General features: G+C 43.4%; 2 protein-coding genes across 3 annotated transcripts in view; both read left to right on the plus strand.

Annotated features, from left to right (window-relative positions):
* Positions 1-18,854: 18,854 nt before the first annotated feature.
* MAEA (macrophage erythroblast attacher) lies at positions 18,855-38,582 on the plus strand. The gene is made up of 9 exons (XM_032226516.1): positions 18,855-18,975; positions 25,140-25,322; positions 27,659-27,862; positions 30,357-30,479; positions 32,854-32,930; positions 34,628-34,736; positions 35,892-36,025; positions 36,666-36,861; positions 38,243-38,582. Exons 1-9 carry the CDS (start codon positions 18,907-18,909, stop codon positions 38,336-38,338), a joined length of 1,191 nt encoding a protein of 396 aa, XP_032082407.1. The 5' UTR covers positions 18,855-18,906; the 3' UTR covers positions 38,339-38,582.
* Positions 38,583-41,918: 3,336 nt separating this feature from the next.
* UVSSA (UV stimulated scaffold protein A) overlaps positions 41,919-67,500 on the plus strand; it is a 46,089-nt gene continuing 20,507 nt past the window's right edge. For both annotated transcript variants that reach the window (XM_032226570.1, XM_032226571.1), the window contains exons 1-8: positions 41,919-41,999; positions 42,591-42,690; positions 44,563-44,893; positions 46,034-46,154; positions 47,414-47,818; positions 49,567-49,676; positions 49,984-50,109; positions 63,001-63,109. In XM_032226570.1, the coding sequence (XP_032082461.1) occupies positions 41,981-41,999; positions 42,591-42,690; positions 44,563-44,893; positions 46,034-46,154; positions 47,414-47,818; positions 49,567-49,676; positions 49,984-50,109; positions 63,001-63,109 (1,321 nt within the window). In that variant the 5' untranslated portion in view covers positions 41,919-41,980. The remainder of the gene's footprint in view (positions 42,000-42,590; positions 42,691-44,562; positions 44,894-46,033; positions 46,155-47,413; positions 47,819-49,566; positions 49,677-49,983; positions 50,110-63,000; positions 63,110-67,500) is intronic.

Here is a 67,500-nt window from a genome sequence, read left to right on the forward strand (position 1 = left end):
ACTTAATCAATGGAATGGCTTGTCTCCAAAAATTGTGGGTGCTCCCATCATTGGGAGGTCTTTAAGGAAAGATCGGAGGAACCCTTTGTCCAGAATGGCACGAGGTCTCCTGCTTCAGCAGGGGCAGGACTAGAAGACCTCTGTGGTCCCTTTCAACCTAGCCATTCTTCTCACCCATCACCCAGCTGGGATAAGCCTTTGAAGAAGGTAAAGAGGCTTTGCCCTCAAAGAAATGGGGTGCCTGAGGAACTGATGGGAAAACAGGCAGTCAAATTCAGTTGCCTTCATGTAAGTCACTTGTAACTTTCAACAATAGTTTAACAACCCTTTGTAAGTCAATAGCAGTTAGCAGTTAGACTTATATACCGCTTCATAGGGCTTTCAGCCCTCTCTAAGCAGTTTACAGAGTTAGCATATTGCCCCCACAGTCTGGGTCCTCATTTCACCCACCTCGGAAGGATGGAAGGCTGAGTCAACCTTGAGCCGGTGAGATTTGAACCGCCGAACTGCAGATAACAGTCAGCTGAAGTGGCCTGCAGTACCGCACTCTAACCACTGCGCCACCTCGGCTCTTAATGTCAAGGATGACCCATAGCAGATCCAATGGGAGTCCGGCACTATTTATTGAATTTGTATCCTGCTTTTATTTATTTATTTTTTAAATAACTCAAGGAAGCAAACATATTTCATTGCTTTTTTTCTCCAGCTATTTGCTCCCAAACAACAACCTTGTGAGGTGGGCTGGCCTGAGAGAGTGACTGGCCCAAGTTTATCCAGCTGGCTTTTATTGCCTAAGGCGGGGCTAAAACTCCCAGTCTCTTGGTGATTGGCCCAAAGTCACCTGTCAACTTCCATGCCTAAGGCGGAACTAGAACTCACTGTTCCCTGGTGATTGGCCCAAAGTCACTCAGCCCAGCTTTCACGGCTAAGGCGGGACTTGAATTCATGGCCTCCTGCTTTCTAAACTGGGGCCTTAACCATTAGACCAAACTGGCTTTTTATGTATTTACTATGCAAAGTAATTAGTATTAAATAACAGTTGTTTGCAACCGAGAGACGCTAGCAATTCATTTAAAAACAAACAAACTGTTTTTCATGCAAATGCCAAAAATTACCGTATATATAAGAGCCAAGGTGGCGCAGTGGTTAAATGCAGCACTGCAGGCTACTGCTAGATCAGCAGGTCAGCGGTTCAAATCTCACCGGCTCAGGGTTGACTCAGCCTTCCATCCTTCCGAGGTGGGTAAAATGGGGACCCAGATTGTTGGGGGCAATATGCTGACTCTCTGTAAACCGCTTAGAGAGGCCTGAAAGGCCTATGAAGCGGTATATAAGTCTACTGCTATTGCTATTTAACACGGCCAAAATACAGGAAAGCCACCGAATAGCACAAGGTTTCAGTCAGGAAGTACAACCTCTATTTTTACTGAAAACGAACGATGGAGTTCAGCCCCACCACGAATTCTCAGAGGCTCCCCCACCAGGGAGAGAAACCTCTTCTAGCTACTGGCCATGTTCTCTCTCTCTCTCTTTCTCTTTCTCTTTCTCTCTCTCACTCACTCACTCACTCATTCACTCACTACATTTGTAGCCCTGGAGTTGTAGCCACTACTCTCTGTCCCTTACTATTACCTTTCTCATCTTTTCTACAAGGTTCTCCCATTGGTATCTTGTGATTATATAACTTCGTTGTTTGTGTGTACACTGCGAGCTTCCAGAGACAAATTCCTTGTGTGTCCAATCATACTTGGCCAATAAAGAATTCCATTCCACTCCATTCCATTCCTTATTCCAATGCATTCCATTCCATTCCAATATTCTACTCTATTCGATTCTTCATTCCAATATTCTATCCGATTCGGTTCGATTCCGATTCCATTCTACATTCCAATATTCCATTCTAATATTCTACTTTATTATTCTTCATTCCAATATTCTATTCTGTTCCTCTGTTCTGTAGTCTATATTCTATTCCAGTGTTTCTCAACCTTGGCAACTTGAAGATGCCCGGACTTCAACTCCCAGAATTCCCCAGCCAGCAAATGCTTTTCCCAGAATTCCCCAGCCAGCAAATTTGCTGGCTGGGGAATTCTGGGAGTTGAAGTCCGGACATCTTCAAGTTGCCAAGGTTGAGAAACACTGTTCTATTCTATTCCAAATTCCAACTCTTAACTCCTCTAACTCTAACTCAGTGGTGAAATTCAATTTTTTTTTTACTACCGGTTCTGTGGGTGTGGCTTGGTGGGCATGGCAGGGCAAGGATATTGCAAAATCTCCATTCCCTCCCCACTCAGGGGCCAATCAGAGGTGGTATTTGCCGGTTCTCTGGACCACTCAAAATTTCCGCTACCGGTTCTCCAGAACCTGTCAGAGCCTGCTGAATTTCACCCTTGCGCTAACTTGTCTAACTCTTAACTCGTCTAACTCCTCTAACTCTAACAATTCTAACTCTACTCCGCTTTACTCTTCATTCCAGCATCCTCTCCACCCCCCCCTTCTCCTCCCCTGGATGCGAGAATCTCTTCCTGTCCCTGAATATAAAGGGAGTTTGGGTCTAGCATTCCACAAATGTGTCCGAAAAAACCTTTCAACTATGAAAAGACCAGTCTCCAACTTCCCTCCTCACTTAGCCTCAACTTTCCATTTTTAGGAAGTGTAGAAGCTTCTGTAGAGCCAACACACACAGACACACACAAACACAGTGAGGATGACTCACAATTGATGGGATATGTGAGTCCACTTTAAATCCATGCCACTCAAAGGGGGAGGGGGAGGCAGATTCAACTTGACTGGGGCTTCCTGGGACATACATCTGAGCACAAGGGAGAAAATTTGCATTCCTGCTTTCCAGATTATTCTTAGCTGCTAAAATAGAGATCGTTGAAAAAAAGCGGTGGGGTTTTTTTTGCGTGTGTGTGTTTGTTTGAAGTGTCAAAAGTGCTGTGAAAACCACAACAGCCTCCTGTTTGCGTGCCACACTTTTGTACCTGGGAAAGTTGTGTAGCAACAGCCCTCCTCCCCCCCCCCCAACACTAACGTTTCTCTATTTCCATCCACAGGACTTGCCTCCTTTTGCAATATTACCCCTTGAGGACTTGGGGGGGGGGGGGATAGAGAAAGTTTGCTAAGCCAGGATGATGATTAAGCTCTTTAAAAGATGGGGTTGCATTTTGGAAGGAAAGAACTCAGCAAAAAAAAAAAAATGGAAGAAAAACCCACCCAAATTACGGCATTACTAAAACAATGTTAAGAGCAGAGACCGGTTTAGGGGGATTATTTTAATCTCACACGGGGGATGATATAAACAATTTTAAGTCTGAAGATTGGCTTCCCATTGGTCACTGCTGCTGTAGGCCATGTTTATGGGGGATTATCTTCTGTCTGAACCTGTTGAAAAACTGTTGGGACTGAACAGAGGGTGGGGACTCCTAAGCAGGAGCAAAGAGTTCATTACTTTTGGTCACTTTTAGGGGTGCATTCCCCCCCCCCCCGCCAAAATGTCACCCCTTGGAACCAGAGTGCAAATCCTTCCAGCCCCACGCCATAAACAGTAACAAAAATCACCAAATTCGGTAGAACAATATAATCCCACAAAATAAATTGTTCCACTTCGTTGTAGAATCCTGAGGGTGGAAGGGACCTTCAAGGTCTTCCAGTCTGACCCCCCACACACACACACACAGACACACACACACTCAAGGCAGGCGTCCTTAGACCAGTGATGGAAAACCTTTTGGGCACCAAGTACCCAAACTAGAATGTGCACGCTGGAAAACCGAAGACCAGCTGGCCGGGGCTCATGCGTGCTGGCCAGCTGCTCTTCACGTATTCCGGAGCGTTGGAAACCCAGCTGGCTGGCGCACGCATGCCTGTTTATTGGCTGTTTTTGGCCACTTTCCGGCCACATTCCTGGTGCTCCAGCACCCGCCAAGAGTCACTGGCTGGGAAACTAGAAGAGCTGCTGGCAACAACACACGTAGTCCCCACATGGAGAGCGCTGCGTGCCACAGGTTGACCATCACGGCCTTAAGACTATTATCGGCTGGGAACATTAAGTGTAGGTAAAGTTGTAGCTTTCTACCCATTCACCTAAACCAGTGGTTCCCAAACTTGGCAACTTTAAGACTTGTGGACTTCAACTCCCAGAATTCTCCAGCTGGAGAATTCGTTGGAGTTGAAGTCCACAAGTCTTAAAGTTGCCAAGTTTGGGAACCCTGTCCTAAACACCCCAAAAGGTAACTTAAGAAGAAAAGACTGGACAATTTCTTTGACTGGAATAGCCTTGAGCAGGGGGGGGGGGGTCAGAGTGGAAGACCTCACGGGTTCCCTTCCCGCCCTAGGTTTCTACAACAAAGTGGAACCCCCTTTTTTGTTGTTGTTTCATCGCTCTCCTCTATGGCTTCTTCCAACACCTTGGAAGCTGAGTGGGTCATACCTGGCTCAGGTGTTCCTTATCTCTGTATAAGCAGCAGCCTTGCCTTCTCCTTCCCCCGCTCCACAACTGGCAGCAAGCCCACTCCCAATCTGAGAAGGCACCGCCTGCAGGGAGAGCCTCCATCCAAGGGCCTCCTGATAAATGGGCTGACTTCCGCCCAGGGAGAAAGCTGCAGCTGTGGGTGGGGGGGGTGGGGGGGTTCATTTTCTCTTCCGTGTCCTTTGGAGAGGATCCTGAAAGGGAAAAAAGCACCTTGTATCTTTACAATTTATATTATTTGTTTCCTTGTGTAACTCGATTGCTTATTAGTAACTGTGTCTATCCCTAAGTGTTGTATCTTATGATTCTTGATGAATGAGCCGAGGTGGCACAGTGGTTAAATGCAGCACTGCAGGCTACTTCAGCTGACTGCTATCTGCAGTTCGGCTGTTCAAATCTCACCGGCTCAAGGTTGACTCAGCCTTCCATCCTTCCGAAGTGGGTGAAATGAGGACCTGGATTGTTGTTGGGGGAGATATGCTGACTCTGTAAACCGCTTAGAGAGGGCTGAAAGCCCTATGAAGCGGTATATAAGTCTAACTATTGCTACCGGAGTCTGAAGTCGGCCTTGATAAGAGGCGTGTGGAGCTCTGGGGCAGCGGGATCCCAGCCCCTCCGGGTCTTTTGCATTGACCGTCCCCCTCCCTGGGTTTTCTTGGCCACTTCATTTTATGGAATTAGGTTGCCATCATCTTTTCCCAACAAGTTTCCCCTCCCCACCTCTCCCCAGTAATTTAGTCAAACCCACAGACCTGAAATTGTAGGGTTCTCTCTGCTCTTAACAAGGTTAATTATTGGATTAGATCAGAATAGAATAGAATAGAATAGAGTAGGGTAGGGTAGGGTAGGGATAGGAAGAGAAGAGGAATGGAATGGAATGGAATAGAAGAGAAGAGAAGAATAGGATAGGATAGGGATAGGAAGAGAAGAGGAATGGAATGGAATGGAATAGAATAGAATAGATTCAGCAATAGCAACAGCAGTTAGACTTATATACCACTTCATAGGGCTTTCAGCCCTCTCTAAGCGGTTTACAGAGTCAGCATATTGCCCCCAACAACAATCAAGAATCAAGCCAGCTGGGGGATTCTGGGAGTTGAAGCCCACAGGACTTAAAGTCACCAAGGTTGAGAAACACTGCTCTACGGTTTCTGCCCTGCGAAAGCAAAATGGCAACCAATGACCTGGGTCGTCCATATTGGTAGCTACAAAAAATGTAGGGACAAAAACGAAGGGCTTGGGACACACCCCAAAATGTTCAGCAGTGGCTCATCTCTGCTTGAAAGGGTTTGTTTGGCATCTTGGTCTGTTTCCCTTTGGGGATTGGATACCAAACCCTCTTCCGTCCTGTAAATGGTGATTATTCTAAAGGACACCCAAGCAAAGGAGCGTCAGGAGCTACGAATAATTCTTACATATTCCTAATTGTATCTAAGAATGGTGTTTCTCAACCTCAGCAATTTGAAGACTTTTAACTCCCAGAATTCTCCAGCCAGAGTTGAAATCCACGCATCTTAAAAGTTGTTGAAATTAAGAAATATTGTTCTAAGGAAGTGGGTGTGTACGATTAATTGCCTTTTTAACGGAGCACATAGACTTCATTGCCAAGTGGGATCTCTCTCGCAAGAACTTTGGCGTGTGGTTTTTTTTGTGACAAACTGGCAGGCAGTTTCATGCTTTTCTAAAGCACGAAAGAATTCAGCAGTAAAGGCTGTTGACACATCCTTTCCCAATGAGATAAATTAACCCAGGGGTGTCCAAACTTTGGAACTTTTAAGACTTGTGGACTTCAACTCCCAGAATTCCCCAGGAGGTGAAGTCCACAAGTCTTAAAAGTTCCCAAGTTTGGACACCCCTGAATAACCAGCCTGACATCTGAACACAAATTGCTGCTATTCTTCCTCAATTTATACACAACCAAGACTGAAGCCAAAATTTCTGCTGCTAAGCAAAACATTTCCTAAGTGAAATTTGCTTCGCTTTACGATCTTTCTTGCCACGGTTGTTAAATGAATCACCTTGCTTGTTAAGTTAGTAACACGGCGTTAGGTGAATCGGGTTGATTTTGCTTGTCAGAAGGTCGCCAAAAGGGGGGGGCACGTGACCACCGGGACGTTGCAACCGTCATAAGTACATGCCAGTTGCCAAGCCTCTAAAATATGGTCACGTGACCCTGGGAATACTGCAACGGCCGTTAAGTGTGAACAATGGCCGTGTCACTTTTTTCAGTACTGTTGCAACTTCAAATGGTCACTAAATGAACTGTTGTAAATTGAGGACTTCCTGTGTGCAGGCTGTAATCAATATTTATTTATTTATTTATTTTATTTATTTGCAAGATTTATAGGCTGCCCAATCCCGAAGGACTCCGGGCAGCTTACAAGGCAAAAGAAAAAGAAATAGTAAAAAATAAAGAAAGACAAATTTAAAAACATCACACATGCACTCGATCTGATCGGGGGCTGGACCTCAACAATGAGGTCAACAGCCCCAGGCCTGCCGGAATAGCCAGGTTTTAACAGCTTCTCTGAAGGCCATGAGAGTGGAATAGAATAAAAAGTCTGTCAATGGAATATTTTTAAATCACAGTAAACGACACAATAATTCTAGTTTTGCCTCCCATCTCTCTCCATGAGGAAAATATTTCATAACATCTCAACTCTCTCCTAGCATCCATATTTGCATACCTTCCAGTCAAAATATTGTATTTTTAACTTTTCGTCATTTCATTATTGGTAATTTATTCACAGGGTGAGTGATTCATACAGTGGGTTTTCCTTTTTCTTGGCTACATTTATAAACATGGTAAGGAGTTTCTTTCCTAGAGTTTGTTTGCTAACATTTGTTTGCTAACAAACACTTTATTTGCATGCTTAAGATATGCTAATGCATGTTGATGAAGCTTGCAGAAATTGATTGGAAAAACCAGGGTAGAATGCAGGAATCTCTTCCCAAATCTGGTTAAGGAGGTTTTAAAAAAATCAAGACGGCAGCTGAAATTATGAGATTGAATTCCTCCCCTGTTTTTACACACACACCACACCAAACCATATCCATTAAAAACCGGGAGAATGTGCGTGCAGATTCATTTTGCTGTTCCACCTTTGGATGCTGGGCAGTGGTCAAAATCCAAAGCTTACCTTTCAACCAGAGGGCAAAAATATGGTCTTGGTTTCATGACGTATTTGAAAAAGTTGCTGTAAAAAGTTCGTTTTTTAATTTTATTTTTAAAGATGCTCTTGGTGTACGTGGTACGGGCAATCGTCTCTTAAAATTTAACCCAGGAAAAGAGCAGAGCAGAGAAGCGTATTTCCCCAGTTGGCGTGTTTGTTTGTAGTTTTTACAGTCGCACTCAAGACAACTCAAGAATTGCACAATTTGCCCTGTATTAATACAATGAAAATCTGTCGCTCTAATTAGTTAAAAGGTAGCGGTTTAATTATTCACAGATGTTGGGTAAGACTCCCTCAGCTGTTTTAGAATATAATATTCCTGTCTGGAAATTTTCCCACACTGTCTTCCACAGCTGCTGCACCTATTTACACATCCACACAAATTGTATATTTACCAGGCCTGATAGTGGCTCAGATAAGGATGAAGGGAAATTTCAGCAAACTCGATCCTTTTTAGAAGCTCCAACAGTTGATCAAATTTAATCTCATTATAGCGTTATGTTCCTAAAATAGATGCATTTCCCCTATTAAGAACTTTATTTATTTTATTATTTTTTTAGAAATAATACACAGCTCACAAAGCTTGGTAATATCTCCGTGGGATCAACCACTGCCAGAAACTGTCTCACTTATACTTTTTGTGTCTTTTAGGCTGTTTAGATCAAACAAGTCTAAAACCCTTTGGATAGTAAGAGGCAGCATAATGGGAACACCTAAATAGCCACTGCAATGATTAAATAATTAAACAGCCTCTTCTTCTTCTCCTCCTCCTCCTCCTCCTTCTTCTTCTTCCTCCTCTTTCTCCTCCTCAATATGATGGGAACACCCTAAAATATTCACTGCATTGATTAAATAAATTAAACAGCTCCTCCTCTTCCTCCTCCTCCTAATTCTTTTTCTTCCTCTTCTTCTCCTCCTCAATATGATGGGAACACCTAAATATCCACTGCAATGATTAAATAAATTAAGCTGCTCCTCCTTCTCCTTCTCTTTCTCCTCCTCCTTCTTGTTCCTCTCGTTGTTCTCCTCCTCCTCCCTCTTTCTTCTTGTTCTTCTTTTTCTTCTCCTCCCTTCTTGTTCTTCTTCCCCTTTCTTCTGCTTCTTGTTCTTTCCTCCTTCCTTCTTCTCCTCCTCCTTCTCTGCCAGCTCAGAGCCATTGGAACAAATGGAAGTACTTTCCCATCTCTTGAGGCCATTGTGGGAAGGGGGCAGCTGAGATCAGTTCGGGCGCTGAAACCTCGTCTGCTGGGATTCCTCGGGTGACATTTACCCAGCACTCTTATAAACGAGAACACATCTCCCCAGCATTTATCCATATCTGTCTGTACAGAATGGAAAATTTATGCCTTTGAAGGGAGAGTCGGAAAGATTACTCTTTGTACATACCATATACAGTCAATAAATAAGTCTTTAATAATTACAACATTACTGTTTTTCAAATTAGAAACCATTCTCTGGTGCTGCCAGAATGTATTATTAATAGGTGTGTTTTCAGGAAGTCTCGTACAATTAAGAATACTTAAATAGCACCAAATAATACAGAGGCTTTCAGCGAGTTCATGAAATATGTAAAAATAACTGGTCTCCGGGGCTAAATGCAAAATTGCCAAACTATCGGGGCAAAATGCATTTCACTGACCGTTAAGACTCTCCCCTCCTCCTTGAGAAATGAGGGATTAAAAAAAAAACCAGCCCCCTCGTTAGAAAAAACAATCAAGAAAACCTTTTTTCTGTCTGTACGTATCTATGTAAACAGAAGCAATGTTGTTGGTGCAACAGGAATAATCCCATTGCTTCTAAAAGAAAAGAAATAAATATTCTCGTGGGGGGGGGGATTAAAAAGTGCATTTTGAGTTTGAAGCTCCAGCCGTCTCTCTGCATTTTTTTCTTTGAATGTTAATTCAAAATTCAAAACTCAAATCCGTGGCTTAAAACCCTGATTTCATTAGAAACCCACCGGATCCTTTGTGAATAAGACGTGGGTCTCTATCAGGATTTATTCGATGGAAACTGAGAACAGAAGACACACACAAACACACACACACACACACACACTCTTTAAAATTACCTAAGGTCACTTCATGGGCAAAACGATGCATTTAAAGTAAGGGGCTGACAACGTGTTTAATATTTCTCTGCGGAAATGGCTGGCTTGATTACAATACATTAAAATCCTCATTGCATATTCATAGGCCTTTGACAAGGCTGGGTGACATATATGGCTGGCCTTAGAAGGCAATGCACACCCCCTTCTCCGGGCTCCCTCGGCTGAGGAGGGGCCAGAAGTTCCCGGAGGGTCTCGGTGCGTCTCACAAACACAACCGCAGTTGCACAAATGCTCTCCTAGTCCTCAATTTATGACCCCACGATCTCTGTTGCTAAACGAGAGCGTGCCTTAAGGAATTTGCCCCGTTTCATAAGCTTTCTTGGCCACCGTTGTTAAGTGAATCAGTTAGCAATGCGATTGTTGAGTGAATCTGTCTTGGCTGGTCAGAAGATCGCAAAAGGGGATTGTGTGACACCCCCCCCAAATCCAGACACTCTGACCGTCATAAGTACAAGTCATGCTTGACCTACACTTAGTGACCGTTTGAAGATACAATGGCACCAAAAGGAGGGACCTATGACCATTTTTCACACTTATGACCGCTTCAGCATCCCTGTGGTCGCATGATCATAATTCAGAGGCATGGCAACTGGCATGTACGTGTGACGGTTGCAGTGTCCCGGGGTCACGTGAGCCCCTTCGGCGGCATCTTTGAAGCCAGATTCACTTAACGACGGTGTTACTAACTTCACCATGACTCACTTAACAAATGTGGGAAGAAAAGTCATAAAATGGGGCAAAACCCACTTAACAAATGTCTCACTTAGCAACATGAAGGTTGGGCTCAATTGCGGTCGTAGGTTGAGGACTACCTGTATGAGTCAGGGGCCCAGCGTCCGAACATTGATCGGGTGCAATTTTTCAGTGTGAAAATTGGTCCTGTCCCTTTTTTCCAATGACGTCGTAACTTGATGAGCCAAGGTGGGCGCAGTGGTTAAATGCAGCACTGCAGGCTACTTCAGCTGACTGCTAGTTCTGCAGTTTGGCTGTTCAAATCTCACCGGCTCAAGGTTGACTCAGCCTTCCGTCCTTCCGAGGTGGGTGAAATGAGGACCCGGACTGTGGGGGCGATATGCTGACTCTGTAAACCGCTTAGAGAGGGTCGATTAAAATGCGACCTCAAAATCGCGACGACAAATTCGCGACAATAAAATTGCGACGACAAAAGTGCGATGACAAGCACAATAAAATCAAAAAAATATACTGTTAGGGTTAGGGTTATAGTTTGTCTATAGTTTGTTGATGGCGCGATTTTGTCGTCGCGCATTTCTCGGTGCGCTAGTGTTGAAAATCAATTAGCGATTTTGACGTCGCTCATTTGTCCGTCGCGGTTTTGTCAGCGTGCATATGTCTATCGCGCATTTGTCGGTGACCCCTTCTGAGAACCCGAAGGACACAGTTTTCTTGGCCACTGTTGACTTCTTCCAAGACCCGACGGCCATTCTCCACTCTAGCCTATAACCATTCGAGTGAGTAGTAACTCCGACAAGATTAGCAAGTTCCTGCTATCTGCTCTTAATGTTGTTTGAGGTCGGGTCCCTCCTTTAATCAAGCTAATGTTCTGTGCTCTTACTGAAGTGCTCATTAGAGGTAATGTCTTACTCGAGAGATTAAAATGTTTTGCATTAAGTTAAAAGTGAAGATCGCTGGAAAAGCCAGAAGCCAGCGAGAAAGATGATATTTAAAGAAAACATTTTTTTCCTGGCCAGCCATAATATTTTGCTTTGCTTTGTTAACCTATTACAGGGTAGATATTCGAGGATCCCATACGAAGATCCAATGCAGAAGTAGGAGTATGGAAACCGCTTATCCTGCGTGTTATTTTACTATATCAACCCCAAGGAATCTCTGCGTTGGTAATTGGAATGTCGAAATATTCTTGATCGGCGAAGTGTGATTGGACACACAAGGAATTGTGTACATATCAACAACAAAGTGATGCGTCATAGATCACAAATCATAAGACGCCATCATAAATCGTAAGATACAAACAACGTGGTAATTCATAAGATACCAATAGGAGAATGGGCGACTTGCCAATCTCTACTCACCATTCCTTACCTGCCCGCCCAGGCTCTTTAGGGCCCCAACAGGAAGCAGTTGCTGGAGCTAAGCAGCCCCCAGGAGAAAGAGTTGGCAAAACAGCTCACTTCAAATTGGATCTGACCGAGAAGAAGAAAAGTCTGTAAGAAAACAGCCAAGAATCAGAGAGCACCAAGGACCCCACAGTTTCCCCTCCCCTCCTCCTCTCCACAAACTCCATTCCTCTCCAGTATTGAAGATGTTCCCCAGTTGGGTCACGAAATGTCTCCAAGAAAACCACCAAGCTGAGAGAGCACCAAGTCCTCCTCCTCCTCTTCCTTCCTTTCGTGCTTTTTTTTGCAAGAAAGAGAAATGATTTTCAATAATGCAATGTTTTATGGAAGGGACTACATTGCAAGGGCCTCCTTCTGGCACTGAAGTTCTTCCAGAGTTGGGTCACGAAACGTCTGCGAGAAAACCACCAAGCTCAGAGAGCACCAAGGACCCCACAGTCTTCCTCCTCCTCCTCCTCCTCCTTCTTCTCCCCCTTCTAATACTGAAGATGTTACCCAGTTGGGTAATGAAATATCTGCAAGAAAACAACCAGGCTCAGAGAGCACCAAGGACCCCACAGTCCTCCTCCTCCTCCTCCTCCTCCTCTCTGTAATCTCTGTAATCCCAATTCCCTTCTAGCACTGATGATGTTCCCTAGTTGGGTCATGAAACGTCTGCAAGAAAACCGCCAAGCTCAGAGAGCACCAAGGACCCCACCGCTCAACCCTGAGCTGCAAATATTTTATCGGTACTTGGCTGTTCTTCCAAGCCACGGTAGTTAAAGCACCTTGTGGGATACGTTTTGCAGGAGTTTTCCCTCTTGCTGATTTATGTTGTATTGTGTTATTTAATGTTCATTCCTTTTCACTTTATCGTTGGCTACCCAGACTCATTTCAGAGTCAAACCAGGCCAAAAACGAATCAATTCAAATTTAGGGTGTTATCCATCCTTCCAGAGTTTTTTTCATTGCAGGATTCTTCATTTTAACTCTGTTTACTTTCAGTTTGAAGCTCCCTATAGTTTAAAACCTAACATCCCATCGGTATTTTTTGAATGTTTGTTTTTGATTTGTAAGGAGCGAATCATTCCTGAAGATGAAAAGGAGCAAAATTTGTGTCTTATTGCCCAAAGTAGTAGTAGTGAGCGATTTAAGAAAATCTGGAAAACAGACCAGGGATCCTATGCTACGAAGAACATTAAGACATCAACTGTAAGTTGTTTAAAAGTTCAAATTGCCCTTTATTTTTTAATTTATGAGCAACTTACAAACTAACTCTTGAGTTATATGATATACCAGCACCATCTAATGGATAGCAGAAGAATGAGGAGGGAAGTATAATTCTGGCCAAGTGGCCCCCTCAAAATTAGACAGGGGAGGGAGGACTCAGATCTAAATGAGAAGTAAAATAAGGAAAGAAAACGCTTTCAGAAAACTGAATAAAAATAGATCGCTCGGGGCATGAAATAATAAGCAATTACAATTGTAATGTATTTTTTTTAAACTTTGCAACTTTTAGCTGTAGGTTTACGACTTACAAACTTTGGGGTTTTTTACTTCATTGGTACTACAATCATTTGTTCAGCCACTGGAAAAAAAGGTTCGGTCCTCAGAATTACAATCTTTTCAGCATCCTCATCGTCACGTGGTCAAAATTTGGGCAAATTTTGACAATTGAAGTGTATTTACGACAGCTGATGGGGGTCACAGTCATCCCCATTTCTGACCTTCCCAGCTGGCATCTGAGAAGCAAATTCAACGGAAGATGCCCGATTCGCTTAATGACTGTGTGATTCACTTAACAACTGTGGCAAAGGAAAGTTGTCTTGCTTATCAATGGAAATTCCAGCTTCCATTTTGGGCTTGAGTTGAAGCCTACCTGTTTATTTATCTAGTATTGAATTTTTGAACATTCAAAGTGGCTTCAGGTTGTTCCTCCCTATTTATCAGAAGCCGGTTATCCAACCGTTTTATGCGAATTTTATTGGCTATTGACATATTCGCAAAATATAACAATACCCAAGTAATTTGTAAGGATCATAAATTCTGCCTAGATTTCATGTTTTTCCCCCTCATATGTGCTCCAATCTCAGCAGAGCCTTCTTCCCTGAATAAAACTGCAAAATCGTTTTTCTACACCAGAGGTTCCCAAACTTAGCAACTTTAAGACTTGTGGACTTCAACTCCCAGAATTCTCCAGCCAGCAGAGTTGCTAAAGTTGCTAAGTTTGGGGACTTCTGTTCTACACTAACAAACACAAGGAAAGGGTTTTAAAAAAAGACTTTTTGATTTTGGTTTTTTCTTTTCCACCATATTTTCCCCCAAAATAAGACCTGGTCTTATATTATTTTTTGTTCCAAAAGACGCATTAGGTCTTCTTTTTCGGGGAAACACAGCAATTCGAAGCTTGGCCTGGTCAGAAGAATAATTTGGGGTCCCATCTGCAGCAGGGGCTGCGCAAGGATAAATAAAAGCGAGATCCAGACAGCTGTGAGGAAAGAAGAAATATTCATTCCTAAAAGCAAAACAATGTGCTTTTAAGGGTAGACTGCAGAGAAATGGGATACAGCACCAGAATTTTACAGGGGGAGCTTGCCTAGGTGTTGATTCTCAGGTGACACTTGAAGGGTGTGTGTGTGTGTGTAGGGTTGCCTAGACATGTTTATTCCTGTGAACATGCAGCTCCTCTGGGGGACCTAATTTAATTAACTCCGTGTTTGCTGCACACAGGGCTGGGCATCCTGGTTGGGGACGCGCATTCTGCGCGCATGCACACACCACCGCCCTGAGACACCCAGCTCCTTGGCGGTAGTCGTGCAGGCAGTGCGCGTGTGTGCAATTGGCTGGATGCGTTATAAAAAGCTATGGAATGCAGGCGGGCAGGCCAAATGAGCCGCCCTACCCGTAGGGGTGGCCGCTGCTCCTGGCTACTCCCGTAGCGGGCCATACTGCCCGGAACCCACCACTGTTGCAGACCTTAACCTTTGATATGTGGATTAGGTGCAGATAACGTATTTGGGGGTTTGTGGAAGGTTGCTAATTTTAGGGTTGATTAACTTGCTTTCAGCTTGACTGTCAGTTACCTGTTGTGACTCAGCAGAAGTTTGCTGTGAGTTGAGTCGGGATGCAAGATTAACAATGCAGCTGGGGCTCGTTAGTGGCGTCTTCTGGAGATAAAAGGACGGATGGTGCCACGCCCTGGTTGCAGGAGTCAACGTTCATCGTTCATCGGTCGTGGTTTGTTTGTGAGAGACACTTGGATAAGTGATTCGCTTTCTGTAACCCTGATTCAAAGAGGCACTTGGAGAAGTGATTTGCTTTGTAAGAGATCTTTGTTTTTGCATTCTGTTATCTTCTTGCCAGAGACTTTATTTATGTTTATTTTGGGGCCCGCAGCCAGTCTGAGCCGAGGACTGATAAAGTTCTTTCCTTTTAAGTCTGTCTGACTGTCGTCTTTGAATGAGCGGAGAAGGGGGGACAGAACAGTTACCTAACGGAGATACCGATTCTCAAACCACGGTGGATGTTTTAAGGGAAAACAGTGTAAGGAACAAAATATATTTGCAGGGGGGGCTTCTCCCAGCCTTCTGAGTTTTACATAATGACAACATCTTCCCAGTCAAAGATTGGACCACGTGGCACTGAGAGCGAGGCGTTAATGCATTCCGTGAAAATGTCAAGAAAATAAAAGTTGACACGCTTGCCAGGACTTCTTCTTGATGCCCATTAAATATTTATGGCCGTGCATTTATTGAGAAATCGATAACGCGATATCTTGCTTAGCATATTTATAGTGGGGGGCTCTCCAAAGGCAAGCGATGATAAATGTCTTTTTTACAAAGCCAGCAACGCTCTGCGTTAACTTGCGTGGAGCAACACAATTAAGATTCTTATGATTCCCACGATGCTCCCGTCTTATATTTGGGGTCTCGCCAAATTAGGGAAACAAATCGGTTACCCTGGAAACTAATTTACTCCACGATTGTTTCACGGCTAAACATAGCAAAAGTATTTGCAAATCTGACTCTCTGTTCCGGCTTGAAATTCTCGATAGTTGTTCTCCGTGGAAGCTTTTGAGTTGACAAAATGAGGACCAGCTAAAATGCATCCGCTTTTGATGGCTGGAAATGTTTGCTGGGTTATTTGCTATCTGACAATTAACAATGAAATACTTGACCTACGGATGCAACCAGAGCATTTCCAGATGATAGAGGAAGGGAACGAAGAATAATTACCTGCAAGGGACTTTAAACACACAGAGTCCAACCTCAGCTGGGCTCTGCAATTGTTCGTTCATTATTTGAATATTATCTCCTGTTGGCAAGAAAATCCATCTGGTTCAATTAGTGCAATGAAGGAGCTTTGTGTTATGAAAGGCTATTGGGCAATTCTTATTCTGGTTTAACGGCTTTCGTTCAGTGCTGGATCTTGGGTGAGGGGCTGCGTGTTCTAATCCTACCCTTCTGCTTTTGCCGGCTTGTCAAGCTTTGCTGCGAGGCATTTAGAAATATCCTGTCTTGAATGAGTTCCTGCCTGTGGTGTTTGCTTTCGCTTATGAATGGAGCCATCTAGACAGTCGGCTTCCTCTTTCAATAAGCTCTTTTATCTCCTTACATGCCAGCATCTGCTGTGGGTTATTAAGAAAGACCGGGGAGGCTACTCAAAAACACGTTTCTCCATTTCTCCTTTAGGGAAATGTAATATTCTGCCTTTTTAAAAAAACATTTCTCAAAATATTTCTTTCTCCTGGGGGAGGGGGGCTTCCCTCGCTCCTTTTGTTCTAATCAATAAATAAGATCGAAGGGCACCAGGGAAATCATTTCAACTCTGGTTCTGCCCCTCCTTCTCCTACCTACACAGACGGACCCATCATATCGTATAGTAACGGATGGTGGGACAATCAGGATAACAATTAACTTGCCTTAGACTTAAAGCTTGCATTTCATTCAGGAATTCGATGCAGCATATGTAGTGGCTCCCTTTTTCTCTCTTTTCCCATCGCAACAACCTGGATTATTAAATACATGAAAGGATAAAAATTAAACTATTACAAAAATTACAGTTTGGAGTGAGGCAGTTCTGTGCTAGCTATAATGCTATTTCCTTGCCCTTTGGCTGAATGAAAATTATGGTTCTTTAATCGTGGTTAATGGCATGGCATGGCATGAATGATAAACTCCTAAACGGCTTTTCAACAAACTATTATTTAAAACACCCGGCCTAAAAGTGAGAGAATTTTGTATAGATAAAGTTAAAAAAAAGCAGAATGTTGTATTTTTAAAAAGCCATTCTGACTTTGGGGAGCCTGTAGCTCCCTCTGGTGGTCTTCCCTTGCAATAGGACAGTGTTTCTCAACCTTGGTAACTTGAAGATGTCCGGACTTCAACTCCCAGAATTCCCCAGCCAGCAAATGCTGGCTGGGGGATTCTGGGAGTTGAAATCCGGACATCTTCAAGTTGCCAAGGTTGAGAAACACTGCAATAGGACTTTGCAAAGCTTATTGAGAAATCTAACAAATATATACCGGGGAATGTTTTAAACCGTGTACTGTAGACTGCAAATTTCCTGGAAATTAGAATAGACTTTTCTCATTGTAATCTTACCACTAAATGTATTTTTATTTTCCAAGCTTAAAAGTTTGGTTCTTTATTAAAGGGATGTTTTCTCCCTTACCTATTTGTGCTGGGTTCTAGGAATGGAATGTCATTAGTTTTCACACTCATCTAACTTATTTAGATTATGTAGGTTTACTAGAATTCTTCTAGTAAATTCACTTAACAACTGTGGCATGAAAGAAATGGGGCAAAACTCACTTAACCTGGCTTTGCAGTGGAAGTTTTAGCTAAATCGTAAACCGAGGACTTTCTGTGTAAGGAAAAGCACCACAGTCTGTTGGTCCATCCACTTAACAACTGCAGTGATTCACTTAACAACCCTGGTAAGGAAGGTCATCAAATGGGGGTAAAACTCACTTAAGAACTGTCTCACTTAGCAGGAAAAGTTTTGTGGTCATAAGTCAAGGACTGATAGAGCCCATGTATTTATTTCTTAGTCCATCTTGTCTCCACACATCCATATTATCTATCTATCTATCTATCTATCTATCTATCTATCTATCTATCTATCTATCTATCTATCTATTTTTCACACTTATGTCCATTGCAGCATCTCTGTCACATGATCAAAATTCAGAGGCTTGGAAACTGATTCACATTCGTGAAGGTCGCAGTGTCCCAGGGTCAGCATCCCCTTTTGCAACCGCAAAGTCAACAGGGAAGCCGGATTCACTTAACGACTGGCTACTCACTTAACAACTGCAGCAAGAAAAGTCATAAAACGGGCAAAACATCCACCCGCCTCACTTAGCAACATAAATTTTGGGGTCAACCTAGGTCGTAAAGCGAGGACTACCTGGCAAGCACAAATTTGTGCAAAAGCAGGGTGGGAGGGGGGAACCTGCAAAGCAGGAGGAAAAAAAATAGACCGGAGATGCAGGCTATGCGTGCTGGAGGAAGCCAGATTTAGGCACAGAAACGACCGATTCCCCGCAGAGCGGCGGGATCTCCCTCGATCTTTCTTTTTGCAAAGTCGAAAAATCCGCCTATGCCATCCGTCCCTGAGCCACGCCCACTCTCTCCAGGCTCCACCTGGGAGAAGGGAAGAGTCTGCCCCCCCCCCCTTCGCTCTTCGTGAAGTGGTTCGGTCCGAGCCAGAGCCGCGCCCCCGAAGGGCTTTAAACCCCGCCCTTCCCTTCTCTTTTCCAATCACGCGACGATCCCTCGGCCGCTCCTCCTCCAACGGCCCTTCCCATTGGCCGGCAGGTTCCCCCAAACGGAGAAAGAAAGGAGTGGGGAGGGAGCGGGGGAAAGAGGAGGGAAAGGACTCGGGGAAGCTCCGTCAATCCTCTCTGCTCGCGACTGAGGCGTCCTCCTGTCATGGGCGGGAGCGCGCAGGCGCGGCAGGGCGGGGCGTGAGGAGGGAGCGGCGGGGCGGGGCCGGAAGCGTCTCTCGACGGCCGCGGGGGCTGCCGGGAGAGGCCGGAAGCGGCGCTGTTGCCGCGGCGGCGGCGGGTCCAAGATGGCGGTGCAGGAGTCGGCGGCTCAGCTCTCCATGACGCTGAAGGTGCAGGAGTACCCCACGCTCAAGGTGGGTCCCCCTCGCCCCCTCCTCCTCCTCTTCCCCCCTCAGGCGGGACCCTCCCCCTCCTCAGGCTCTTCCTTCGCAGCCCCCCCCCCTTTAAGCGCCCCCCCCCCCGCCGCCGACATGGCCTTTGTGGGGAAGGCAGGGCGAGGCGGCTTCCTCCCTCCAGGCCGGAGCCCGAAATGGGGGGGGGGTGTCTCCCCGCCCAGGAGGAGGGGGGAAATGATGGGGGGGTCCCGGGAAGGGAGGGGGCGCCGCCCTGGAGGGTCTTTTGAGGGGAGTTTCGGATCTTCACCGCCCCCCCCCCCACGATTTCCTTTTTCCAAATGGAGAATTAACACAAAAACTGGCCCTTGTAATGCTCCCCCCCTTCCCCATAGCAACAACCCTGTGAGGTGGGCCGAGAGAGGGGGGGGGAGAAGGGCCCAAGGACCCTCCAGCTGATGGGGGCGGGGCTAGAAGTCGCCCCTCCCTCCCAGACGAGTGAGTCCTCGACCTACGACCACCAGGTAGGGAGGGGGCCCCCCCAGACCCCCCGCCCCCCCCCGTTGCTCAGCCAGACCTTGGTTCCACGAGGCTTTTGCTCCCCTTTTAACGACCTTTCTGGCCACGGCTGCTAAGCGAGTCAACGGTCGTTAAGCGAATCCGGCTCTCACTTCCCTCCACCCCTTTGACTTCGCTCGTCGGAAAGTCGCCAAAGGGGGTCGATCACGTGACGGCCATAAATATGAGTTCAGGGAGCCAAGAGTCTGAACACGCATTATAGGACCAACGGGAGATGCGGCGACGGTCGTTAAGTGTGAAAAATGGCCGTTGCTTTTTTTCAATGATGATGTGACTTCGAATGGTCGCTGAATGATGTGTTGTAAGTCGAGGATTACCTGTAACTCCTTTTAGTTGTTTGTTTAGTGTTAAAATTTACTGGCCGCCCATCTTCGCATCGGGTGGAAACTCTGGGAGGCTCGCAGTGACATCTGAGCCGAAGCAAAAAAAAAAAAAAGTTTAAAAGTAAATATTAATGCTCAGAATTATGAAATAATGAAGGTAACAACAGTTCGCTTAGTAGTCGTTCGAAGTCACAACGGCACTGAAAAAAGTGACTTTTTTCCACACTGTGGTTTTCCACACCGGTGCTCACGTGATCAAAATCCAGACCCTTGGCAACCGACTCATACTTATAATGGTCCCAGGGTCACTTGATCCCTTTTTGCGACCTTCTGACAAGCAAAATCAACATGGAAGCCAGATTCACTTACTAACCAGGTGACTAATTATTTCCAGTAATTGACTTAATAACTGTGGCAAGAAAAATCGTAAAGTGGGGCAAAGCTCACTTAACAAATGTCTCTCTTAGCAAGAAAAATTTGGGGATCAATTACAGTCGTAAGATGAGGATTACCTGTAGTTGACTTTGCCACAGTGCTCTTAGACTCAGCCATGCTTTTTGGGGCGGGGGGGGGTTGCCTTTGACTCATTGCTGACCACCTGGGCTGGTGCCTCTCCTTTCCTTGGCAAGTGGCCTGCCATTGCCTCCTTCCCAGGGCTGAGAGAGTGCGGCTGGTCCAAGGTCACCTCCCTGGCTTTATGCAGAAGACGGGACTACAGCTCTCAGTCTTCTGGCCCCTAGCTTGGTGCCTTAACATAGATCAGTGGTTCCCAAACCTGGCAACTTTAAGACTTGTGGACTTCAACTCCCAGAAGAGCTGGCTGGAGAATTCTGGGAGTTGAAGTCCACAAGTCTTAAAGTTGCCAAGTTTGGGAACCACTGACATAGATCATACAACCATAGGACTGGAAGGGGCTTCAGAGGTCTTCTAGTCCAACCCCCTGCTCAAGCAGGAGACCTCATACCATTGTGGACAAATGGCTGTCCAGTCCCTTCTTAAAAACCTCCAATGATGGAGCACCCACATCTTCTGGAAGCAAGCAGTTCCACTGGTTAACATAATTATAGAGTAATATTTGAAAGGGGACTTCTAGTCCAACCCCCTGCTCAAGCAGGAGATCCTGACCTAGACCATTTCAGACAAATGATGGTCCAGTGTCTTCTTCAAAATCTCCAGGGATGGAGCATTCACAACTCCAGGAGGCAAACTGTCCCATTGACGAATTGTTCTAACTGTCAGAAAAATTCCCTTTACTTCCAGGTTCACTCTCCTTTTAACAAGCCCCCACCCACTGCTCCCTCGGGTGCTTTGGAGAATAAGCCCACCCCTTTCTTCCCTGTGACAGCCCCTCAAAGTGCTTGGAAGACAACTATCCTGTCACCTCTAGCCTCTTCTTCAATAGGCCAGGTGTTCCTAATTCCCTCAGCCTTTCATCAGGTGGTTTAGCCCCCCCCCCTTTCCAGATCCCTTCTCTCTGCACGCTTTCCAGGGTCTCAATGTCTTTTTTAAAATCATGGGGACCCATACTGGACTCAAGTGTTTTAGATGTGGCCTCCCCAGGTTGTGAGGAGCACCAACTTGGCTCTCCGTGAAGATCCAAGTGAAGTTATTTCAGATTTTGCATCTCCTGGGTGAAAGGACGGCATTTTCTTTGGGGGGAGGGGGATTGCCCCCCTCTGTGGACAAGAACTTCCAGAGTGGAATTCCAGGATACAGCAGCTCCCCTCCCCTTGTCATTTTTGAAATTATAGACCAAGATTGAGAGGGGGGTGCCTGGTCTGAAAAGGTCTTGGGGGCATTTCCTTGGTGTTTTCACGGGACAGGAAACCTGTGATCAGCATGCCTGCCTTCTAAATCCCAGGTGCCCCATTTCACCTGGGAATCACTCCTCAGTTGAGGGAGCGCCTGGAGGCTCTGAAATGACTGCTCTGGAAACCATTAGTGCCTCTGCTGAAGGTCACAGCCAGATAATTCAAATGATAATGATGGGATTTCTGCAGCCCAATAACCTTCACCTTCCAAGGCTGATTTTAATGATACCTTTGATGGCTTCAGATCCACAAAACAGTCTGCAGAATTAGCAGGTTGTGACGGCCCTCTCTTTCAAAGGACATTTTACAGCTGAAGGCCCCTCCCCAGAAGCCACGCATAAGATTTAAACGTGTTTAGAAGCTGGAGAAGCCTTCTAAAACCGAGTTGCATGGCAGTCACCTATAGTACTGATGTTCCAGATGCAAACTTTGGGGTTCCAAGCTTCAGTTGATTAAGAATGGAATTGTTAGGAATAAAAAGCCCCGAAAGCAGAGATGAGATGAGAAAGGAAGGAATGGTTTAAAAAAAAAATCAAATATTATTCTAAACCATGTTGCATTTGGGCTCCTTTTCAGCATACGAGACCATTCAGGTATATCTAAACCAGTGTTTCTCAACCATGGCGACTTTAAGTCCTGTGGACTTCAACTCCCAGAATCCCCCAGCCAGCATAGCTGGCTGGGGGATTCTGGGAGTTGAAGTCCACAGGACTTAAAGTCGCCAAGGTTGAGAAACACTGATCTAAACTACCAGCCTTCCGATTGAGTAAAAAGCCCACCCTTAGAAGGGGGTGGGATATGGAAGGAAGTGGAGTTTGGGTAGCAACAGTGGGTGGTGGTGAGAGGGGAGGGGGGTGAGAGATGACTATCTCAATTCCTGCTGATTTGCCTCTTGAAATAATATGAACCACGTTGGAACTAATCAAATTCTGCAGAGGCAGGACTGGTTTTTGCATCCCTAAGCAAAGACAGCGCACAAACCACCATGCAGATGCACAATACAGCTGGGAAGGATTAATGTCATCAAGTAAAATATGCCAAGGAAATTGCAACTTTTTTCGTATTCATATAAACATTGAAAAATGCCGATTCCCCCCCCCCCCGCCACTCAAGCCTGTGCTTCCCCTTTCATTTTTGACAATCCTGTATAGCCTGTTTACTCCACACAGTAGGAAGAGAAGTGTGAAATAGATTTTTAAATCTCTTGATCGTTATTCATAACTCCAGCAGTGACTGATTTTTAGAATATTGAATGCAGATAAGTGTCTTTAATATTTTTCTTCAGATGATTTGAGGGTGTGAATAATATTTACAATCGGAAATTACCTGTTTCTAACTATTGTGGCCTTTGGGATGAGAATATGAAGTTCAAGAAACAACAAAGGATTGAAACTTCTTAGTTTGTTTTTTTCTTAATTATAGTAACATTCCTGTTTATACAAAATGAACTTTCTCTTTATTTAGGCATGCAATCAGACAGACTGTAAACATCCCACTGTATACTCAGAAACCCAGGAAGGAGTACATAAATGTGGTTGTCATACATTTTGTTGGCTTTCTAGTGGCTGTATTTATCTTTTAATTTTGATTTTTTTTTTGATACGTTACTCCAGGAATTTCGTACATGAGAACTGTCCAGAAATTAGATAATATATATATAAAAAAAGAAAACATGGGACTTATTTCTGAATTACTATTGGTAGTCATTACACTTTGAGTCTTCATTTTCTAAAAGAAACAAAACACTCAAAATGGCTCCCAGCATTAATATATCTCCGTAAACAAAATTCAAGTATCAGTAGAAAAGAAGCAGGTTAAAATAGATTTGCTTTTTAAAAAAATCCCACAAGTTACATAAGAGTCTTTATCCCTATTTCAGTTGTAATGCAGCTGAGGGTGAAACGCAATTCTTACGATTTGTGCGATGGAATCCCAAATATTTGAAACCTTTTTAAACACCGAATGGTTTCTCTGAAGTGCATAGAAAAGGACATGGATTAAAGTTCCTTCAGCCTGAGGTCTCTGGATGACCTACTATATATTCTTTCCTAAGGCATAATACAAAGTCTGTTAAAATAATCAAAGGCTATGCTGCATTACGCCATTAGAAAGAAGGCTAATGGAAAGCTATCAATGTCTCTGGAAACTGTCAATTTATATTTAGTAGGAGTGTGTGTGTGTGTGTGCGTACACACACAGACACCTGCCTAGATACATACACCAGGGATAAGATTCTTACTTTAACCCCAAGAATTAATTTGGCTATAAGCAAGCTTATGGATACCGTGGGGCTTTTTCATACATACATACATTCGTGGGTTAGATTTTTAAATAGTGCCTTGCTTTATTCACCTCCAGTAAGTAATATCCTATCTGTGGTTTTATGTAGGTGAGTGTGTGTGTGTGTAAACAAACTGGTTGACAGTAACATCTGGGTCCCTCTGCCCAATTGGCAAACATTTTGCAGGAGAAGTCCTGTAGTCCTGCTGTGTCTTCTCATCTAACTGGATCTTTAATCAAGCTCAGTGTAAACTAATGAGATACAATTCAGTGCAATTACGCTTCCCTTCCATCAAACATGTCTGTCTTGATGTAACCTCTGTCTTGATGTAACATCATCCCATTATGATGCCAAGGCAGGCCAGGTTAAATAAACTTCAAAATTCTGAGGCATGATGATGATTTATTATTTTTTTACCCTGGGAGAAAGGATCTGGCAGCAGGTGTTGTCTTATATTTTGGTATGTGAAGGGGGTTGGGGGTTTCCCCCGTTTCATTTACCCAGGGCATTCATTAAATGGACAGGAAGAGTATTCCGTTTCAGTTCACAGGCTCCTGGGAAAACCTGACTCGCCTTTTCCTTGTAGCTTCAAAAATACTGTTTATATAAAAACATAAATTGAGTACCTGGGGAGGGGGGTGGGGGCTGTTGCTACTGATTCCCCCACCTTCCCGGTGACAAAAACCTGGATTTCTATTTTGATAAGCGTTTTAAGCCAGTGAGGCTAGAGGTAAGGAGTTAGTTTTCTCATTTTCTATTATCTGCCAATTTCAGATAATACAGTGTTTCTCAACCTTGGCTATTTGAAGATGTCCGGACTTCAACTCCCAGAATTCCCCAGCCAGCGAATGCTGGCTGGGGAATTCTGGAAGTTGAAGTCCGGACATCTTCAAGTGGCCAAGGTTGAGAAACACTGAGATAATAACTGGAATATCTAGAACACAGATGCCAGTGCCAAGGCACTCTCTCTAATCCTTACTCTTTCCAACATAAACAGATGTGTAGTATCTGGGTGAGCCCGAACAGAATTACAAGTAACTTAATAACTCTTATGCTGTTTCTGCTGGAAAGTGGCATATCTATTCATGCTTTAAAGAAGTTAGTGGAATCTCAATTTGCCCGTCAAAAGATAACAAACCAAGTTAGGAGAAGCGTTTTCTGTAAACAACAAAAGGTTGTTTGTTTTTGAAGGTACCTTACGAAACGTTGAACAAACGGTTCCGGGCTGCTCAGAAAAACATTGACCGAGAAACCAGCCACGTGACCATGGTCGTGGCAGAGCTGGAGAAGACCCTGAGCAGCTGTCCAGCTGTGGACTCGGTGGTCAGTCTCCTGGACGGAGTGGTGGAAAAACTCAGCGTCCTGAAACGGAAGGTAACGTTCTCCTGCCTCATTTCGTTTGCTTGAGCTTTGTGATTTTTTCCCAGTTCTATCTTCATCTGGGAGTTTATTATGTTTTCACATTCCAAGGCGAGAAGAATCCTTGTTTTGGACACAATATGTCTTTATTGCAATTGATTTTGGGTGACTGCTCAGTGAAGGAATCCAGCCCTTCAACTAACAGCAATCAGAGTTAACTTTTTAGCAAGAAGCAGCAAGCGATTTGCAAAGTGCTGGATCTTGTTTGAGATCAGAGGTTTCATGTCTGCAAAGTTCCCTGAGTTTACAGGATTTTTTGTTTGAAAAAACAAACCTTAAAAAAAAAACATTTTAAGAATCAGCAAAATCTTGCCAGATCTGCAGTGACACTCAGGGAATTCACATAACTTCGACTTTGTTTTATTTCTTAACAAATCGCTGTTTGTTGGCACTGCCTATAATGGGAAAAGAATTCCTTGCTGGAGGGACCCTCCTCACTAGGGGAAGGCTTAGACGTTCCTCTGGGATTAAGGTACACGGGCGTGAATCATGCACCTTCAGTCTGAAAAACGGGGGGCATTTGCAGAGCCCCTTGGCTGCTTTAAGCAAATGGTTAAGGAAGTGGTATGTTTGCTGGGGAGGCCCCTTATGCACAAAGATGTGTTTTCCTGGGATTGTGTTGTTATTGTGTGAGCTTAGGAAAAGCGGGCCCTTCTTTAAGGTGTTAGCCACAGTGAACGGAGTACTTTTTTCCCCTTTTGTCTTTGGATCTAGGAAAGGCCATGTAGAAGAAGAAGGAACCATTTTGGATTTCCTAGATAAATCCTGGGGCTGGAAGGGACCTTGGAGGTCTTCTAGTCCAACCCCCTGCCCAAGGCAGGAGACCTTATTCTGTCCCAGGCAAACAGTTGTCCAATCTTTTGAAGACTTCCCGTGATAAAAGTGAGGGGTCCTTTAGTGCTGGCTGAGCTTCCTTTCTTGCAGACGTTTTATGGCGCTAGCTAGGTAACAGCATCAGTGCTAGTAAAGAAGTGATGTTTCTTGTCAATTTATAAGCTGACCGCGAACCAACCGCATTCCTTACTAGCACTGATGATGTTACCTACCGCTAACATGGTGGCTCAGTGGTTAGAGTGCGGTACTGCAGGCTGCTTCTGCTGGCTGCAATTTGGCAGTTCGAATCTCACCTGGATCAAGGTCGACTCGGCCTTCCGTCCTTGCGAGGTCGGTAAAACGAGGACCCTGATTGCTGGGGGCAACAGGCTGACTCTATAAACCTCTTAGAGAGGGGCTGGAAAGCTCTGTGAAGCGGTATGTAAGTCCTAAGCGCTATTGCTATTGTTACCTAGTTAGGGTAGTTGAAACAGAATGAATGTATGTGGTGGTGTGATTTTAAACCGGGTTTTTTTTCCCCCTCTTTTTTTTTGTAAGCCGCCCGGAGTCCTTCGGGATTGGGCGGCATATAAATTTCATAAATAAATAAACAAACATCTGCAAGAAAACAAGCAAGCTCAGGATCCCCCCATTTCAACCCTGACTTACAAATATTCTCCTTCAGTGATAGAAGCAAAAGTGATTTGAAATCACAGGGTTATTTTGCTTTAGAAGACTAAAATGCACTTTCTAATGACTTAACGGTTAAAATAAGCATGGATTTATATGTATCTTTCATCAGTCAGAAAACCCCTCACCCTTCCTGTACTTGCTTTAAGGCAGAACATTCTTCGGCACCCATATTCATTCTGGATTAAACAGCAGATTTCAATGGTGGTGTGAGATGGGGGAGGGTGCAACTGTTTTCCTCCTGCACACAAGCCCAGTGAGTGTTCTGTGACTGGGGGAATGAGAGGGCAAAGGAGCCAAGTAGAAAGGTATTGATTACTAGAGTAATCTGCATTAGGCCAGAATTCTTAGCTTCCCTACGAAATGTTTGCACCTCATGTGCAGAGCAATTGATTTTTCCTATGCCTTCACTGCTGCAAGCATAGGCATAAAGAAATGTTCAGAAAATGAAGGCAGAAACGGCCAGGATGTTGTTCGATTTAACAGTGCGTCTCAACCACAGCAACTTTTAAGAGGAATGGACTGCAACTCCCAGAATTCCCCAGGCAGCCTGGGGAATTCTGGGAGTCGAAGTCCACTCCTCTTAGTTGCCAAGGTTGAGAACCCCTGGACTATGCTTTCTGTAACTATAGCCTTTCTCAATCTAGGCTAGATTTTATATGGCTGATTCGGAGTACAAGCGGTACCTTGCTCCCTTCCCTTTGCAAGCATCCCTGGCTCTTTTGAGCCTGGAGTAGAAATGTCTGCCCTCAGATCGGACTGAAAGCCGCCCATTTTTCCTCCTGCAGGCAGTAGAATCGATCCAGGCCGAAGACGAGAGCGCGAAACTATGCAAACGCAGGATCGAGCATCTTAAAGAACACAGCAGCGACCAGCCAGCAGCTGCCAACATGTGGAAGAAAAAACGGATGGACCGGATGATGGTGGAACACCTCCTGCGGTGCGGCTATTACAACACCGCGGTGAAATTAGCCAGGCAGAGCGGCATTGAGGTGGGTATACTCGGTTGAAAGACAGGCGGTTGTGGTCACCTGGTTCTATTACAGAGATGTGGGGGGGGGGGGTGTCATGCCTGGCCCCTTTATGACTGGTGGACTTCAACTCCCAGAATTCCTGAGTTGCTGACTCAGGGATTCTGGGAGTTGAAGTCCACCAGTCATAGAAGAGCTATATTAGATGCTGCCTGAAAACAGCAAGAATGCCTTTAAGGTTTTTTTCTTTAAATGGTTTCTAAGCTCAAGGAAGTTTTTATACTGAACAGCAAGTGTGCAAAATTCCCATCTGTACCCCGAGATGAGGTGGCAGGAAGTGATAGCTGGCCTATCTTGAAATCCTTTTTATTTTATTTTATTTTGTACACTGTGGTGCTCAGATAACTTTTTAACAAAGTCCTTTTCTCGTTCCTTCTGTACAATTTGTTTTCCTGCGTATGAAGCCTATTTTGATGTTTGGCTGGAATCAGCTTATTTGTATTATTTTTAGAATGACATATACTCTCTCATCCCGTACAGTGAATTTTATCCGTTGATTCAGCTTGCTTAATTGGTTCGTCCTAATATTTTCCGTAGCTCAGAATAATCATTTTAAAAATTGGGTTTATTGGAAGATCCTCCTTCCCACACGGAGCGTATGTGGAATAAAGGATTTTTTCCCCCCCTTTAACACGCCACAGTTTTTCTTTGAAAGTTGATCTGTTTTGGGTTCAGGTTTTTCCCCCATGTTCTGAACAGATGTAATAGCAAATAACATTTGCAGCAGAACATTGGCCCCGGGCAAATTAATTCTGGGCAGTCAGAAAACAGCTCTTCATTTCCTGTTATGTTTAACTTATTCACTCAAATGGAATTCTAATGTGCAATTTATAATCTTGGCTTAGTCACCAGAGCTAAAAGAATGCAGGCAGAGGCAATATTTTAGTCCCTGCAGCCGGATACCATCTCTCAAGTGGGTTATACATGCATTTGCTGGTTGGAATTGTACAAAGATCACTTGGATCCCCCCCCCCCCCCCCGGCCCCAAAACGATTCTAAGATTTCTTCCTAACGGAGGTCCTTCCTGGGAGAACACAGAGCCCTTTGTTTCCCCTTTGTTTAACACAGGAATAATAAACGGCTACATCTTTTTAATTTTTATCTGCCAAGCCTCTCGAGGAACGCAGCTGCAGGAAACAGGAACCCTCTTGGGTTTCTGGAAAGGTCTTTTATCAGCAAGAGGGTATTATAATAGAAACCTTGAAAGCCCGTTCAGACAATTCTCCGATTCAACGTATAACTATATAATTAAGGCAGAGTTACTCTCAGTCCTTTTCTCATGTTATCCTTCTCCAGTCCTGGGAATCTTTTCAGTAATGGCCCCGTTTTCTCCCATAACAATATTGCTCCATTCATTACATTTCCACAACCTCTTAGGACCACCACCCCCCATTTTGTCCCTCCCCCTCAAATGTCTCTGGCCCTGTCTCTTCCCGTCCTTCCAATTAAGGGCCGGACATTCAAGATCGATGGGCGAGTAAGAAGGTGGTGTGAGGGAGAGCAGGAAAATAACCCCACAGCTGAAAACAGCGCTGTTGTTATTGTGGAAAGGAAAGGGACTAGCACCTTGCTCCCTGGGAATACCAGGATTATATGTTTGTAGACAGTCCTATACCCAAGGCAGTTGGGATGTGCCAGGAAGCAATCAACTGTAAATTGCAGGAGCTCCTCTTTATGGCCGCTTATTCTTAGTTCTACGGGAGCCCTCTGCTTCGGGTTGAGCCGTCTCGTCAACCATCTCTGTTTGCAGAGCGTTTTCCAGGGTTGCGAAGTTAAAAAGCCGCCCCAGAGTCTAAAAATGCTGAGCCCGCTGATTTGTGAATATTAGCAAATATTATATTCTAGTGTTCAATATTGGAGCTTTCCTTCATCGCCTGCGCTCTTGGGAAATGGGAGCTGTGAAATTTCTTTCTTGTGAAAGTCAAAGCTTTGGAGGCCTTTGGGCATTTACTCTCAAGGTGGCCCAAACCTCCAATAAGCCTTGACATTTCCAGCCAATCCATGATGGCGTCTCCAATATAACCTTTGAAGGACACCGTAGCAATAGCAGTTAGACTTATATACCGCTTCATAGGGCTTTCAGCCCTCTCTAAGCGGTTTATACAGAGTCAGCATATTGCCCCCACAGTCTGGGTCCTCATTTCACCCACCTCGGAAGGATGGAAGGCTGAGTCAACCTTCAGCCGGTGAGATTTGAACAGCCGAACTGCAGAACTGCCGTCAGCTGAAGTAGCCTGCAGTGCTGCATTTAACCACTGCGCCACCTCGGCTCCTGTACTCTCCCCTCTCTCACATGCCCTCCTTCCATTTGCCATACTGAGCTACAAATATTCCCCTTTTATGGGTCCTCGGGTTTCCGTTCTGATCAAAAAGCCCTTGGTCCTCTCGTGATGTTCCCGGGACCGTAAGTGACGGAGATTCTCGGGTGAATAATTGTGCTTTCCCGCTTTCCTAGGACTTGGTCAATATTGAGATGTTCCTAACCGCCAAAGAAGTAGAGGAATCCTTGGAAAGGCAAGAAACCATGACTTGTTTAGCTTGGTGTCACGATAACAAGTCTAGGCTCAGGAAAATGAAGGTAATAACGGAGAATGTTGGTTTTGTTGGTCATGTGCTTGAATGTGGCAAAATGAGGGGAGGTGACAGGTGTCAATCAAGGTGTTTGTTTCAGAAGCTTTGTATAGCAAAACAGGAGATATAAATAGAACACTCAAGCCAAAGTATTGCGAATGAACTTTTATTATTCTGAATCTATTGTGGGTTATGCTTACTAAATTATAACTAAGGGGAAGATGAATATTTTTAAAGATTTGGATGGATTTGGATTTATTATATTTCTATGCTGCCCTTTTCCCCGAAGGGGACTCAGGGCGACTCACAATTCAGTCAGAATTAAAGACAGAATATGTGTGTTTATTTTGAAAACGCAAAGAGCATCGTATAGGCGTAGGAGGGAGGAAGACGGGCAACCTGTTCAACGTAAGACCTTTAGTCAAATAGGATAGTAGGATAACTCTGTGTTCTCTGTTGAAGAAAATAACATCCTTCAGCTGGAAGTTAACCTAATGTAGTCCTTGACTTACAATAGTCCATTTAGTGACCAACCAATGTTACAAGGGCGCTGAAAAGAAGGTGACCTTGCTATTCGTTTGCTCTGAGGATATCCGTCTCTCAGCGGCCCCGTTAATTTGGTTTTGTGGGCAAGGAGGCTGAAGCCGAGAGAGGCTGGCTGGCTTTGGCTCCTTAGGGCAGTGGTACCCAAACTTGGCAACTTTAAGACTTGTGGACTTCAACTCAGCAGAGCTGGCTGGAGAATTCTGGGAGTTGAAGTCCACAAGTCTTAAAGTTGCCAAGTTTGGGAACCACTGCCTTAGGGAATGCAGGGCAGAGGTGAAGGCCAGATAAAGTGAGCCTTGATCCGTGTCTCTCTCTCTCTCTCTCCACCTCCAAAGCCCACGAGTTCTACGTCATGTGAGGGGCAAAAACCTGCTTTACAAGAACATAAGTGCAACTGCGTGTGGGAAGTGTAATGACTTAATCTCTGACATGCCGCCAAAGAGTGCCGCCAGTTGCTAAGTGCCCAGATTTTGATCCCCGGGTGGAAAAAGGCATTGCGACAGCCGGAACTGTGAGGACTGGCCGTAAGGATCACACATTCAGTGGCACCGAATGAAAGAGTGGCCAGGATAAGTGAGGATCCCCTAAGGGAGAATTTTGGCATCTTAAGTGTTGTAAAAGTGATCCATGTGAATAAAACGAGTCATTTGAAGTTACTCTTTCAAATAAACCTTATCCCTTCAGTCCCACTCTTGGAGTTTGGCTAAGACGTCAAACGTCTTTGGCTTTCTTAAAAGATAAATCGGGGTTTTTTTTTAAAAAAAAAATGTGATAAACAAGTTATAGTAGGAACAGATTAGAAGTAATTTCTGTTTGAAGAGAGCCGAGGTGGCACAGTGGTTAAATGCAGCACTGCAGGCTACTTCAGCTGACTGCAGTTCTGCAGTTCGGCTGTTCAAATCTCACCGGCTCAGGGTTGACTCAGCCTTCCATCCTTCCGAGGTGGGTGAAATGAGGACCCGGATTTTTGGGGGTGATATGCTGACTCTGTAAACCGCTTAGAGAGGGCTGAAAGCCCTGTGAAGTGGTATATAAAGTGCTATTGCCCTTCCTTCCTTCCTTCCGTCCTTCCTTCCTTCCTTCCTTCCTTCCTTCCTTCCCTCCTCCCTCCCTTCTTTCCTCCTTCCCTCAGCCTTCCATCCTTCCGAGGTTGGTGAAATGAGGACCCGGATTGTTGTTGAGGGCGATATGCTGACTCTGTAAACCGCTTAGAGAGGGCTGAAAGCCCTATGAAGCGGTATATAAGTCTAACTGCTATTGCTATTCTGAGAGAATTATTCAGTGAAGATGGATGGATGGATAACATTTCTGATGGAGGCTGAAACAGAAAAAGTAGCAATAGCAATAGCAGTTAGACTTATATACCGCTTCATAGGACTTCCAGCCCTCTCTAAGCGGTTTACAGAGTCAGCATATCGCCCCCAACAATCCGGGTCCTCATTTTACCCACCTCGGAAGGATGGAAGGCTGAGTCAACCCTGAGCCGGTAAAGATTTGAACCTCTGAACTGCAGTTAGCAGTCAGCTGAAGTAGCCTGCAGTGCTGCACTCTAACCACTGCGCCACCTCGGCTCCTCTCAAGTGAATAAATTTGTGAAAGTAGAACTTTTTGTAATAACGTTTCAAAAAAAGAGTTCTCAGCGTGGATGCATAAATATTTTTTCTGAAAAAAGAAATTTGATTATGATGCAACATATCAAATTGTGTAATTAAATTTCATGGCATTAACTTCGATACTGGTTCTGAATATATTCGGATGTTCTCTTGGTTTTCGGGTAAGTTATCCAAGTAAACATCAATAAAATCACAGGTTGGTTTGCTTTCTGTTTCATTTAGAGTTGCCTGGAGTTCAGTCTAAGGATCCAGGAGTTCATAGAACTTATTCGACAGAACAAGAGACTGGATGCTGTCAGGTAAGAGGCAACTCAGGTGCACACAGAAAAGCCCCGCCTGAAAGGTGATTTTTAAAGGATGCTGCCTCCTCATGACGCTTCTGCTCTTTCATAACGGTTACCGAAAGCAGTTATGTTTTCTTCAGGAGGGATTTCCATGCACACTTGTACCAAAGTTCTATAAAAAGTAACAAAAATTACTTACAAAGTAAAAAAAGGAAGAAAGAAAAGAAAGAAAGAAAGAAAGAAAGAACGAAAGGGGGGAAAAGACAAATGTAAAAAGAAAAAAAGAAATAGCCTTTCAGGTTCCTTTGCCTCAAATACAAATAGGGCCCCATTACAAAATTATCTTTTACTCTGTGGTTACAACCCCTCCCCCCTATTTACTATTATCTAATGATTGTATTTTCTGATGGTTTCTCGCTGTCAAAACCACAAATCAAAAGTTCTTCCCCCCCCCCCTGTTTTATGCAAAATGGTTTTAAAGGATTTCCAGTCAGCAATAGAGGGAGGGAGGGAAGGAAAGAAGGAAAAAGAGGAAGGGACATTGATGATCCTCTTCAAGGACCTGGAAGAAGACTCTGAGACCCCTTCAGAGGGAGAGCCATTTTAATTTTAGGGAGACTCTCATTCCAGCTGGCAGCCGCTGCAGCAGAGAAGGGCACGCTGCCAGGATCCAAGTAGATGCCATTGTTTATTGGATGGAACCTGGAAGCGGCTATCTTGCCAGATGGAACCGATCGGTCAGATACCATTGGAGACAGACAGTCCTGTGCCATCCCAGAAATCATTTGGGAAACAGCTGAAAATAGAAATGCCAATGTAATCTTGATATTGTATAAACCTACGGTGTGATACCACCATTCTTGTTGTTCTCCCAAAATGGATATTGCGCGCTGGGGGGAAAAATTGCAGAGAAGACCCATAAAATTTGAGGAGTCCCTACGAACTCTGGAGTTTCTTAGCTTAGAGAGGAAGCAGTAAAGGAAGACGTATCCCAGTGACAACACTTGTAGAAGCTGACAGAGAGTCACGATCGAGGAAAGGAAGTATTTCTTCACTGGGAATTGTGCCATCGGATGTGGTTGCCGCTATCAATTTAGATGGCTCTTAAGAGGTTGCAAATATGAACGTGGGATTCGATTCCATTACTCTTTGGGCCTGTGGAGTTTCCTGAACGCATCTATGTGGTTGCCATTCTCGGGTACATTAGATGGAGTTTTGGCCTGATCTAAGTAGACTCTGAGGTTACAGGCATTAGCAGTCAAACTTAATGTTGACCCATAAGGGATTAGGGGAGACGGGGGAGTGTACGACTCTATACAGGAGCAATTATTTATTTGCACACTTACAGGATGTTATAGATTGTTCAGGCAACTAACTCTGAGCAGCCTACAATGCCCCAGTACAAAATTAAGATTAAAGCTAAGGCTTTAAGGGATTTCCAATCAGTAATAAAGGGAAGGAAGGAAGGTCAAATTTACAAAAAAACAAAATATACATTATTATAACAACATAAAGCAGGAGGTGTGCTCTGAAGAATAAGACCAATTTTATTCCGGAGAATAAAATCAATTCGTACCAGAAGGGATATTTGCTCCCAGAGTTCCTAAGACGAACGTGGCTTCCATTTTAAAATGAACAAAACAGACCAGGCATCTGTGGGAGCAAAGGAGGCTTGGGAAGGAAACCCTGTTCTCTCCCTTCTTGAATTCCAGGCACGCACGGAAACATTTCAGCCAGGCTGAGGGGAGCCAGCTAGACGAGGTGCGGCAGGTGATGGGGATGTTAGCCTTTCCTTCGGATACTCATATCTCCCCTTACAAGGTAGGCTGCTGCTTTCCCTTCAATCTTGGGGTGGGGGGAGTGGCAGGTCAGTAGAGCTGAAGGTGGTCAGCCAATGAAGAGTGCCAAAGGATGCACGCCGGCCTCTCTCGTTCAAACCGAGACCGGGGTTCAATCTGCTCGTGGGTTTTAGCAGATTCTTTGTGTGAAAATCGGTTTTTCACAATGGCCACTGAGAAGTTGAGTTTATTTGATTTGATTTTTAAGAAGTTTGACTATCGGCGTCTTAGGACAATAACTTTGGTGCTTGTATCTTAACGATTTATATTGTTTTGTTAGCGTCCTAGTATGATTTATGTCGATTGCTTATTTAGCATCTTGTGACTCTCCCTTAAGTGTTGTATCTTATGATTTGCGATAGGTGCATTTTTACCATCTCTGATCGTGATTTATCACGTATTTTTTATATTTACACTGAAAGCTTCTGCACCCGAGACCAATCCCTTGTCTGTCCAATCACTCTTGGCCAATAAAGAATATTATTCTGTTCTGTTCTATTCCATTCCATTCATAAGCCTGCTCAGATCTGCATTAGATCTGCAATCAAATTGGGCATCCATAGCTGTTTAGATACAGGCAGCCCTCGACCTGTGACCACCATTTTTTAAAATATATATATAAATATATATATATATATATAAAAATATAAAATATGCATCCATATTGTGTGTGAACAGGGTTGGTTTTGGGTATCATTCATATTAATCCAGTTCACAATAACGGTTATGGGCCTATGGCCACCATTGAGCCCAGAATTTCTGTTGCTGAGTGAAACATTGGTTAAGTGAATTTTGCCCTGCTTTATGACCGTCCTTGATGGCAGCTGTTAAGTGAATCACTGCAGATGGTAAGTTAGGAACACGGTTATTAAGTGAAGCTGGCTTCCCCGTAGACTTTGCTTATCAGAAAGGTGGCAAAAGGGGGATCAGGTGACTTGTTAACAAAGACAATGATTCACCTGTGGCAAGAAAGGTCATAAAACAGGGCAAACTCTCTTAACAGCTGTCCCCCTTAGCAATGTAAAATTTGGGCCCGGTCGTGGCCGTAACTCAAGGACTACCCATACATAATGTATACATTAATGGTGTGAAACTGCACTGACTGTCCCTTCTGCTTTCTGTGTGTTCTCCTTCCCAGGATCTCCTTGACCCGGCTCGGTGGAGGATGCTAATCCAGCAGTTTAGATACGATAACTACAGGTTGCATCAGCTGGGGAATAACTCTGTTTTCACCATAACACTCCAGGCTGGGCTTTCCGCCATAAAAACACCGTATCCTTCCACGCGTATTCTTCGGTCTTTAAAAAAAAGTACGCCATGTCCCTCCCAACCACCCCCCCCAACCACCCCAAAAACAGGCTGCATCTTTCCTAAGCTCCCGTTTGGCCAATAGGTACTGATAATATAGCTGCCTTTAATTTAGGCAATCATCCAAGCGAATGCCTTTCGTGCTTTTTGCATTCCACACAGAGAAAAAAAAAACCAGACTAGAATGTGAAAAATGCAGCCTTTCGTCTTTGCGATGAATGGGAAGATTAGGTTTCCTTGTCAAGCGCTCCGTCAAAATTCCAAACGTTTCTTTCATATTAGCCCTGGAGTTATCTGTGACAACTGTATAGAGCCGAGGTGGCGCAGTGGTTAAATGCAGCACTGCAGGCTACTTCAGCTGACTGCAGTTCTGCAGTTTGGCTGTTCAAATCTCACCGGCTCAGGGTTGACTCAGCCTTCCATCCTTCCGAGGACCCGGATTGTTGTTGGGGACAATAATGCTGACTCTGTAAACCGCTTAGAGAGGGCTGAAAGCCCTATGAAGTGGTATATAAGTCTAACTGCTATTGCTATTATTTGTGTTATCGTTTTAAATATTTGTCCTGTTATTATTATTATTATTCCTTAACTTGTTTTCAAACAGACAATGTTATAAAGAGGATGGCACTTCCAAAAACCCTGACTGCCCAGTCTGTAGCAAATCGTTAAATAAGCTGGCTCAGCCCCTGCCAATGGCCCATTGTGCCAACTCCCGGCTAGTCTGCAAGATTTCAGGAGATGTGATGAACGAGAATAACCCCCCCATGATGCTTCCCAACGGATACGTCTACGGATACAATGTGAGTTGTGGCTTAGGACTCTCCGAATTCAGGCCTTGGCCTGCACCAGCTAGTAAACTCACCACGTTTTAATAGAACGGTCGGTAAAAGGCAGAAAAAAACATAAGAAGCTGTGTCCATACAGGTAGTCCTCGACTTACAATGGTTCATTTAGTGACCAAAGTTTTTTTAAAAGGGTCTTAGGACCACTTCTCACACACAGGGCTGTTGCAACATCCCCGTGGACATGTGATCAAAATTCAGATGCTTGGCAACTGACTCATATTTGTGACGGTTGCAGCGTCCCAGGGTTACACGATCCCCTTTTGCAACCTCCTGACAATAGGGAAGCCACATTCACTTAATGACCATGTGATTCACTTAACAACCAGGGCCTGAAGGGTCGTAAAATGGGCAAAACTCACAACTGTCTCAGTTAGCATCCGTCACAGTCGTAAGATAGATAATGGATGGAGAGGGGGGGGGGGAATGATAGATAGATAGATAGATAGATAGATAGATAGATAGATAGATAGATAGATAGATAGATAGATAGATAGATAGATAGATAGATAGAACAGTGTTTCTCAACCTTGTCAACTTGAAGCTGTCTGGACTTCAACTCCCAGAATTCCCCAGCCAGCATTCGCTGGCTGGGGAATTCTGGGAGTTGGAGTCCAGACAGCTTCAAGTTGACAAGGTTGAGAAACACTGAGATAGATAGATAGATAGATGATAGATAGATAGATAGATAGATAGATAGATAGATAGATAGATAGATAGATAGATAGATAGATAGAAAGATAGATAGAAAGATAGATCGATAGAAAGATAGATCGATCAAAAGATAGATCGATCGAAAGATAGATAGATAGATAGATAGATAGATGATAGATAGATAGATAGATAGATAGATAGATAGATAGATAGATAGATAGATAAGAGATGTAGATAGATAGATAGTAGATAGATAGATAGATAGATAGATAGATAGATAGATAGATAGATAGATAGATAGATAGATAGATAGATAGATAGATAGATAGATAGATAATAGATGGAGAGAGGGGGGATGATGGGTGGGTGGGTGGGGAGATAGATGGATGGATGATAGGATAAACAGACAGACATGATAGATTAGTAGATGGATGGATGGATGGATAGATAGATAGATAGAAAAGGGAGAGAGAGAGAGGAGGAGGGAGAGAGAGGAGAGGAGGAGCGAGAGAAAGAAAGAGATAAACGAGAGGAGAGAGAAGGGAGAGGGAGGGAGGGAGAGTATTCATTATGGCGCTTATGGTTCTATTTCCTAAAACATTGAACCGGATCCCATAACCCATACACCCTGTAGTGGAAGATGATTGTGGTTCATCCCTGACCTTTCTCCTGTCTTTCGTTCCAGTCCTTGCTTTCTGTTCGCCAGGATGACAGAGTCGTTTGCCCGAGAACCAAAGAGGTCTTCAGTTTCTCCCAAGCCGAGAAAGTCTACATTATGTAAAGCCCCTCTCGCGCGCAAATGAAGTGCCACTGGATTTTTGACACAATTTATTCTAGCCATGCCCTGTAAAAAAGATCTCGGGGAGTTCGCCGCGGCAAAGGAAGCTGCCACTCGGGAGGGACGGGGTGGGAAATGGAGACTTCGTTGGTGGCAATTTTTTTCCTTGTGACCAAAGATCCGTGGGCGAAAAGCATAACACACTCTGACAAAAAGCCAGGAAGTGCGACTAAAGTTTAAAAGAAAAGTTGCACTCGGAGGGAACAAATTTTGAATGTTTGGATTTTTGTAACCACGATTGGGATTTTTTTTTTTCCTCAAATACTCATCCAGTGGAAGCAGCTTACTCAAAACAGATCATTTCACACAAGAGAGAGAGAGGGAGAGAATTAACTTTAGATCTCACAAGGGGGGTGGGGGAGACAGTTCTCACTTGAGTTTTGCATATCCCCCGTTTCTACTTGTGTGTGAAATATTTTTTGACTCGAAGGGACTCAATATGCAAACCTGTAACAGGCGCATCAGAGGGCTGGTTTCAGCTTCCCGATGCGTGTCACTCCTGGCCCTCCGGGACCCGTGTGCTGCACACGCCTTTCCCCTTTCCGATGTGTGCTGGTGTCACACCAACTGGAAGCACGCGCCCAGCTGTGCAAAAACACACTCTTAGCGAACACTTTGTTTGGTACCGTCTTTCACGCAGCCTTTAAAAGGGGGGCAGTCCCTGGAATCGATGCTGGATGGTTGCTAACACAAGATAGAAAAGATAGAGAAGGGTTTGTTGTCGTCTCTGAAATCTCTACAATTCAGTTTTTCTCAACCTTGGGGACTGGAAGATGGGTGGACTTCAACTCCCAGAATTCCCCATCCAGTAGAGCTGGCTGGGGAGTTCTGGGAATGGAAGTCCACCTGACTTCCAATTCCCACGGTTGAGACATTCTGTCCTAGATAACTTTAAGAATCTTTTTAAAATTGCATAAACACAGAACTGGTAACATGGGAGGCACAATGTGCCACTCGTCCTTCTGTCCTTCCCGTTGACCAATAGTGTTAAGGGCCTTTTCGTTTATTAGTTACTATGTGCATAGGATTCAAATCCATTTAGTGCTACTGCCTTATTTTCTTGCTTTTGAGAATGTATTCACATGAAGAAGAAGAAGAATAAGAATCAACTGGTAACCTTAAGTGTTGGGGAAGTTTTGAAGAAGATGCCTTGCGGGAGAATTATGTAATTTTAGGGTTATTGGCGGCCGAAGAGAGGAGGTTAGTTCAATTTTTAACCGCTACAAATCACATCCTTCTCATCCTCCAGACACACCCCCATTGTAGTAGAGACAGAAACCATACCATAGACTTTGTATTTAGCCTTTATTTTTGCATGTTGATGTTGATTAGCTAATAAAGACATTGCTCATAAGTTTTGTTTCTGTTCATTAGTTAAAACAGGAGAGTGTTAATGTGCTTTAAAAACCAAATGGTTAATATATATATTAATGTATACAGGTTCGAATCCCAGTAAGGGTATGGCTAGCTGATGAGAGCTAAATAGCTTGAAATAGATCTATACTAGTCTCCCTTTATTTATTTATCAGCCCAAATACAACACACACAGACACACATATATATATCTCCCTGCAAAAAAAAAGTGGATTACTGGGGTTCAATCAAAAACTGGTTTTGACAAGTAGCGGTCCCTTTTAATTTTTCCTTAATCGTTTTCTGAACGAAAATACTATATAATGAAGATTTTTGTGATTGCATAAGTAGAGAAATAGCACACATTTAATACTTAAAATACGTTTGACTTAGGGGTGAACAACTGTGCGAGGTGCAAGGCCTTGCAATAATTTAATATAAAGTGGACTAATAAAAGGGTGGGTTATTCACAGACATAATTATATTTAAGCCTCAGTAGGACTTTAGACATACTTTTCAAATTACATTTTCCTGAGTTCAGTACTAATAGTTTTCAGACCAACTCTTCAATCTCCAAATTTTATTCAGGGGGTTGATTTAATGTTCCCCTTCATCGTAGATGAGTGGTGCTTGAAAAATAGAGCGTGTGTGATGAAGAATATTTTCGAAACCGTTTTGATGTCTCCTATGAGACCATGCCCAATTTCACTTATTTAAAAGTATAATAGATTCAGAAGCAGAAAAATCATGTTTTAACAACACCAATGCACCTTGGGCCTTCCAAATAAATTCCTCTCCTTTTCCAGGGCTTTAAGGCAATGGTTCCCAAACTTGGCAACTTTTAAGACTTGTGGACTTCAACTCCCAGAATTCTCCAGCCAGCAGAGGTCATGCAGATTCTCCGTCCTCCAGTCCATGGTTGTCCCAAAGGCACTTTTTTTTTTCAAGAGGCAGCTGGACTTTCTGGTTTTTTCTTTGAAGACGTTTCACTCCTCATCCAAGAAGCTTCTTCAGCTCTTAAGGGATGGTGAGGAATGGATGGAGTCAGAGCTGAAGAAGCTCCTTGGATAAGAAGCGAAACATCTTCGAAGAAAAAAAAAGTCCAGTTGTGTAACGTTCCCGTGGTTCGTCCATGAGGCCAATGTGGAGAAAAGACAGGACACGATCTTTCTCGGGATGGAGCGACGCAGATTGGGGGTCTGAGAGCCCCTTTTATTGAGATAGGACAAAGGCAGGAGGAGCAATCAGCATGTGCTTAAAAACAGCCTGTAAAAGTACAATTTCTAATCTACTGCTCAGGGGAGTTCTGTCTATATATGGTAAAATCCTGGGCGTCATTGGTAGGGCACATCTCAGGATGTTATGTTATGCACTATCAGGATGTTATGGAGTTTTAGGAGTTTGTTTTCTCCTGTGTGGTTCAGCGTGGCTCTGCATGCCCTGGTATGAACTGGGCCATGGAGGACACACACCTACACAAGGAACTATATTACAACACAGTTGCCTCTTGAAAAAAAAACACCTTTGGGTCTCCCCCCTCCCCCCCTTTGATTGGGGGGGTGTTCAATCTATTTTGAGAGATTGAAGGTGCCTCTGGATGGGATGAAAGCAGGAGGGGAGGAAACATTTCATCTGCCCCTGGGCTATATTGCAATTTATTATCTTTTATTTCATTCTTATTTTCATATGATGCTTTTGTGTAAGCCGCCTTGAGTGAGCAGGCGAGAATTTAAATTTCCTAAAATAAAATAAAAAATAAATGAAATAAAAAATAAAATAAATAAATAAATAAATAATAAATGAAATAAAAATAAATGAAATAAAAAAATAAAATAAAAAATGAATAAAATGAAATAAAAATGAAATAAATAAATAAATAAAAATAAATGAAATAAATAAATAAATAAAATAAATAAAATAAAAAATAAATGAAATAAATAAATAAATAAAAATAAATGAAATAAATAAATAAATAAATAAAATAAATAAAATAAAAAATAAATGAAATAAAACGGAATCCGGAGAAGCTGCTTTCTGACAAGCCCGGGCAGAAACCCGGGAATGACGTCACTGCAACCCCCCTCCTAGGCCCGCCCTGTTCTTCCCAGGCCTCCCATTGGTCAGGGCTCCGTGACGCCACCGAGGCGAGGCTCCTCCTCTCGGCCCAGCAAGTGCGCCTGCGCAGAAGACATCCAGCGTCTCCGCGGAAGCGCCTCGCTCTTCGTCTCCGACATGCAGAGCTCGGGCGCAGGTGCGAGTCGGGGAGGGGGCCGCGGGGGGGAGGGGCTCCATCCCCGAAGGGGTTGAACCAAAAAGCCTGGGTAGGCATTAGTGCGGGCAGGGGGGTTGGGCTAGATGACCTCCAGGGTCCCTTCCCGAACTTTGTCCTTCTATTGTTCGGTTGGTTCTCCCGGTGGTTCCGCTGCTCCTCCCCGGCGATTGTGTTCTTCTGTTGGCTCCTTATCTGCTCGTTCCTCTTATTTCCCCCCCTCTTCTGCTGTTGTTACTCTGTTGCTCAGTTTTCCCGGTTCTTCTGTTACTCTGTTAATGTTTCATCCTGCGTGTTTTCTCCCCTGGCCTTCCGCTCTCTCTGCGTTCTCTTCTCCTGCCTCCCTGGGAGCCTCTTCAGTCCCCCGCACAGGGCAGGCCTCCCTCTCTACCGGCCGCCTGCCCGGAGCTTCTGCCCTCTGGAGCCCCCGCGGCTTCCAGCTGCTTCAAGCCTGCTCAGTCCTGGCAGCTGTTTTGGAGAGGGTGGGGGGGGGGCATGGAGAGAAAGTTCCCTCCGGATTTTATTGGTCACCTTATAAGCCATGGTGGTTTCCCCCCTCCCTCCCTCCCCCAGGGATGGACCAGCAGCTGGCTCAGCTTGTGGAAGACTTGACCACCTCTGGAGAACCACAGCTGGATCCAAAGAAGATGAAAGCACTGAAGAACATCTGCAGGTAGCCCTGGAAGAGGATGTTTATAGCTCAGGGTTCAGCTCTCTGAGCTGGGCAATTTTCTTGCAGACGTTTCATGACCCAACTAGGTAACATCATCAGTGCTAGGAGGAAGGGGGGTTTGCAGAGAGGAGTTGGAGAAAGAGGAAAAGGAGGAAGATTGTGGATCCTTGTCGCTCTCTGAGCTGGGCAGTTTTCTTGCAGACCTTTCACGACCCAACTAGGTAACATCATCAGTGCTAGGAGGAAGGGGGGTTTGCAGAGAGGAGGAGGAGGAACAAAAGGAAGATTGTGGGGTCCTTGGTGCTCTCTGAGCTTGGTTGTTTTCTTGCAGACCTTCCATGACCCAACTGGGCAATATCATCAGGGCTAGAAGGAGCCCCCCGCATGTAGTCCCTTCACTAAAATATTGAGTTATTGAAAATATGAAAAGATTTTGGAAATTTTCCTTTTTCTTGCAAAAAGAGCCCAAGAAACCACCTTTTCCCCCACAAGGTTTGCAAATAGAGCTGCATAATTTGTAGGTCTTGCATAATCCTAGGTGTGCTGACTTGGGAGAAATCTTAATTGTTTCAAGTAGGTGTTTTGAGTTTACACGTGCAAAGCTCGGCTGGGTGGACTAATCTACTTTGATCTGAAATAATTAGCCACAGTCAGGCTGGCAGACTGTCAGAAAAGGTGGCAGATGGGCACCAAAACAATCCCAGAAGAAGAATCTGTGTGGACTTCAGGTCCCAGAATTCCCTGTGCTGGCTGATGAATTCTGGGACTTGAACTCCACATAGCTTAAAGTTGTTGAAGTTAAGAAACATTCCTGTAGAGCCCATGCATTGAATTGCTGGCTCAGTTTGAAGTTTGCACTGTATTATATAAGGACCAGGGGAGACATGATAGCAGTCTTCCAATATCTCAGGGGTTGCCACAAAGAAGAGGGAGTCAACCTCTTCTCCAAGGCACCTGAGGGTAGAACAAGAAGCAATGGGTGGAAACTAATCAAGGAGAGAAGCAACTTAGAACTGAGGAGGAATTTCCTGACTGTGAGAACAATGAATCAGTGGAACAGCTTGCCACCAGAAGTTGTGAAGCTCCAACACTGGAAGTCTTTAAGAAGATGTTGGATAGCCATTTGTCTGGAATGGTATAGGGTTTCCGGCCTAGGCAGGGGGTTGGACTAGAAGACCTCCAAGGTCCCTTCCAACTCTGCTATTGTATTATAGGTGCCAAAGACGGCAGCCTTAAAGATTTGGACAAATAAGAATAAGACTTCAATTAGTGCACGGAGAGAAAGAGTTATACAATTCTGGAATAAAGAATGTTTGAATTAATTTCTTTGCACGCAGTGGTGTCCACAAGCGATGGTCAAAAAATTAAGAGGGGCAACACAGCTGCAGTGGGGGGGACACTTGCTTCTCCTACACCTTGTGGGACAGTCCTGTTGCCACACGAGGCAGGCAGTCCTCGTATAGTGACCGTTTGAAGTTGCAATGGCACTTAAAGAAAGTGACTTATTATGGCCATTTTTCTCAGTTACGACCGTTGCAGAATGCCCATGTTCACGTGATCAAAATTCAGACGCTTGGCAACTGACTCATACTTACGACCGTTGCAGTGTCCCGGAGTCCCCTGATCCCCCATTTGCGACCTTCTCACCAGCAAAGCCTGATTCACTTAACAACCATGTTACTGATTTAACGACGGCAGTGATTCCCTTAACAAAGGAAAGCTGTAAAATGGGGCAATGCTCACTTCACCAAGGTCTCGCTTTGCAACATAGATGTTGGGCTCGTCGTATGTCGAGGCCTGCCTGTGCTGTGTTTCTCCAGTGAGTCCTTATCATTTAATATCATGCCTATCCCGCCGTTGCTGTTCCTACAGGTGTTCTGAGGAGCACATCAACCATATTTACCACCTGCTGATGTCCCAGTTAAGCCAGGATCACGCCGAGATCCGCCTTTCAGCCTTTCAGATCGTGGATCAGCTCTTCGCTCGCTCGCACCTCTTCCGAACGCTGCTTATTTCCAACTTCCAGGAATTCCTGGAGCTGACGGTGGAGACAGACTACGACCAGCCTCTTCCTCCACCCGCTGACGTGGCCCAAAAGCTGAAAAAAGCCGCCATTAAGTCTGTACAGGAATGGCATGAAAAGTACGGCCAAGCCTACAAGAAACTCTCCTTGGGATATTTCTTCTTAAAACAGAACAAGAAGGTACTTGAATGCCTGCAGTTTACGGCTTGAGGCTTCGGGGCAGGGATTTCCAACCTGAGCCACTTTTAAGCCACTTCAATTCCCAGAATTCCCCAGCCAGCAAAGCAAAGCTAGCAGAGGAATTCTGGGAGTGGAAGTCCCCGCATCTTAATGTGGCCTAGGTTGAAAAACGCTGCTCTAAGATGTTAAGAGAACTAATGATGATGACTTTTTTTAAAAAAAATGACACTGCAAGGAAATAAGACTTTGGTTTTGAATAAAAAGCCAGCCTTAGAATTTGTTATCCCATTTCTGCAAGCTGACAAGTCTTAGTAAATGCTTAAATTTAGTTAGGAGTACGCGTGTTGAGAAATTAACTCTTTAAGCTGCGTTGAATTGATCCTATATTCTGCCTCCCCCTACTTTTTCTCTATGTTGAAATAGAAAAGGCGGTCATTTTTAAACAGAATAATAATGGAAAGATAGGTCCCCAAATCCTGCACAGACGTTTCTGCTATGTAAAGACTGATATACTGTACATGCATGCATACATACATACATACATACATGTTCAGACTTGATCTGGCATTTTGGTCTACCTATTAAATCCTTGCCAAGAACCTGGGGTAGCCAGATGTTATGTTTTGATAGTATTAAAGGAATCGTGGCAGGATGTAAGCTGTTCTGAATAAAGCTGCCTTTTGCAATTGACTGATGGTGATTTTGTCAATGCCGGCGGTGTTCGAGTGGTAATTCCAGATGTTTTGGGATTGCATCTTATTACCACCAGTACTATCTTTGCTTTCTTTTGCCTCAATATTTTAGTTCTGTGCAGCACCCAGAGTCCTCTGGAGTTGGCAACCAATAAGTTTAAATAAATAAAATATTTGGATGAATTTATCCCTTTTTGCACAACTTCTATAAACTCCTGGAGAACAGCTTTCGTGCGTTCTCTGAAAGGCAGGGAGAGAGACTGAAAAAATATAAGGAAATAATCTTTACTGATGAATGTACAGCACCAAAGAAAATGCTAGACACTATTCACCAGCAGTATTAACAGTTGATAAATAACCAATAGGGAACTGAATGCAGATTTTTTATCATGCTTGGAACGTGCCTGTTGAATTAAATGGGACTTAATTTTCTCCTGTTCCTTTTTAGGTAGATTTTCAAGATGTCCATGCCAGAACTTTAGCAGAACGAAAGAGAGATGAAGAAAGGCAGAAACGATTGGATAATATTTACAAGGATAAAGCCCAAAAAGCGGAAAAGGAAATGAAAGGTGAGAGAGATGGGTGGTTTATTTCTCCCTGTTTTATTTCTGGGTGTCACTGCCACATGCTTCCTGGTGTTTGGGGGTTTCATCCAGAGGAAAGCTTCCACAGGACCGTTGCTGTAAATGATGATCTGTTCGTAGATCGGGAGTCGGTAAGGATCTGTGTTGGGGAAAAATAAAATGATTGCAGTGAAAGGTAAGAAAATTGAACTGATGAAGGTCTGAAAACTTTCTAAGCTTGTGCCCATCTGTCTTTGTATCCCATCCACCAAATCTCTTGGTCAGAAGTTACATACGTTTTAAAATTCCCACCACACTGTCAAACTATCTATAAAGGCAGAATTAGCATTATTCTCATCTTCCCTATTGCCTCCTTACCTTCTTACGACTATAACTTTGTTCCTTATATCTTGCACTTTATATTGTTGATTTGGTATCCTAGTATATATGATGCATGTGAATTACTTAATTAGCATCCTATGACTATCACTAGGCGTTGTATCTGAAGTTTTATGATGAATGTAACTTTGCAATGACTCTGATAATCTATCACTATATTGTTGTATGTACACTGAGAGTTTATGCTCTCAAATTCCTTGTGTGTCTAATCACACTTGGCCAATCAAGAATGCTAATTCTAAAATAGAGAAGCAATCGTTTTATTTTGTGCATGCTGATTAGTAAGCATTGGATCAACTGATGAATGGATAGATGGTTGATAGATAGTTTTTCACACGTCTGTTGCAGCTTCCCCAGAGTCACGTGATCAGAGTTCAGCTGTTTGGCTACTGATTCATGTTTATGACGGTTGCAGTGTCCTGGGGGGTCACGTAATCCAGTGGTCTCCAACCTTGGGAACTTTAAGACCTGTGGACTTCAACTCCCAGCAAAGCTGGCTGAGGAACTCTGGGAGTTGAAGTCCACAAGTCTTAAAGTTGCCAAGGTTGGAGACCACTGACGTAATCCCCTATTTTGACCTCCTGACAATGGGGAATCCAGGTCCACTTAACAATCATGTTACCCGCTTGACAATTGCATTAATTCCCTTAACAACTGCAGCAAGAAAGGTCGTAAAACGGGGCAGAACTCACTTAACAAATGCCTCGTTCAGCAAGAGAAACTTTGCCCCCCCCCCCTGGTGGTCATAAGTCGAGGGCCACCTCTACGCCGAATTAATTCCTGACTTTACATGGGTGAACTAATCCTTTAGAGGAGGCTTTTGGTGCCTGCCTGCCTGCCCTAAATGTCCCGAATTCACTTGCCAGATGCGTCTCCCGAAATCCAGTCTGTGCTGACGGAGCTGGAGAGTTGTTTTCAGCTGCTGGTTCCAGATCCTTTGGGCTTCGCCACGCAGGAGATTGAAACCTCGGATTGGAGGAGAGGCCAAACAAGCCCCCGGTCTTTGGTGCAGGTTGCAAACCAGCAAGGAGCCTTCAGGGATCAGGATCAACAGCCTTGTTGCAGCAAGGACCTCCCGGCTGTTTCTCCAGGGCCAAAAACTGATCGCCGAGACTCCGATGGGGAGACGGAGAAGGACCACGGCCCAGAAGATCCCTTAAAGCCCACATCGACTTCTCCCGGCGTTATGGGAGACGAAGATCCCACAATGTTTCTTCGGAGCCACGGGCTCGGTTCTTACAAATACACCCTCAGTCTTGAAGTCTCTCCAGGTACTTGGCTCTATTTCTTTTTTTAAAAAGTTTATTTTTATTTTCATTTTTCCATAACTCCTCTTACTTACATCATTAGTGTGTCATCTGGATACAATCTTTGTATCATCATATTTAACAGTTACATCATTTTTTAATCTATTCTTATCTTACCTTTACATTTCAATTGCCTTTTAATTCAACTCCCCCCCTGTAATTCTACGTTCTTTTCCAAATGATTCAATTTTCTGTTTCTTTTTGTCTATATTCGTTTTCTGTCCAGTGATAAAAACATTCCCATATCTTATAATACTCTGATTCTTCCTCCTCTTTAATTGCCAACGTTGATCTGTTCATTTCTGCAGGCTAATATTTTTTTAATTACTTCTCCCTCTGAGGGATTTTTTTTCCATTTTCCAATTTTTCTGCAAATACAATTCTAGCTAGAGTTATTACATCAATAATTAAATATGCATTTTCTTTACTATATTTCTCTGGTAAAATGCCCAACAAAAACATTTCTGGCTTTAAATCAATATGCTGCTGTATCATCCTTTCCAACCACCTGCGAATTTTTGCCCAATATTTTTTTTGCCTCTGCACATGTCCACCGCGTATTATAATAGGATCCCGGGGCCTGGTGACACTTCCAACACTTGGTTGATTTACCTTTAAACATTTTTGCCAATCTTTCCAATGACAGTAAAGTATAGATACTTGAACCTATTTCATCCAGAAGTTGCTTCTTGCTCATGCGTGGCATCAAATATTGTCATTTTCACCACAATAGAACAAACCACACGAGTAATAAGTTGCCAAATGCTCATTGGAAATGTTATTTTCAAGGATAAGGTTGAACCCTTATTCTTGAAAATAATGAAACTGAAGAGAGAAGCAATACATTAAACCAAGGAGAGGAGCAATCTAGAAGTAAGGATAAACTTCCCAACAGGGAGAACAATTAACCAGTGGAACAGAAGTTGCCTCCAGAAGTTGTGAATGCTCCATCACTGGAGGATTTTAAGAAGAGGCAGCACTTATCTGAAATAGTATAGAGCTTTCCTGCCTGAGCAAGGGGTTGGACTGGAAGACCTCCAAGGTCCCTTTGAACAGTAACAGTTACTGTTACTGTTTGTTATTGAATTTATCAGTGCTGTCTGTGTTTTTCTCTATACACATTGTGTATGTTCAATATATGTGCGTATACCTATACTGTATGTGTTCTGTCCCCCCTTCTCCGCTCGTTAAACAGACGACAGGCAAACAACTTAAAAGGAACTCTCTTTATCAGTTCTCGGCTCAGACTGGCTGCGAGCACAAAATAAACCTAATTACAGTCTCTGCCTGAAGATAACGGAATGAAGAACAAATCTTTCTTACGGCAACACAAGTTGAACAAAACGAAAGCAAAGCACTTCTTCCAAAGTCTCTATGAATCAGGGTTACAGAAATACAAAGCACTTATCCAAGTGTATCTTACATAAACCACGACTGATGATCAGTCAATGTTGAACGAACCAAGGAACGTTGACTCCTGCAGCTAGGGTGTGGCACCATCCGTCCTTTTATCCCCAGAATATGCCCCTAACGAGCCCCAGCTGCATAGTTAATCTTGCATCCTGAAAAGACTCACAGAAGACGTCTACTGAGTCACAACATGTATGTATGTATGTGTATATGTGTGTGTATATACACACACACACACAGAGAGAAATACACAAGAATACTGAGAGAGAAATTTGATCTTTTACTTCCTTTGTTCTTGCTAGATGTGAAACTGAGCGAGAATGAAGACAACGCAGCCATCATAAATAACCTTTCAGATAGTTTCAAGCTCATAACGAATAAATATTTGCCATTGGTGCAGTCTTGGATTCAGGTAAGACTTTTTTTTTTAACTAACTTAAGAATGAAGTTGGATTGCTTTCCTTCTGTAATTACAGGGGTGCTGAGATCTTGGGAACCAAAACAGCTGAGATGCTTTTGGGGCCTAGACTAACAAAGATGGAATTAAGGAGAAACCGTGTTAGATTTTTAGCTCTTTATTTTTCTCTGCATTATTTTTGTCAACTTGAAATAAACAGATGAGCCTCCGGTGGTTAAGTGTTGCAAACTGCTGTTATTTTTCCTTGTGTATGAAATGCACAGCCCCATCTTAGATGAACTGACTAATTTGTAATTTTTAGTTGTTCACCAGGGCTGGGATAAGCGACGATCGCCTGAGACAAGCCATTGACCTTAAAAATAGATTGGAGGCGGCTTTGGAGAAGACTAAAAAGATGAACATTGATTTTAAAGAGAAGAAAAAACGGGTGAGTCGAACCCGATATTTCTAGCGAATCCTGAAATTGAAGTGACTGTATTTTCCTAATGGGGTATTTATTAATTCTTGCCAATAGAGGAGAATATTTGCAACACAGGGTTGAAATGATGCTCTCTGAGCTCGGTGGTTTTCTTGCAGACGTTCCATTACCCAAACTAGGTAACGTCATCAGTGCTAGAAGGGAGTGAGGTTTGCAAACTGCACTCCTTACTAGAACTGATGATGCTACCTAGTTATAGCAGTTAGCAATAGCAGTTAGACTTATATGCCGCTTCATAGGGCTTTCAGCCCTCTCTAAGCGGTTTACAGAGTCAGCATATTTGCCCCCAACAACAATCCGGGTCCTCATTTCACCCACCTCGGAAGGATGGAAGGCTGAGTCAACCCTGAGCCTGGTGGGATTTGAACCGCCGAACTGCAGAACTGCAGTCAGCTGAAGTAGCCTGCAGTGCTGCACTTTAACTACTGCGCCACCTCGGCTCATTCATCAAGAATCATAAGATACAACACTTAGGGTTAGACACAGTTACTAATAAGCAATCGAATTACACAAGGAAACAAATAATATAAATTGTAAAGATACAAGCAACATGGTTATAGTCCTAAGTGGGAAGAGAGAGGTACTAGGAAGGAAGAGAAGAAGAATAGGAATACAGTCTTAGTTAGCAATAGCAGTTAGCAGTTACACTTATATAGCGCTTCATAGGGCTTTCAGGCCTCTCTAAGCGGTTTACAGAGTCAGCATATCGCCCCCACAGTCTGGGTCCTCATTTCACCCACCTCGGAAGGATGGAAGGCCGAGTCAACCTTGAGCCGGTGAGATTAGAACCGCCGAACTGCAGAACTAGCAGTCAGCTGAAGTAGCCTGCAGTGCTGCATTTAACCACTGCGCCACCTCGGCTCTTAGTTTGGGTAATGAAACGTCTGCAAGAAAACGACTGAATTCAGAGAGCACCAAAGTTCCCTTTATTAATTCTTGGCTGGCTGGGGAATTCTGGGAGTTGAAGTCCACATCACTTAACAGATGTTGAGGTTGAGCAACAACAGTGCTTTAATTGCCAATTCTCCAGCTTTGTTGCCTTTGTAACACTCAAAGAGAAGTTTGTTCTTTTCGGTTACACAAGCATGTTTAAACGCGTTCCCCACCGTAAGCCACATTTTATTTTATTCTCTTTTATGACAATATTTACCACAGCTTGAGTTGATTACAGACCAGGTGGTACATCTTAAATAGCCCCTGAAGTCCTCACATTCTCTCGTTTGCTAATGTTCCGTATATTTTATTTGTTCTCTTGGTCGCCTGGTGCTTTTTTCCACTTATCACGTTGCCTGGTCATTTGACTATCATAAACAGACAGTTTTCCTTTTACCCATTTTATTCTTGGAACTGTGTTGGGTATTTTTACGTGTCATAAAATTAGCTCGTTGCTTGCAATAATTAGCTACCCGTGAATCCTTTTTTTCCGTAGCGTTTGCTTTGGATTATTAATGTTCCATGTTAAAAATTACATTTTGAAAGCCCCTTTTTTGTTTATAAACAAGCCAAGGATGGGCTTTCTCGCTCAGTGGCTGCAGGAAAGTCATTTGGGTTTCCAATTTCACACTTTCTTTCTTTTTTTTAAATAATTTTATTTTTATTTTTATTACATAGACAACACATACCCACAACAATAAAAAAAAACCATCATCACATACAGCATGTTGTTTGGTTACAAGTGTTTTAACATTTATCATTCTTATACATTTATTATTTCATTTAATAGGTTATAATATACGGTTTGGGTTGCTTTGTTTACCATCCCTTCCTCCTGTTGTAACACCACCTTATTTTCCCTTTCTTTTCTCCCTTCCTCCCTTCTCTACTTTCTTCCTTCCTGCTCTCCTTTCCCTTCCTTCTTCCTGTACCTTTCTCCTACTCCTGCTCTTCCTCATCCCCTTCCTACCCTCTCTCCTCCTCTTTCTCTCCTTTCCATCCTCCTCTCATTCACCCTCTCTCCCTTCTCTACTTCCTTCCTCCTCTCCTTCCCCTTCCTTCTTCCCTTACCTCTCCTTTGCTCCTGCTCTTCCTCTTTCCCTTCCTACCCTCTCCCCTCCTCTTTCTCTCCTTTCCATCCTCCTCTCCTTACCTCTTTCTTTCCACCCTCTCTCCCTTCTCTACTTTCTCCCTTCCTCCTCTCCTTCCCCTTCCTTCTTCCCTTACCTCTCCTTTGCTCCTGCTCTTCCTCTTTCCCTTCCTACCCTCTCCCCTCCTCTTTCTCTCCTTTCTATCCTCCTCTCATTCACCCTCTCTCCCTTCTCTACTTCCTTCCTCCTCTCCTTCCCCTTCCTTCTTCCCTTACCTCTCCCTTACTCCTACTCTTCCTCTTTCCCTTCCTACCCTCTCTCCTTCCTTTTCTCTCCTTTCCATCCTCCTTTCCTTTCCTTTTCCTTTCTCCCTCCCTCCCTTCTCTACTTTCCTCCTCTCCTTCCCCTTCCTTCTTCCCTTACCTCTCCCTTACTCCTACTCTTCCTCTTTCCCTTCCTACCCTCTCCCCTCCTCTTTCTCTCCTTTCCATCCTCCTCTCCTTACCTCTTTCTTTTCACCCTCTCTCCCTTCTCTACTTTCTTCCTCCTCTCCTTCCCCTTCCTTCTTCCCTTACCTCTCCTTTGCTCCTGCTCTTCCTCTTCCCCTTCCAATTTCACACTTTCTGCCAAACTGTCGGTGGGCCGTTCTTGAACAAGACAAGTGAGGGAGCCAACGAGGCCCGGATTGAAATGGAAGGCCTCCTTCACACATTTCTCTTCCCTGCAGAGGCACCCAACCTCCCTTCCCGGTGTACAATATCGCAAAGTGTAAAGCTTTAAATGCACACAGAGAATCTACCGCGACACCATTAAACCCTGGGTGTCTGAACGATGGTAAAGGGTTTCTTGCTTGAGCAGGGGGGATGGACTAGAAGACCTCCAAGGTCCCTTCCTTGGAGCCGAGGTGGCGCAGTGGTTAAATGCAGCACTGCAGGCTACTTCAGCTGACTGCAGTTCTGCAGTTCGGCTGTTCAAATCTCACCGGCTCAGGGTTGACTCAGCCTTCCATCCTTCCGAGGTGGGTGAAATGAGGACCCGGATTGTTGTTGGGGGCGATATGCTGACTCTGTAAAGCGCTTAGAGAGGGCTGAAAGCCCTATGAAGCGGTATATAAGTCTAACTGCTATTGCTATCTATCTATCTATCTATCTATCTATCTATCTATCTATCTATCTATCTCTATATCTCTGTCTGTCTGTCTATCGGATTGTTGTGGGCGATATGCTGACTCTGTAAACCGCTTAGAGAGGGCTGGAAGCCCTATGAAGCGGTATATAAGTCTAACTGCTATTGCTATTGCTATTCCAACTCTGCTATTCTATTAATTAACCAAAAGAACGGCTTCCTTCCAGAGGTTGTGGCTGCTGGAGGTTTTCAGAAGAGATTGAACGGCCACTTTTCTGTGGTGGAGAAGCTACGGGATGCGTGGCACAGGTGGCAGAGACACAGCCCTCTTTGCGGGCACGCGAGCCGTTGCCCCAGCTGAGCTCCACTGTGCGTGCACGCCTGCCTCCCACCGGCCAGCTACCTTTTGGGTCTCTGCTGCAGATGCGCAGGGAGCAAGGCACATGGCGGGAGACGTGTGCACATGTGTGGGGACTGGGGAGAGTGCGAGGGCATGTGGAGCCATTTGCCCATCATAAACTGGCAGGGAAGCTCGCAAGTATCGAATTGTGCGACCACAGGACAACGCAACTATCACAATTCCAAGCTGGTCTCTTTTGAGTGCCCGAATCGCAATCTCACAATTCTCTTCATTCTGCAACAGCCACAACTACGAGGACCTGTCCTCTTGTAACTTTGAACAGTCACTAAACAGTTGGCCATTAAGCGAGGACCACCTGTATCTGTTGTTCCCCAGGCGAATATCTTGTCATTCAGGGCTTATATTTATCTAGGAGCGTTTTCAGTGGCCATTAGGGGGCGCTGTTTTCTTCATGCTGGCACTTATTTCTCTGCTGACATCATTGCAAAATATTTCTTAAGTGAGATCATCTAAAACAGTGTTTCTCAACCTTGGCGACTTTAAGTCCTGTGGACTTCAACTCCCAGAATCCCCCAGCCAGCACAGCTGTGCTGGCTGGGGGATTCTGGGAGTTGAAGTCCACAGGACTTAAAGTCGCCAAGGTTGAGAAACACTGATCTAAAATGACCATAACTTGAAATGGGGGAGGGAGGGGGGAGTGAACCCTATTTTCTACACTGTTTCTAAATTTGCTATTAGCTAAATTTTTCTTTTTAAGTATGCGTACATCTCATTTGGTAAGTTGGGGCTTTGTATATGTGGCAGTTTGAAGAGCGTGTTACTTTACTGAAACAATGCAGGCATTTCAGTTAGTAGCTGGAATGAATGGCAATTGGGTTGCAATTAGGAAGGGCTTTAATTTTTCGTGGAGGGCTTGCAAAGGGCCACAATAAGTAGTACTCCAGAGTTATCAACCCATCCTTTTGTAGAGAAGTTCCAGTTGGGACATTCTGGTTCAGAGTTAAGGGGCCTTTAAAAGCAAATAGGCACCCGTTGTGACTCTGCTAATTTCCTTGTTTTCTGAGAAAAAAATAATGAAATTATGTCTAGGCTCAGAAGGAAGGAAATTCCTTCATTCTCCATATTTCCCAACCACTCCTCTCCCTCAGAATTATCTAGTCCCAAATAATGTCCATGTCTACCCCAGGTTGAAACTCCGAAATATATTCCAGATCCATTTGGACTGCGGAACAGCATTATGTACGTTATTTAAGTAGTCCTCTACTTATAACCACAATTGAGTCCCAAAACTTCTGTTGCTAAGCAAGAGACATTGGTTAAGTGAGTTTTGCCTCATTTTACAGCTTTTCTTGCCTCGGTCATTAAGTGAGTCACTGCGGGTGTTGAAGTCAGTGACACGGTTGTGAAGTGAACCTGGCTTCCCCATTGTCTTTGTCAGATGGTCGCAAAAGGGGATCACGTGACCCCAGGACACTGCAACAGTCATAAATATGAGCCAGTTGCCAAGCGCCTGGATTTTGATCACGTGACACACGGAGACTGCAATGGTCGCCAGTGGGGAAAGTGGTCATAAGTCCATTTTTATAACTTTAAACGGTCACTAAGTGAATTGTTGTAATCCAATGAAATGCCTTGGCTGATCCGGGAGCTCATTCCATAATCTGCTGGTTTGGGAAAAGAGAAAAAATTGACGCCACTTAGTGCCTGATTTATGTGGCGTTAACGTTTTATTTAAAAGTTCCCGAATTGACAAAGTTATAAAAATCTGCATCCCAATGAAGAATCTTGGCAGTCGTTCTAATTGTCAGTCGATTCCAAAGATTTTTATAGGCCGCTAAACGGCCTCCCGGTGTAGCATGTGGCTTTTACAAGCCCTGCCTCCCCTTCCTTCAAGGGGATTGACACCATGGGGAAATTCAAAATGTAAAGTTTGCTCGTATCAATTGGTTCCACTCCAAACATGATAGATAGATAGATAGATAGATAGATAGATAGATAGATAGATAGATAGATAGATAGATAGATAGATAGATGATAGATAGATAGATGATAGGTAGGTAGGTAGGTAGGTAGGTAGGTAGGTAGGTAGGTAGGTAGGTGGTAGGTAGATAGATAGATAGATAGATAGATAGATAGATAGATAGATAGATAGATAGATAGATAGATAGAAGGTAGATGTATTGATAAATAGTAGATAGATAGATAGATAGATAAATAGATAGATAGATAGATAGATAGATAGATAGATAGATGATAGGTAGGTAGGTAGGTAGGTAGGTAGGTAGGTAGGTAGATAGATAGATAGATAGATAGATAGATAGATAGATAGATAGATAGATAGATAGATGGTTGGATGGATATAATAGACACAATAGGTAGATAGATAGATAGATAGATAGATAGATAGATAGATAGATAGAGGATAGATAGATAGATAGATAGATAGATAGATGATAGATAGATAGATAGATAGAAGGTAGATGTATTGATAAATAGTAGATAGATAGATAGATAAATAGATAGATAGATAGATAGATAGATAGATAGATAGATAGATAGAAGGTAGATGTATTGATAAATAGAAGATAGATAGATAGATAGATAGGTAGGTAGGTAGGTAGGTAGGTAGGTAGGTAGGTAGATAGATAGATAGATAGATAGATAGATAGATAGATAGAAGGTAGATGTATTGATAAATAGTAGATAGATAGATAGATAGATAGATAGATAGATAGATAGATAGATAGATAGAAGGTAGATGTATTGATAAATAGAAGATAGATAGATAGATAGATAGATAGATAGATAGATAGATAGATAGAAGGTAGATGTATTGATAAATAGAAGATAGATAGATAGATAGATAGATAGATGATAGATAGATAGTAGATGTATCGATAAATAGAAGATAGATTGATAGATAGATGTATCGATAAATAGAAGAAAGAAAGAAAGATAGATAGATAGATAGATAGATAAATAGATGTATCGATAAATAGAAGAAAGATAGATAGATAGATGTATCGATAAATAGACGATAGATAGATAAATAGAAGATAGATAGATAGATAGATAGATAGATAGATAGATAGATAGATAGATGATAGAATGAGAGAAAGGGGGAATGAGAGAGAAAGAGAGAGAGAGAATAGAGAGGGAATGAGAGAGAATGAAAGCATGTGGGAGAGAGTGAGAGAATATGAGAGAGAATAAAGAGAGAGAATGAGAAAGAGAATAGAGAGAGAATGAAAGAGAACATGAGAGGGAATATGAGAGAGAGAGCAATTCCTTGGCCACAAATCCTTGTAAGAGAGAGGGGGGGAGAGATACTCCTGTGAGTAGATGAGCGTGAGATATTGGTGTGGTAGAATAATTTGCAAGATCTTCTGGTGAGGATATTAGCATATAAATAGCAGGTGGAGTGAGGGCCACCACAGTTGAGTACGCTTAATTTTTAGTTTATAAGAGAGAATGGGTTTTTAAATGCGTAGTCATCAAGCCTGCTGAAAGACAAATGAAGTTTAGAGTTCACTTATGAGAGGATTACCTCACATTAGCGGAAAGAGATCACAACTCAACTCTGGGCCCTACTTACGCTCACGCCTGAGTGGTGGAAGAAGCCGTTTCATGAGGGGAAGGGAGAAGATGTTGGTGGCCCACATTGTGAGCCTCAAAGTGGCTTCTGCTTTTCAGAAATTCAGAGTCGGTGAGCTAATCGCATTGGCTTCCTTTGTTTTGGCTTTTCCCCTACGGGTGTGTCTGCAGTTGTGGGTTGTGCGTCTTTGAGTTGTGGTTGACAGACAGACAGACAGGATATGTTAGGATAGACAGACAGACAGATGGTACATAATGGATGGATAGAAGAGAGGGATGGGTAGATGAGAGATTATAAGGATGGATGGATGGATGGATGGATGGATGGATGGATGGATAGATAGATGATAGATAGGTAGATAGATAGAGAAATAGAGAGACAGATAGATAGGATATGTTAGGATAGACAGACAGATGGTACATAATGGATGGATAGAAGAGAGGGATGGGTAGATGAGAGATTATAAGGATGGATGGATGGATGGATGGATGGATAGATAGATAGATGATAGATAGGTAGATAGATAGAGAAATAGAGAGACAGATAGATAGGATATGTTAGGATAGACAGACAGATGGTACATAATGGATGGATAGAAGAGAGGGATGGGTAGATGAGAGATTATAAGGATGGATGGATGGATAGATAGATAGATAGATAGATAGATAGATAGATGATAGATAGATAGATAGATAGATAGATAGATAGATAGATAGATAGATAGATAGATAGATAGATAGGATATGTTAGGATAGACAGGGTACATAATGGATGGATAGAAGAGAGGGATGGGTAAATGAGAGATTATAAGGATGGATGGATGGATAGATGATAGATAGATAGATAGATAGATAGATAGATAGATAGATAGAAAGAAACAAAGAAAGAAATAAAGAACATGGTAGATGGATAAATTTATGTATGTATTTAATTAATTAAGATGCCACTCCCCTTCACCAATAAGGCAAATCTGACCAAACCATTATACTATACATACTAAAGCAATTGCCCACCCTGGCTGACCATGAAGAAGCATCTAAGATAGCTTGGTTGGCATCTGTGGCAACCCAAAGTAGATATTCTTTGTAAAAATAACAAAAAAGTCACCCCTGGTCCTTCTCTTCCTTGGACCAGGCCTCCCCAGATGTTGGCTGATTTCTCTGAGAAGGAAAGCGAGTCAACTAGATCTTAAAGGAGAATCACAGAAGCTCTTCAATTCCCATTGAAGAGAGGCCTGATTCGCCTACCATAAGTATTTGATGTGGTGATTGATTTTAAAAAAATGTTTTTACGCGATTCACTGCAGCGAGATGGAAACCCTGCTTGTCCATTGATGATCTTCTCAGCCCAAAAAACAAGATGGTGCAAAATGGAAAAGAGATGGAGACCTCAAATTTGGGGTTTCGTGCATCCTCAGACTCTGTTTGGTGCACGGCTTCCTTTAAACCAAGTTGTCAGATTCTCTTGAATTGATCGCCTTGTTACTCTACTGTTGAGGGAGCATCTGAACTGCATACTTTTACGTCCACAAGAGTCAGAAATCGAGTTTTGCGTTGGTGCAAGCCATATTTTGACCTAGAAAAGAGAGATTCAAACATTGCAAGTCTAATTAACACAATTCTGCTGGCTTTCTGGCTACAAAAAAGTGGGTGTTTTTTTTTTCAAAATAAGCAATTTTTAAATGAAAAGAAGTGGGGGAAACATGAATGATGGAATGATCTACTTGTTTCTCTCCAGTTCTGATGGTTTGCTCTTAAAATGCCTTTTCCCCACTCAATGCCATATATAGTCAATTATCTTTACAAATAATGAGGAAAGCAGCTTGCTTAAAATAATAAGAATGCTAATATCTTTATTTGGGAACAGAGGGATTAATGCTAAGGTGTTAATTTTCTTTTCTTTCTTCCCCCCCCCTCTGCAAATGAGAACTTAATAAAGAAGTTATTTGCCGAATCCAAGGGTGCAGACAATAAGCATAATATTTTATGAAAATGACCCTCATATTTAAAACCTGGCATTATATGTTATGCATTGTAGCACCAAGTCCACATCTACCTTTTGGGAAATTAAAACCCATAAATTCTCTTTAGTGTTTGATATGCACTGTACTAGCTGAAAGCAATCATCACCCCTAAAACCTTGGTGGCTTTTCACCTTTCATAAATTCCTGGCTCGATCCTATACAAAAAATAATTTTCAGCTCCGTGGCTCATTGTTATTCAAACGTGATTGATTGTCGTCATTTGCTCCGCGGGGAAGTTAAGTGCTCCTGTCATTTCCAAAGAGTATAATTGGGACGTTTTACAGGTCAGTGGAAGTGACAGGCTTGGCTTTTGATTAGTGTTGGACTGATAACAAATATTACAGTTTCCCGTGATTAATGCTTTCTATAGTGGCTAAATGTGCACTTCATGGATTGTGCCTAAACAGAGTGAATTTGCATCTTATTATTCCGCTCTCGGGCAGAAATCTTCGTGCCTCTTCGACTGGTAAGTGTGCAGGAATGTGGTCGCCCAAGTTGCGTTTTACACACGTCTCTTAATCTTGGGGATTAACTGGGAGGGGGGGGCATCTTGATTGTGAGCCTGAATAATCTCCAGCATCTGTGTCAAATCGTAACTGGGAAGTTTCAGCAAACTTTTAAACTCCATTTTAACTTTTCTTCCAGTTTAACCTGGTATAAAATCATCTTTAATATGAAATCATAGTTTCCCCCCCAGGCCATCACTCTGCTGAACATCCAGCTCCCACAGCACTGTCTTATGCCTAAAGATATTTACTCATGTACTGTAGGTGGGATTCAGATAATTTAACAACCGGTTCTCTGCCCTAATGATTTCTTCCAATAACCAGTTCACCAAACTGCTCAGAAAGTTAACAACCGGTTCTCCCGAAGTGGTGTATGCTGTCTGAATCCCACCACTAGTAGTAGGGCTGTATCATCTTTCCTACTACCTTCTCCTATTGTTGGTATCTTCTGATTTATCACTTGTTGTTTGTATCTTATGATTAATGATTGTATCTTATGATTTATCATCGATGATTTATCACTTTGTTGTTTGTATATACACTGAGAGCTTCTGCGCTGGAGACAAAATTCCTTGTGTGTCCAATCACACTTGGCCAATAAAGAATATTCCAATCTTAATTCCAACATTAATGTTCATAGAACTTTTTAAGAAGTCCTCCATCTGCCTCCTGCTTTTCAGTCCCAACTCAGCTGCCTTCAAAAGTATTCAAGATGTTTCACTTTATTTCTCTCTGGGTGCAGAGCCCCAACTTTTGCTTTTTTTATCTTCTTTCCTGGAACGCAAGTTTACGCCAGTCCTTATCCAAGTTAGCATCCTAAACAATATCAAGATCAAGAACCAAAAGCTACATTTCCCGTTCCCTTCCCTCTGTCCCCCTGTTCACAAGCACGTGGTTAAAATCCAGAGGAAGGAAAGGATTGGGGGATTTATATACCCCATCAGTCACTTGCAGGAAAGGTTCAGTGATGTTTTAGCATTCAATTCGAAAGCCAGTTTTTCTCCTGGCTCGAAAATAGGAGGCTGACTAGGACCAAAAGGCCCTTCGTAAGCAAGCGAAACCTTTTTCCTTCCAGTTTACCAAGTTAAAGAGGTCTCTGTACCTTTTCCATGCTAACAGCAAATTTCTGGTGGAGGGCTATTGGATCCAGTTCAATGTTTTAGAAAATAGAACTGTAAGAGACATAATTAATAGTTTCTCTCCCTCCTCTCTCTCTGTCTCTCTCTCTCCTTCTGTCTCTCTCCCTCCTTCTCTCTCTCTCTCTCTCTCTCTCTCTCTCTCTCTCTCTCTCTCTTAAGAGAAAGTTTTAAGTGCACTTTGCAAAACACAGCCTGCAAATTTCTCATCGTTAGGGATCACTGGCGCAGTTGCCTTCCTGAAAAGAAATTTACACAGGAATTTCCATGAGATCAGATCGAAAACCCAAATGCAAGACTTCTTAGAAAGTTCCCTGAACTCTATTCGGAGGTTAAACTCGAAGAAAAAAATTAATGGACGTGGGTTTTTTTTAAAGGGCAATTCCTAGGCATATACCAATATGTTAAGGGACACTAAAGCAGTGTTTCTCAACCTTGGCCACTTGAAGATGTCCGGACTTCAACTCCCAGAATTCCCCAGCCAGCATTCGCTGGCTGGGGAATTCTGGGAGTTGAAGTCCAGACATCTTCAAGTGGCCAAGGTTGAGAAACACTGCACTAAAGTATTAGCTATTATAAATATGCCTTTTTTTTTTACAGCTATGGAGATTCTCCGTCCTCCAGGTTGTCCCAAAGGAGCTTTTTTTTCCAAGAGGCAACTGGACTTTCTGTTTTTTCTTTGAAGACGGTTCGCTTCTCACCCAAGGAGCTTCCTCGGTATGGAGCTATGGAGCTGAAGAAGCTTCTTGGATGAGAAGCGAAACGCCTTCAGAGAAAAACCAGAAAGTCCAATTTCCTCTTGAAAAAAGCACCTCTGGGGGCCTTTTTTTACCTATTGTGGGAGAGGCTCCCCCCCCTCCACCACCACCCCGAATCCAACTATGGCAAGAGATTTGACAGTTCATAAAAGAAGCAATAACGAGTATAAAATTTATGAATCAGTTAACTTTTAATGTGCAATTTATTTTATCTATTTACAGTATGCCTCTTGTAATTTCAGTAATTTCTTGAGTCCAAAGGTGTTATGAGGTTCTGGGGAAATAGGATGTCGGCTGTAATTCTTTCTCTCAACGGCTGCCACAAGGAGAATGTGTAAAACATCACACAATCATGTAAAGGGGTTTTTTTTGGGGGGGGGGGGGTTAATTCTTGCCGTACACGGGTTTTTAAATTTTTGCTGTCGTCCATTGAGAAAAGCAAGAGTTTTGGTTGCATTTCCTTCAGAAATAAACTCTTAAAAAGACGAGCGAGGGGAGAACGGTCCCACTTATCTTGCTGTCCTTGGCAAAGGGGTTTGAACAGCAAATGTTATTGTTTATTAAATGCTGAAAAGCGGCTCTGTTGGATCCAACCTAAAACCCCTCCTTAAAAAATATACATGATTGCAACGCTTTCATTTCCCCGGATCTGTTTCTAATCCCTTTCCGAGTGAGCAGACCGACAGATTGTGGTGCCTTTTCGCACACAGCTCGGCCTCGACTTACGACCATGATTAAGTTGTACTGTCTTGTGTTTTAATCTTTTTTAATATTTTTAAAATTGCTTTTATGTAAGCCTTCAGGATTGGGCGGCATACAAATCTATTAAAATTACAAATTACAATGATTGAGTCCAAAATTTCCATTGCTAAGCCAAAAAATTATTGTTGTTGTTGTTGTTGTTATTATTATTATTATTATTTATTTGTCTTGTATGCCGCCCACTCCCGGAGGACTCCGGGCGGCTCACAAAAGACAAGGGAGAGAGGGTTAAATGAGTTTTGCCCCATTTTACGACCTTTCTTGCCACCATGGTTGAGTGAATCACGGCCGATGTTGAATTAGTCACACGGTTGTTAAGTGAATCTGGCTTTCCCACGGACTTCGCTTGTCAGAAGGTCGCAAAACGGGATCCCGTGATCCTGGGGCACAGCGGCCGTCGTAAGTACAAGCCAACAGAAAGTTAAACATTAAATACATTTTGGGTGTAATAAGACACCAATAATTGTGTCTGTGGCTTCTGCTAGATGCACGGCTAGATTTTCTCCCCCCAACCCATGGTGTCTTGAACGTTTTTAACTCTTTGTCCTAGATGAGAAGTCAGGATGAGGAGGAGGAGGAGGAGGAAGATGAGTTTGTGGAGGTGCCTGAGAAAGAGGGATTCGAGCCGCACATCCCCCATCACCTCCGGGAAGAATATGGTGAGTTTGTCCAGCCCCGAAGGCTTCAAAGTTTGCTTTTCTGGTTTCGGGGTCTTCAATCTCTATTTCCAGTGGGTGTTGCTAAGGGGTCCCTGGGTTGGAGCCTCTGGAACAATCTCTTTGGGTACCTTATGCCAACCGGGAACTCTTGCAATGTGAGTCCATGTTGAGGAAGAGCAGTGAAGGGGTGGAGGCTCGTTCTCCAAGCTTGTGGGTCGGTTTCTGAACATTGCGTTACCATGCTAGGTAACACCTTCAAGGGAGTTTAAGGGATGTCAGTGTCGGTGTTCTTCTGTTTGTTAGGGCTTCGTGCGGTCAGAGAGTCTTGGAATAGTGAGGTCACGTCAGGTGAGAGTCCCACCAGGTCAGGGTCTCAATGTGACCTCCCCATCACAAGGCCCTCACCTGACATGACCCTCACCCATCTCAAGGCCCTCACCTGATGTGACCCACACATCACGCGGTAGTTAGAGCCCAGTACTGCAGGCTAATTCCTGCTGACCGCCAGCTGCCTGCAGTTTACCAGTTCGAATCTCACCAGGCTCATGGTTTTACCTCAGCTTTCCATCCTTCTGTGGCCGCTAAAATGAGGAGCCAGATTGTTGGGGGCAAGAGGGGGCTGTTAAAGCACTACGAAACGGTGTATGAGTCTTAAGTGCTACCCTGTTTCCTCGAAAATAAGACCTCTTTGGATAATAAGCCCAATCGGGCTTTTCAGCGCATGCGCTAAAATAAGCCCTCCCCTGAAAATATTGCAACACAGCAGCAGCCGTGAGGTGACCATGCTCCCCGCCTCCTCCTGCACCTCAAAAATAATAAGACCTCCCCGAAAATAAGGCCAAGCACTTATTTTGGGGGCCAAAAGAAAATAAGGCCCTGTCGCCACGATGTAGAAAAGATCTGGAGACTCTAGAAAGAGTGCAGAGAAGAGCAACAAAGATGATGAGGGGACTGGAGGATAAAACATATGAGGAACGGTTGCAGGAACTGGGTAAGTCTAGTTTAATAGAAAGAAGGACCAGGGGAGACATGACAGTAGTCTTCCAGTATCTCAGGGGTTGCCACACAGAAGAGGGAGTCAAACTATTCTCCAAGACACAATAAATCAGGACAAGAAGCAATGGGTGGAAACTAATCAAGGAGAGAAGCAACCTAGAACTGAGGAGGAATTTCCTGACAGTGAGAACAATTAATCAGTGGAACAGAAGTTGCCTCCAGAAGTTGTGAATGCCCCAACACTGGAAGTCTTTAAGAAGATGTTGGATAGCCATTTGTCTGGAACGGTATAGGGTTTCCTGCCTAAGCAGGGGGTTGGACTAGAAGACCTCCAAGGTCCCTTCCAACTCTGCTATTGTATTGTAAAGCATTCTGCTCCGAAACCCACGCTCGTAAAATGAGCAATTCCTAAGCGTTTTGCATTCTGATTAAAACCTCAAAAGTTCAACTGCTACTTGCGTGGCTTTTCACAGCAAGCACCAAGATAGAGAAGGAGCATTGAAATTTCCAATTTCCATTTTATCCTTAAGAATTTAGAACCATCTGTTTCATAGGCTACCCATTTTTTTTTCCTTTTTCTTTGTACACCAGGTTTCTGTTACCATCCAGAAACAGTTAGCGGATTAGTTTTTAATTAATCTCACAGCTGCAGAAGTACATCCTGACCACCATTAGGACAAGAAATGAGTTTTGGGATAGATGGGAGAGCCAATTTGATTTTCTGTGGGCAAGATAGAATGCAAATTTGCAAAAGAATTTTGGTGATTAGGCAACTGAAGTGTGAAGACATAACCCATTAAGGGGTGTCATGCCAAATTAACATTACCAGGCTTTTTAATGACCCCTCATTTGTATAATCCTTATTTACACTAGCACCTGATCACCATCGGTTGATGATGGTCATTTTATTTGCACTCAAAATTCCCAGCAAAAGAGCCCAATTTTGTTGAGAATGGGCCCCTTCAATTGCGATCGGAAGTTATTTTAAATCTGGCAGATGAAGGCCCTGAAGGAAAAATTTGGAATTTTTCATTAATATATATGCCCAAAGATGAAAAGAGACACCCATTCCCTCAATGGAAGAGCCGGTGTGGCTCTCTGATGTGTTGGCAGAGTTGGCAAAGACCAAACGAAAATGAAGAATTTATCTCATTTTGCTTCAGTTCGTAAACCATTTCTGGATTCTCTACTCAAAACTGCAAAAAACAACAACACCCAGTTTAATTGTAGGTTTCGGTGATTAGAAGGACTTTTGCAGTTATAGAAATGGGCTGAAACGTTTAGAAATGTAAAGGGGAAAAAATTGAGGCTGTAAATTTGTTTGTATTCTACTGCAGTGGGAAAAATTGGAAGTCACAACTTTTTCTCTTCTTTCTGGATTTTTTTTTCTCTTTCACTTCCTCGATTTTTCCTTCTCTTTGCTTTCTACCTTGCAATAAACTTTAATGAAATACTTTAAAACTAAGAGAAGTTATTTATAGAAGTGTATATTTGAACCAAAATGAGGCGCAGAATGAAATGATGGTGGTAGACGAAGGCGCTGTGCTGGACTAAAAATTTAATGAACAATTTAAGAAGAATATATTCTAAAAATTGTTTTTTTTAAAATCAGGAAGTATATTAAAAAAAATCAGGTGGCCAATCTGGATGCAAAGCACATTTGCACATCTCTATATCAGATAACATCAGGGACACTTTGGCTCAGTGGCTATAGATGCTAAGCTAGTTGATCAGAAAGGCCGGCGGTTCAGCGGTTCGAATCCCGAGCGCCGTATAAACGAGTGAGCTCCCGTGACTTGTCCCAGCTTTTGCCAACCTAGCAGTTTGAAAGCACATAAAAAATTCAAGTAGAAAAATAGGGACCACCTTTGGTGGGAAGGGAACAGCGTTCCATGCGCCTTCGGCATTGAGTCATGCCGGCCACATGACCACGGAGACGTCTTCGGACAGCGCTGGCTCTTCGGCTTTGAAACGGAGATGAGCACCGCCCCCTAGAGTCGGGAACGACTAGCACAGATGTGCGAGAGGAACCTTTACCTTACACCAGATTCAGATCAAATCCAGCTTGTAACACAGAATGGTTGTTGTGCCTTCCACACAACATTTTGTTCCTGTTGTGTGGCGCAGAAGACAACATGGCCTCCCATTTCTCCTGCCTAAATTCTTTGGATTTTAGCTCATATTAATGAAGATTTTTTTTTTTTTGTAGATTGGATGAATTGGAGCTGCATACAGGAAGGCAGGTGGGAAAAAAAAACCCATTCTCCAAAAAGTTTTATTTATTTTATTTTTATAATTTATGTTCTTGCCTGGTGTGCGTTTCTCTCCATTCCACTAAATCCTGATGAAGTCTGTTCTTCTATTTTCTCTGGATTTGTTGTGTGTTTTTTTTTTTTAAACCGAGGAGTTTTTATCTTCCCCCCTAATCCCACCATTTCTATCAGGACATAATCTCTTTCTCAAATTTACATTTTAATTACAAGGCCAGCTGAACGAGCTAAAAATCAATAAAGTCAGCCTTCTCCCCTGTCCAACTTTCTGCGGGGAAAACCTTCCCTCTCTCTTTCCTTCCATTGATTTATCTCTCTTTAGCACTGTCTTCTTTATTGCTGCAGGCAAATGGGTGCCATTTGGTCAATTTAAAGGAGGAGGAAAAGGGAATTTGGACTTATTATTATTATTATTATTATTATTATTATTATTATTATTATTATTATTATTATTTTCTGCCAACGGAAGTATTAGATGACGTATGAGCCAAAAGGCATTGGTGGTGGTGTGAGGGGCAGTTGGAAACAGGTAAAGGATACCTCCGAAGTCTGGATTAAATGGTCATTTGGGAAGGATTTTTGCTCAGTGTGAAATGGAAACTCAACCTAACCTAACGTGGGATTTATGGATAAATTATATCCAAATGTTATTAAAAGGAGCCGCTCTCTTCTTGACTGCATAACTGCAAATCCATTTTTTTCTTGTTGCTTCATAAAATTCGCCTGCCTGGTTTAGCATTTTTATATTTTGGAGCTCTGCTTTAGCAGTTTTAGCTCCCCAGAGGACGTTTCCGTTCGAAATAGCAGCCATGAAATTCTGAATTGGCCTCTGCAAAGTTGCCTCTGTCTCTCCTTCAAGTCCCTTTCAAGGAGGAGCCCTTTGAAACTGAAGGAGGGACACAGTGAAGCACTGAGATTGGCTGTGGGATTCTAATACAGGGGGTCCTCGACTTACAACGGTTCACTTAGTGACCGTCTAAAGTTACAACGGCACTGGAAAAAATTGTGACTTACGACCGTTTTTCGCACTTGCAACCGTTGCAGCATTCCCATGGCCACGTGGCAACTGACTCATACTTATGACGGTGGGAGTGTCCCAGGGTCATGTGATCCCCTTTTGCGACC

Source organism: Thamnophis elegans, chromosome 11, assembly GCF_009769535.1.
Source record: "Thamnophis elegans isolate rThaEle1 chromosome 11, rThaEle1.pri, whole genome shotgun sequence".
NCBI classification, from domain to species: domain Eukaryota; kingdom Metazoa; phylum Chordata; class Lepidosauria; order Squamata; family Colubridae; genus Thamnophis; species Thamnophis elegans.

Excerpts from the sequence above, each read along its gene's own strand:
- MAEA (XM_032226516.1), top strand. The coding sequence starts at position 18,907 with ATGGCGGTGCAGGAGTCGGCGGCTCAGCTCTCCATGACGCTGAAGGTG. Across the intron at positions 27,863-30,356 it reads CCAGGCAGAGCGGCATTGAG|GACTTGGTCAATATTGAGAT; the intron begins GTGGGTATACTC and ends CCGCTTTCCTAG. Across the intron at positions 36,862-38,242 it reads GATACGTCTACGGATACAAT|TCCTTGCTTTCTGTTCGCCA; the intron begins GTGAGTTGTGGC and ends CTTTCGTTCCAG.